Consider the following 60948-nt stretch of genomic DNA (forward strand, 5'->3'; position numbering starts at 1 on the left):
GGTTGCAGTGAACCAACATCATGCCATTGCACACCAGCCTGGGCAACAAAAGCAAAACTCTATCTCATTAAATAAATAAATAAAGCCTGGGCAACAAGAGTGAAACTCTATCTCAATAAATAAATCAATAAATAAATAAATAAATAAAACAATAATCCTGGGCACAGAGGCTCACGCCTGTAATCCCAGCACTTTGGGAGGCTGAGGCGGGTGGATCACCTGAGGTCAGGAGTTTGAGACCAGCCTGGCCAACATGGTGAAACCCCATCTCTACTAAAAATACAAAACTTAGCTGGACATGGTGGCGGGCGCCTGTAATCTCAGCTACTCGGGAGGCTGAAGCAGAATTGCTTGATCCCAGGAGGCAGAAGTTGTAGTGAGCCGAGATTGCACCATTGCACTCCAGCCTGGGTGACAAGAGCAAGACTCTGTCTTTAAAAAATAAATTAAAAAATAGTGGCTGGGCGCGGTGGCTCACGCCTGTAATCCCAGCACTTTGGGAGGCCGAGGCAGGTGGATCACCTGAGGTCAGGAGTTCGAGACCAGCCTGGCCAACATGGTGAAACCCCATCTCTACTAAAAATACAAAAATTAGCTGGGTGTGGTGGCAGGAGCCTGTAGTCCCAGCTACTTGGGAAGCTGAGGCAGGAGACTTGCTTGAACCCGGGAGGCAGAGGTTGCAGTGAGCTGAGATCATGCCACTGCACTCCAGCCTGGGTGACAAAGGGAGACTCTGTCTAAAAATAAATGAATAAGTAAGTAAATAAATAAATAAATACATACATAAGAAAGAAGGAGGAGTGGGGGGGAGGAGGAGGAGGAGGAACGGGAGGAAACAGCCAGGCCGTGGCTCATGCCTGTAAAGGAGGAAGAGGAAGAGGAAGAAACAGCCAGGCACAGTGGCTCAAGCCTGTAAAGGAGGAGGAGGAAACAGCCAGGTGTGGTGGCTCATGCCTGTTAAAGGAGGAGGAGGAGGAGAAGGAAGAGGAGGAGGAGGAGGAGGAAGAAACAGCCAGGAGCAGTGGAGGAGCAGGAGATGGAGGAGGAGGAGGAAGAAGAGGAGGAGGAGTGGAGGAGGTGGAGGAGGAGGAGTGGAGGAGAGGAGAGGAGGAGTGGAGGAGGTGGAGGAGGAGGAGTGGAGGAGAGGAGAGGAGGAGAGGAGAGGAGGAGAGGAGGAGGAGAGGAGGAGGGGAGGAGAGGAGAGGAGGAGGAGAGAAGGAGGAGAGAAGGAGGAGGAGAGGAGGAGGAGAGGAGAAGGAGGGGAGGAGGAGGAGAGGAGGAGGAGGAGAGGAGAAGGAGGGGAGGAGGAGGAGAGGAAGAGGAGGAGAGGGGGAGGAGGAGAGGAGAAGGAGGGGAGGAGGAGGAGAGGAGGAGGAGGAGAGGAGGAGGAGGAGAGGAGGGGAGGAGGAGGAGGGGAGGAGAAGGAGGGGAGGAGGAGGGGAGGAGAAGGAGGGGAGGAGAAGGGGAGGAGGAGAGGAGGAGGAGAGGAGGAGGGGAGGAGAAGGAGGGGAGGAGGAGGAGAGGAGGAGGGGAGGAGAAGGAGGGGAGGAGGAGAGGAGGAGGAGGGGAGGAGGAGTGGAGGAGGAGGAGTGGAGGAGTGGAGGAGAGGAGGAGGAGGAGGGGAGGAGGAGAGGAGGAGGGGAGGAGAAGGGGAGGAGGAGGGGAGGAGAGGAGAGGAGGAGAGAAGGAGGAGGAGAGGAGGAGGAGAGGAGAAGGAGGGGAGGAGGAGGAGAGGAGAAGGAGGGGAGGAGGAGGAGAGGAGGAGGAGAGGGGGAGGAGGAGAGGAGAAGGAGGGGAGGAGGAGGAGAGGAGGAGGAGGAGAGGAGGAGGAGGAGAGGAGAAGGAAGGGAGGAGGAGGAGAGGAGGAGGAGGAGAGGGGGAGGAGGAGAGGAGAAGGAGGGGAGGAGGAGGAGAGGAGGAGGAGGAGGAGGAGAGGAGGAGAGGAGGAGAGGGGGAGGAGGAGAGGGGGAGGAGGAGAGGAGGAGGAGGAGAGGAGGAGGAGAGGAGGGGAGGAGGAGGAGAGGAGGGGAGGAGGAGGAGAGGAGGAGGGGAGGAGAAGGAGGGGAGGAGGAGGGGAGGAGAAGGAGGAGAGGAGAAGGGGAGGAGGAGAGGAGGAGGGGAGGAGGAGGAGAGGAGGAGGGGAGGAGAAGGAGGGGAGGAGGAGAGGAGGAGGGGAGGAGGAGGGGAGGAGAGGAGAGGAGGAGGAGAGAAGGAGGAGGAGAGGAGGAGGAGAGGAGAAGGAGGGGAGGAGGAGGAGAGGAGGAGGAGGAGGGGGGAGGAGGAGAGGAGAAGGAGGGGAGGAGGAGAGGAGGAGGAGGAGAGGGGGAGGAGGAGAGGAGGAGGAGGAGTGGAGGAGGAGGAGAGGAGGCGGAGAGGAGGAGGAGGAGAGGAGGGGAGGAGGAGGAGAGGAGAGGAGGAGGGGAGGAGAAGGAGGGGAGGAGGAGGGGAGGAGAAGGAGGGGAGGAGGAGGGGAGGAGAAGGAGGGGAGGAGGAGGAGAGGAGAAGGAGGGGAGGAGGAGGAGGAGAGGAGGAGGAGGAGAGGGGGAGGAGGAGAGGAGGAGGAGGAGGAGAAGGAAGTGGAGGAGGTAGAGGAGGAGGAGAAGGAGGTGGAGGAGGAGGAGAAGGAGGTGGAGGTGGAGGAGAAGGAGGTGGAGGTGGAGGAGGAGGTGGAAGAGGAGGAAAGGAAGACGGGAGGAGGAGGAAAGGAGGGGGAGGAGGAAAGGAGGAGGAGGGGGAGAAGAGGAGGCGGGGGAGGAGGAGGAGGGGGAGAAGGAGGAGAAGGGGGAGGAGAGGGAGGAGGAGAAGGAAACGGCAAGGCTTGGTGGCTTACACCTGTAGAGGAGGAGTAGGATGAAGAAACAGCCAGGCTCCGTGGCTCAGGTCTGTAAAGGAGGAGGAGAATGAGGAGGAGGAGAAGGAAGAAACAGCCAGGCCCGGTGGCTCTCACACCTGTAAAGGAAGAGGAAGAGGAGGAGGAGCAGGAGGAAACAGCCAGGCGTGGTGGCTCACGCCTGTAAAGGAGAAAGAGGAGGAAGAAACAGCCAGGCACAGTGGCTCAAGCCTGCAAAGGAGGAGGAGGAAACAGCCAGTTGCAGTGGCTCACGCCTGTAGAGGAGGAGGAGGAGACAGCCAGGCACAGTGGCTCATGCCTGTAAAGGAGGAGGAGGAGGAGAAGGAGGAGGAGCAGGAGGAAGAAGAAACAGCCAGGAAGGGTGGCTCATGCCGGTAAAGGAGGAGAAGGAAGAGGAGGAGGAGGAGGAAACAGCCAGGCGAGGTGGCTCACGACTGTAAAGGACGAGGAGGAGGAGGAAGAGGGAGAAACAGCCAGGTGTGGTGGCGCAGCCTGTAAAGGAGGAGGAGGAGGAAACAGCCAGGCGAGGTGGCTTACGCCTGTAAAGGAGGAGGAGGAGGAGGAAAAAACAGCCACGCGCAGTGGCTCATGCCTGTAAAGGAGGAGGAGGAGAAGGAAACTACATGGATTGGTGGCTCAGGCCTGTAAAGGAGGAGGGGAGGGGAGGGGGGAGGAGGAGAAGGAAGAGACGGAAACTGCCAGGCACGGTGGCTCATGCCTGTAATCCCAGCAATTTGGGGGGCAGCAGTAAGGAGGAAGGAAGGAGGAGGAAAAAGAATGAGGAGGAGGAAAGAGGGAGGAAGAAAAAGAAACAAGAGGAGGAGGAGGAAAAGAGGAAAGAGGGAGGAAGAAAAAGAAACAGCCAAGCGGGCTTGGTGGCTCATACCCGTACTCCCAGCTACTCCAGAGGCTGAGGCAGAAGAAACGCTTGAACCTGGGAGGCGGAGGTTGCAGTTAGCCGAGATCGGGCTACTGCACTCCAGCCTGGGCGACAGAGTGAGACTCCATCTCAAAAAAAAAAAAAAAAGAGCCAGGTGCAGTGGCTCACGCCTGTAATCCATCTATTTGGGAGGCTGAGGCGGGAAGATTGCTAGAAACACAGGAGTTTGAGACCAGCCTGACCAACATAGTGAGACCCTGCTTTCATAAAAATAAAAATTTTTTTAAAAATTAAAAATTAGCCAGGAATGGTGGCACAAACCAGTCATCCCAGCTACTCAGAAGGCTGAGGCAAGAGGATCACTTGAGCCCAGGCGGTCAAGGCTGCAGTAAGCTATGGTCAAACCACTGCACTTGAGCCTGGGCAATGGAGTAAGACTCTGTCTCAAAAAAATAGTAATAAAGTTTGAAATACAATAAGAATTACCGAAATGTGACACAAAGACACCGAATGAACACATGCTGTTGGAAAAATGGCACCAATACACTACCTCAACACAGGGTTGCCACAATCCTCTAGTATGTTAAGAAATGGGCCAGGCATGGTGACTCATGCCTGTAACTCCAGCACTTTGGGAGGCTGAGATGGGAGGATTGCTTGATGCCAGGAGTTCGAGACCAGCCTGGTCAACATAGCGAGACCCCCCCCCATCTAAATTGTTTTATATATTATTATTATTATCTTTTTTTTTTTTTTGAGACAGAGTCTTGTTCTGTCGCTCAGGCTGGAGTGCAGTGGCACAATCTCAGCTCACTGCAAGCTCCGCCTCCCGGGTTCATGCCATTCTCCTGCCTCAGCCTCCCGAGTAGCTGGGACTACAGGTGCCCGCCACCACGCCCGGCTAATTTTTTTGTATTTTTAGTATATATGGGGTTTCACCGTGTTAGCCAGGATGGTCTCGATCTCCTGACCTTGTGATCCGCCCACCTCAGTCTCCCAAAGTGCTGGGATTACAGGCTTGAGCCACTGCGCCCGGCCTATTTATATTTTTAAATTTAAAAAATGTTAAGGAATGCAATATCTCTGAAGCACAATAAAGTGAAGTAAAAAAAAAAAAAAAATGAGGCCAGGCACAGTGGCTCACACCTGTCATCCCAGCACTCTGGGAGGCCAAGGTGGGTGGGTAGCCTGAGATCAGAAGTTCGAGACCAGCCTGGCCAAACATGGTGAAACCCCATTTCTACTAAAAATTCAAAAATTAGAAGGGCATGTTGGTGCATGCCTGTAGTCCCAGCTACTCTGGAGGGTAAGGCAGGAGGATCTGTTGAGCCCCAGAGTTTGAGGCTTCATTGAGAGTTCTTATCATGTCACTGTACTCCAGCATAGCTGACAGAGTGAGACCCTACCTAAGAAAAAACTTATAAAATGGTGTATTAAGCCTGGGCTCGGTGGCTCACGCCTCTAATCCCAGTACTTTGGGAGGCCAAGGCAGGCGGATCACAAGGTCAGGAGTTCAAGACCAGCCTTGCCAACATGGTGAAACACTGTCTCTACTAAAAATAGAAAAATTAGCCAGGCATGGTGGTGCACGCCTGTAATTGCCACAGCCATCTCAACCTTCAGGAACCACCACCCTGATCAGTCAGCAGCCACCAACATCGAGGCAAGACCCTCCACTAACAAAAATGTAATGACTTACTGAAAGAAAACTCAGATGATCATTAATATTTTTAAGCATTATTTTTAAGTTAAGGTATATACTTTTTTTCTTTCTTTCTTTCTTTTTTTTTTTGAGGCAGAGTCTTGCTCTGTTGCCCAGGCTGGAGTGCAGTGGCACATTCTTGGCTCACTGCAAACTCCGCCTCCCGGGCTCAAGCAATTCTCCCGCCTCAGCCTCCCGAGTAGCTGAGATTACACGCATGTGCCACCAGGCCCAGGTAATTTTTGTATTTTTAGTAGGGATGGGGTTTCTCCATGTTGGCCAGGCTGGTCTCAAACTCCTGCCCTCAGGTAATCTGCCTGCCTTGGCCTCCCAAAGTGCTGGGATTACAGGCGTGGGCCACCGCACCCGGCCTGTACATTGTTTTTATAGACATAATTTTATCGCATACTTAAGAGACTACAGAGGCGGGTGGATCATTTGAGGTCAAGAGTTCGAGAGCAGCCTGACCAACATGGTGAAACCCCATCTCTACTAAAATACAAAAATTAGCCAGGCAGAGTGGCATGTGCCTGTAATCCCAGCTACTCGGGAGGCTGAGGCAGGAGAATCACTTGAACCCAGAAGGTGGAGGTTGCAGTGAGCCAAGATCATGCCACTGCACTTCAGCCTGGGTGACACAGCAAGACCCCCTCTCAAAAAATAAAAAAGTTAATTAATTAATAAAAGACTACAGAAGAGTGTAAACATAACTTTTTATTTTTTAAAGGAGGGTCTCACTAAAAGAGGCAAGAATGCAGTGGCATGATCATAGCTCACTGTAACCTTAAACGCCTGGGCTCAAGTGATCCACCTCCGTCAGCATCATGAGTAGCTGAGACTTTAGGTGTGTGCTGCCACATCCGGCTAATCTTTTTATTTTTAATTTTTTAGAAAGTGATTCTTGCTGTTTCCCAGGCTGTTCAAGACCAGCCTGGGCAACACAGGGAGACACCCATCTCTTAAAAAAAAAAAAAAAAAAAAAGTTTTCATTATTCTGGCATGGTGGTGCGCACCTGGGGGATCTTGGCTCACTGCAACTGCCACCTCCCAAGTTCAATTGATTCTCCTGCCTCAGCCTCTCGAGTAGCTGGGATTACAGGCATGTGCCACCATGCCTGGCTAATTGTTTATATTTTTAGTAGAGATGGGGTTTCTCCATGTTGGTAAGGCTGGTCTCGAACTCCTGACCTCAGGTGAGTCACCCGCCTCAGCCTTCCAAAGTGCTGGGATTACAGGCATGCGCCATCATGCCTGGCTAAGTTTTTGTATTTTTAGTAGAGATGGGGTTTTCTCCATGTTGGTCAGGCTGGTCTCGGACTCCCAACCTCAGGTGATTCAGCCGTCTTGGCCTTCCAAAGTGTGAGATTACGGGCATGAGCCACCGCGCCTGGCTGCAATTTCTTTTTTTTAATTTATTTTTATTTATTTATTTTGAGATGGAGTCTTGCTCTCTCGCCCAGGCTGGAATGCAGTGGCGTGATCTCAGCTCACTGCAAGCTCCGCCTCCCGGGTTCACGCCATTCTCCTGCCTCAGCCTCCCAAGTAGCTGGGACTACAGGTGCCCACCACCACACCCGACTAATTTTTTGTATTTTTAGTAGAGACGGGGTTTCACCGTATTAGCCAGGATGGTCTCGATCTTCTGACCTCGTGATCCGCCCACCTCGGCCTCCCAAAATGCTGGGATTACAGGCCTGAGCCACCGTGCCCGGTCGCAATTTCTTAAAATAAGACAACATTGAAGTTTGCAGCATCAATTGACTTCCACCGTCACTGTAGGATGTGATGCTGTTTGATAGCATTTTACACACGGCAGAACTTTTTTCAAAATTAGAGTCAATCTTCTCAAACCTTGCTCCTACTTTATCAACTAGGTTTTTATGTAGTATTCTAAATCTTTTGCTGTTATTTCAGCAATATTCACAGTATCTTCACCAGGAGTACATCCCATCGGAAGAAACCAATTTTTTTGCTCGGTCATAAGAAGCAATTGCTCATTCATTCAAGTTTGCTCATGGGATTGAGAATTCACCTCCAGCTAATTTTTTTTTTTTTTTTTTTTGAGATGGAGCCTTGCCTTGTTGCCCAGGCTAGAGTGCAGTGGCACAATCTCTGCTCACTGCAACCTCTGCCTCCCGGGTTCAAGCGATTCTTCTGCCTCAGCCTCCTGAGTAGCTGGGAGTACAGGCGCGTGCCACCACACCTGGCTAATTTTTGTATTTTCAGTAGAGACGAGGTTTCACTGTATTGGGCAGGCTGGTCTCAAACTCCTGACCTCGTGATCCATCCACCTCAGCCTCCCAAAGTGCTGGGATTACAGGCCTGAGCCACCGCACCCAGCCCCACCTTTTCTTCTACAGCTTCCTCACCCCTCTTTGCCTTCATAGAATTCAGGAGAGTTAGAGCCTTGCTCTGGATTAGGCTTTGGCTTAAGGGAATGTTGTGACTGGTTTGATCTTCTATCCAGACCAAACTTTCTCTGTATCAGCAATAAGGCTGCTTTGCTTTCTTCTCATTCGTGTGTTCACAGGAGTAGCACTTTTAATTTCCTTCAAGAACTTTTCCTGCCAGGCACGGTGGCTCATGCCTGTAATCCTAGCACTTTGGGAGGCCAAGGCAGGCAGATCATCTAAGGTCAGGAGTTCAAGACCAGCCTGGCCAACATGGGGAAACCCCGTTTCTACTAAAAATACAAAACATTAGCCGGTTGTGATGGCACGTGCCTATAATCCCAGCTACTTGAGAGGCTGAGGCAGGACAATCACTGGAACCCCGGGAGCAGTGGTTGCAGGGAGCCGAGATTGCGCCATTGCACTCCAGCCTGGGCCACAGAGCGAGACTCTGTCTCAAGAGAGAGAGAGAAAAAAATAACTTTTCCTTTGTGTTCACAACTTGGTTAATGGGTACAAGAGGCTTTGCTTTTGTTCTTTCTCAGTCTTCAACATGTCTGCCTCATGATGTTTAATCATTTCTAGCTTTTGACATTAAGTGAGACATGTAGGACCCTTCCTTTCACTTTAACACTTAGAGGCCATTGTAGGCTTGTTAATTGACCTAATTTCAATATTGTTCTGTCTCAGGAAATAGGGAGACTCAAGAGGGCAAGAAGGCATGAGACGGAGGCACAGTTGGTCAGAGAGGCAGTTAGAACACACACATTTGTTGATTAAATTCACCATCTTAAATGGGCATGGTGTATGATGCCCAAAACAACTGTAGTAGTAATATCAAAGACCACTGATCACAGATCACCACAGCAGATATAGTAATAATTAAAAATTTGGGCTGGGCATGGTGGCTCAAGCCTGTAATCCCAGCACTTTGGGAGACAGAGGCGGGTGGATCACGTGGTCAGGAGATCGAGACTATCCTGGCTAACATGGTGAAACCCAGTCTCTACTAAAAAATACAAAAAATTAGCCAGGCGTGGTGGCCGGCGCCTGTAGTCCCAGCTACTCGGGAGGCTGAGGCAGGAGAATGGCGTGAACCTGGGAGGCGGAGCTTGCAGTGAGCCGAGATCACGCCACTGCACTCCAGCCTGGGTGACAGAGCGAGACTCCGTCTCAAAATAAATAAATAAATAAATAAAATAAAAGTTTGAAATACTGCCAGAATTACCGAACTGTGACACAGAGGTATGAAGTGAGCATGTGCTGTTGGAAAAATGCCACTGACAGACTTACCCAACACAGGGTTGCCACAAACCTTCAATTTGTAAAAAATGCAGTTTCTGTGAAGCACAATAAATCAAAGTGGAGTATAACAAGGTGTGCACATATGTGCTATGTCTGATTTATACTAAGTGTTCAATAAATAATAGTTGCTATGATTAATACATAAGGGCCTAGTGGGTCAAGATAAAGCTGGTTTGAAATAATAATAACAATTAGGACTGACATGTTTTTGTTTTTGGGATGGAGTCTCACTCTGTTGCCCAGGCTGGAGTGCAGTGGCACGATCTTGGTTTATTGCAACCTCCACCTCCTAGGTTCAAGCAATTCTCCCTCGGCCTCCTGAGTAGCTGGGATTACACCAGTGTACACCACTACACCTGGCTAATTTTTTTATTTTTAGTAGAGACGGGGCTTCACCATGGTGGCTAGGCTGGTCTCGAACTCCTGACCTCAGGTGATCCCACCGCCTCGCCCTCCCGAAGTGCCGGGATTACAGAAGTGAGCCACCGTGCCTGGCCAGGACTGCTGTTTTCAATGTTTTTTATGTGTAAAGTACTATATGTGTCTATCTGTTGTCTTTTGCTGTGTAAGGAGACATCCCAGGTTGTAAAACAACTGTCACAATTATTACCTCTGATAATTCAGGGGGTTGAATTAGCTAGGAGGTCTTGCTTATGGTTCCTCATATGTTTACAGTACTGGCTGAAATCCTGTCTCAAAAGGAAGTGAGTCATGAAGACCAGACCATGTTTTTATTTTTATTTTTTATTTTATTATTATTATTTTTTGAGATGGAGTCTTGCTGTGTCACCCAGGTTGGAGTGCAGTGGCCCGATCTCTGCTCACTGCAAGCTCCACCTCCCGGGTTCACGCCATTCTCCTGCCTCAGCCTCCCAAGCAGTTGGGACTACAGGTGCCCACCACCACACAGGGCTAATTTTTGGTATTTTTAGTGGACACGGGGTTTCACTGTGTTAGCCAGGATGGTCTCTATCTCCTGACCTCGTGATCCTTTCACCTCGGCTTCCCAAAGTGCTGGGATTAGAGGCATATGCCACCACACCCGGCCTTCATTTTTATTTTTATTGTTCGAGATGGAGTCTTGCTCTGTCACCCAGGCTGGAGTGCAGTGGTTTGATCCTGGTCACAGCAACCTCTGCCTCCTGGGTTCAAGCAACTCTCCCTCAGCCTCCCAAGCAGCTGGGATTACAGGCATGCACCACCATGTGGGATCATTTCAAAAGCTTCCTCAGTCACACGTCTTGTATTTAGACTGGGAAGACTCGAATGGCTGAGGGCTGGGACAGACAGGACATCTCACAGTATAACTGTGTGATCTCTCCATGTAATCCCTCCAGCATGGTGGTGTGGAGGCAGCTGGGCTTCTTATAGGCTGGCTTCATGCTCCAAAGGCCCATAGCCCCAGAGAGAGCCAGGTGGGAGCTGCATTACCTTTTCTGACGCAGCCTCAGCAGTCATGCAGTCTCTTTGACCACATTCTACCTCTTAGAAGTGAGTCAGGGCCAGACGTGGTGGCTCACGCCTATAATCCCAGCACTTTGGGAGGCTGAGGTGGGCAGATCACCTGAGTGAGGTCAGGAGTTCAAGAGCAGCCTGGCTAACATGGTGAAACCTCATCTCTACTAAAAATACAAAAATTAGCTGGGTGTGGTGGCACATGCCTGCAATCCTAGCTACTTGGGAGGCTGAGGTAGGAGAATCGCTTGAACCCGGGAGGCAGAGGCTGCAGTGAGCCAAGATCGCGCCATTGCACTCCAGCCTGGAAAACAGAGGGAGGCTCTGTCTCAAAAAAAAATAAAAGAATTAGAAGAAGTAAGTTGGCCAGGCACAGTAACTCTCACATATAATCCCAGCACTTTGGGAGGCTGAAATGGGAGAATCATTTGAGCCTAGGAGTTCGAAACCAGCCTGGGCAACGGTGGTGAAACTCCATCTTTACAAAAAAATACAAAAATCTACCGAGAGCAGTGACTCACACTTGTAATCCCAGCACTTTGGAAGGCCGAGGTGGGCGGGTTGCCTGAGGTCAGGAGTTTGAGACCAGCCTGGCCAACATGGTGAAACATCATCTCTACAAAAAAATACAAAAATTAGCTGGGTGTGGTGGCAGGCACCTGTAATTCCAGCTACTTGGGACCCTGAGACAGGAGAATTGCTTGAACCCGGGAGGCAGAGGTTGCAGGGAGCTCAGACCGCGCCATTGCCCTCCAGCCTGGGCAACAAGAGCGCTACTCCATCTCAAAAAAAAAAAAAATCAGCTGGGTGTGGTGGTGAGCACCTATGGTCCCAGCTACTCAGGAGGCTAAGGTGGGAGGATCGCCAGAGCCCAGGAGGTCAAGGCTGCAGTGAGCCGTGATTGCGCCACTGCACTCCAGCCTGGGATACACAGTGAGATCCTGTCTCAAAAGAAAAGGAAGTAAGTCAGGAAGGCTAGACCATGTTCAAGGTGGGGAGGAGTTAGACTCCACTCCATGAGGGGTGTCAGAGAATTTGCAGACATGGGCTGGGCGTGGTGGCTCACACCTGTAATCCCAGCACTTTGTGAGGCCAAGGCAGGCAGATCACAAGGTCAGGAGTTCGTGACCCGCCTGAACAACACAGTGAAACCCCCATCTCTACTAAAAATACAAAAATTAGCTGGGCAGGGTGGCAGGCACCTGAAATCCCAGATATTCAGGAGGCTGAGGCAGGACAATTGCTTGAAACCAGGAGGCGGAAGTTGTGATGAGCCAAGATCATGCCACTGCACTCTTGCACTCCAGCCTGGGTGACAGAGCGAGACTCTGTCTCAAAAATAAAATAAAGAAATAAAGTAATAATAATAATAAGTGTGTAGCTCCTCCCCTCGTCTCTTGGTCCTGCTCCCCTTCACCTTTGTCATGAGTAGAAGATCCCTGAGTCCTCCCCAGAAGAAGATGCTGCCTTTCTTCCTCTAGAGCCTGTGGAACTGTAAGCTGATTAAACCACCTTTTTTTTTTTTTTTTTTTTTTTTGAGACAGAGTCTTGCTCTGTCGCCCAGGCTGGAGTACAGTGGCAGAATCTCGGCTCACTGCAAGCTCCACCTCCTGGGTTCACACCTTTCTCCTGCCTCAGCCTCCCAAGTAGCTGGGACTACAGGCACCCACCACCACGCCTGGCTAATTTTTTGTATTTTTTAGTAGAAACAGGTTTTCACTGACAGGATGGTCTTGATCTCCTGACCTCGTGATCCTCCCACCTCGGCCTCCAAAAGTGCTGGGATTATAGGTGTGAGCCACCACGCCCAGCCAAACCACCTTTCTTTATAAATTATCTAGTCTCAGGTATTTCTTTTTTCTTTTTTAGTCTCAGGTATTCCTTTTTTTTTTTTTTAAGACAGAGTCTTGCTGTGTTGCCCAGGCTGGAGTGCAGTGGTGCAATCTCAGCTCACTGTAAACTCTGCCTCCTGGGTGAAGAGATTCTCCTGCCTCAGCCTCCCCAGTAGCTGGGATTACAGGTGTGCGCCACCACGCCCCGCTAATTTTTTTTGTATTTTTTAGTAGAGACGGGGTTTCACCATGTTGGCCAGGCTGGTCTTAAACGCCTGACCTCATGATCTGCCTGCCTCAGCCTCCCAAAGTGCTGGGATTACAGACGTGAGCCACCGTGCCCGGCCTTCAGGTATTTCTTTATAGAAGTGTGAGAATGGAGTAATACAGAAGTCCTACATCAGTCTCACTGGGTTAAAATCAAGGTGTTGGTAGGGCTGCAGTCCTTTTTTTTTTTTTTTTTTTTGAGTCAGAGTCTTGCTCTGTTGCCCAGCCTGGAGTGCACGATCTTGGCTCACTGCAACCTACCCCTCCCGGGTTCAAGCAATTCTCCTACCTCAGCCTCCCAAGTTGGTGGGATTACAGGCGCCTGCCACCACACCCAGCTAATTTTTTATTTTATTTTATTTTATTTTATTTTATTTTTTTTGAGACGGAGTCTCGCTGTGTCTCCCAGGTTGGAGTGCAGTGGCGCGATCTCGGCTCACTGCAAGCTCCGCCTCCCAGGTTCATGCCATTCTCCTGCCTCAGCCTCCCAAGTAGCTGGGACTACAGGCGCCCGCCAACACGCCCGGCTAATTTTTTGTATTTTTAGTAGAAACGGGGTTTCACCGTGTTAGCCAAGATGGTCTCGATCTCCTGACCTCGTGATCCGCCCGTCTCGGCCTCCCAAAGTGCTAGGATTACAGGCGTGAGCCACCGCGCCCGGCCCCCAGCTAATTTTTTAAATTTTTAGTAGAGACAGTGTTTCACCATGTTGGCTAGGCTGGTCTCAAACTCCTGACCTCAAGTAATCCGCCTGCCTTGGGCTCCCAAAGTGATGGGATTACCGGTGTGAGCCGTGGCACCCAGCCGGGCTGCAGTCCTTTCTGGAAGCTTCAGAGGAGAATCTGTTTTCTTGCCTTTTCCAGCTTCTACAGTTACCTACATTCCTTGGCTCATGGCCCCTTCCTCCATCTTCAAAGGCAGGAATATTGCATCTCTCAGATCATTCTTCCCTAGCCACACCTCCCTTGGGCTCTGACATCATGTGAGAATGATTTTATGCTTTTAATGATCCACGTGATTATGTTGATACCACATAGAAAATCCAGGATAATCTTTTCTTCTTAAGGTCCATACCCTTAATTGTCATGGTGATCAGTGACTATCCAGGACCAGAGGTGCAGACAGTAAAAAGAATGTTTACTCGGCTCACTGCAACCTTCGCTTCCCGGGCTCAAGTGGTTCTCCTACCTCAGTCTCCTGAGTAGCTGGGATTACAGGCACCTGCCACCATGCCCGGCTAATTTTTGTATTTTCAGTAGAGATGAGGTTTCACCATGTTGGCCAGGCTGGTCTTGAACTCTTGGACTCAAGTGATCCACCCGCCTTGGCCTCCCGAAATGATGGGATGACAGGCATGAGCCACCGCACCTGGCCTACCAGGTACCATTCGAACACCCAGCTAACTCCCTACTCTAAGTCACACCTGAGCCATTTTATCATGGGAGCTGTCGGAGGCACTGCTGTTTTTCACTGAAGCCCATACCCAATCCCTCGGCCTCGTGTGCTTTTCCCTCACCCACTTCAAAGGCCCGTGGCTTTGGGACGCCTCTCCACCTCATTAGTCATTCCCTCCCCTGCCCATCGCGTCGAAACACAATGCATTGTGGTTATTTATGTCCAGAGCTGGTTCCTCAACTAGGCTGTCAGCTAGCCAGTGCAGAGGGTGTGTATTAGTCACATTTGTATCATCAGCCCCCGATGGGCCGTGGCTACATACTTGTTGAGTGAATAACACAAGGGGCATCTTTAGCATTTCTTTGTGGGGCCCAATCTCCTCAGCGAAGGTACAGGGAATTCTCCACACTAACTAGGCCAGCTGGGTCTGGGTGGCATTTTATGACTTTTTTGTTGTCGTTATTTTGCGATGGAGTCTTGCTCTGTCACCCAGGCTGGAATGCAGTGGCGTGATCTGCAACCTCCGCCTCCCAGATTCAGGCGATGCTCCTGCCTCAGCCTCCTGAGTAGCTACGATTACAGGCACGAGCCATCAAGTTGGTTAATTTCTATTTTTTTGGTAAAGATGAGGTTTCACCATGTTGCCCATGCTGGTCTCAAACTGGGCTCAAGCGATCCACCTGCCTTCATCTTCCAAAGTGCTGGGATTACAGGTGTGGACCACCACACTCAGCAGAGTAAAAAATGTTTAACAGCTTTATTAATATAGGATTAATATGCTGTACAATATGCCATTTAAAGTATACAACTCAGTGTCTTCAGTATATTCACAGGGTTGTGCAACCACCACCACCATCTATAATAATTTTAGACAATTTATGTTTCCCAAAGAGAAACTCCCTACTTATTAGCAATCACTTCCCATCCTTGCCCCCAACCTAGCCTTCTGTCTGTATCCATAGATTGGCCTCTTCTTGGACATTCTATATAAAGTGAATCATACCATATGTATTCTTTTTTTTTTTTTTTCTAGAAGGAGTCTCATTCTGTCACCCAGGCTGGAGTGCAGTGGCGTGATCTCGGCTCACTGCAACCTCCGCCTCCTGGGTTCAAGCAATTTTCCTGCCTCAGCCTCCCGAGTAGCTGGGATTACAGGTGCCCGCCACCACACCCAGCTAATTTTTGTATTTTTAGTAGAGACGGGGTTTCACCATGTTGGCTAGGCTGGTCTCGAACTCCTGACCTCATGATCTGCCCGCCTCAGTCTCCTAAAGTGCTGGGATTACAGGCGTGAGCCACCACGCCTGGCGATTTTTGTATTTTCGGTAGAGACAGGGTTTCCCCATGTTAGCCAGGCTGGTCTTGAACTCCTGATCTCAGATGATCCACCCACCTCAGCCTCCCAAAGTGCTGGGATTACAGGCGTGAGCCACCTGGCCAGGCAATATATATTATTTTGTGTCTGGCTTCTTTCACTTATTAATAGCATCATGTTTTGGGAGGTTATCCATCTTGCAGCATTTATCTATCAATCTGTCTATATATATTTTTTGCAACAAGGTCTCTCACTCTGTAGGCTGGAGTGCAGTGGTGTGATCATAGTTCCCTGCAGCCTCTACCTTCTGGCTCAAGCAATTCTCCTACCTCAGCCTCCCCAGTAGCTGGGACTAGAGGTGCTCACCACCACACCTGGCTAACTTTTTGTAGTTAGGGGGTCTGGCTATGTTGCCCAGGCTGCTCTGGAACTCCTTGTCTCAAGAAATCCTCCTGCCTCTGCTCCCCAAAGTGCTGAGATCAAGCCTGGCCTCCTTTTTATTTTTATTTTTTTGAGACAGAGTCTTGCCCTGTCTTCCAGGCTGGAGTGCAGTGGCACGATCTTGGCTCACTGCAAGCTCTGCCTTCTGGGTTCACGCCATTCTCCTGCCTCAGCCTCCCTAGTAGCTGGGACTACAGGCGCCCACCACCACGCCCGGCTAATTTTTTTTGTATTTTTAGTAGAGACGGGGTTTCACCCTGTTAGCCAGGATGGTCTCGATATCCTGACATCGTGATCTGCCCGCCTCGGCCTCCCAAAGTGCTGGGATTACAGGCGTGAGCCACCGTGCTCGGCCAGCCTCCTTTTTAAGTAGTTTTCCATTGCACAAATGTAGCACATTTTATTCATCCACTCATCAGTCTCTAGTTAATGCATCTGTTGTATTTGTTCAGATTGGCTGGGGTTCAATACCCACTGGACAACTTCCTAGATGAGTGACTTTTGGTAAATCATAATCTCTCCAAGTCTGCCTCAGTTTCTTCAATTATAAAATGTCAATAATAATGCAATGTACCTCATAGAGAGTCATGGTTGTATTGCCACAGTAATTAATAAAGTGCCAGGAACTTTATAAGGATTATTTAACACCCTTATTATTTACAAAGTAGGCAACAGAGGCTATTGCGGTGGTTCACACCTGTAATCCCGGCACTTTGGGAGTTGGAGGTGGGAGGATCACTTGAGGCGAGGAGTTCAAGACCAGCCTGGGCAACACAGTGAGACTCCCATCTCTACAAAAAAATTAAAAAATTTTGTAGCTGACTCTTTGGACAATAAAGAATTTTATTTTAGAAAATTAGCCAGGTGGCTGGGTGCGGTGGCTCACGCCTGTAATCCCAGCACTTTGGGAGGCTGATGAGGGTGGATCACAAGGTCAGGAGTTCAAGACCAGCTTGGCCAAGACGGTGAAACCCTGTCTCTACTAAAAAAATACAAAAATTAGCTGGGCATTATGGCGGGCACCTGTAATCCTAGCTACTGGGGAGGCTGAGGCAGGGAACTGCTTGAATCCAGGAGGCAGAGGTTGCAATGAGCCGAGATCGCGACACTGCACTCCAGCCTGGGCAACAGAGTGAGACTGATCTCAAAAAAAAAAAAAAAAGAAAAAGAAAAAAAGAAAATTAGCCAGGTGTAGCGGAGCGCACCTGTGGTCCCAGCTACTCTGGCAGGCTGGGGTGGGAGGATTGCTTGAGCCCAGGAGTTCAAGGCTGCAGTGAGCTCTGATTGCACCACTGCATTCCAGCCTGGGCGACAGAGCAAGACCCTGTCTCTTAAAAAAAAAATAAATAAACTGCAATGTTTCTGGCAGCCCAGATGCCACCAGCCTCACTACTCTCTGAGGGGTGGGATTTTAACATGCAAAGGCCCACTAACCCGATCACGTCTCACAACTTCAGCTGATTAATACTTTGTTAAAACCTAGACCACGAAAACAGACAGAGCCCGGCGAGGTGGCTCACGCCTGTAATCCCAACACTTTGGGAGGCCGAAGCGGGTGGATCACGAGGTCAGGAGTTCAAGACTAGCCTGGCCAAGATGATGAAACCCCGTCTCTACTAAAAAATACACAAATTAGCTAGGCGTTATGGCGGGCGCCTGTAATCCCAGCTACTCGGGAGGCTGAGGCAGGGAATTGCTTGAACCTGGGAGGCAGAGGTTGCAGTGAGCCAAGATCGTGCCACTGCACTCCAGCCTGGGTGACAGAGCGAGACTCTGTCTCAAGAAAGAAAAAAAGAGGCTGGGCACGGTGCCTCACGCCTGTAATCCCAGGACTTTGGGAGGCCGAGGCGGGCGGATCACGAGGTCAGGAGATTGAAACCATCCTGGCTAACACGGTGAAACCCCGTCTCTACTAAAAACACAAAAAATTAGCCGGGCTTGGTGGCAAGCGCCTGTAGTCCCAGCTACTTGGGAGGCTGAGGCAGAGGGAGAATCGCTTGAACCCAGGAGGCGGAGGTTGCAGTAAGCCGAGATCCAGCCTGGGCGACAGAGCGAGACTCCGTCTCAAAAAAAAAAAAAAAAAGGTTAAAGAAAAAAAGAAAAGAAAACACAAGATAATCCTGTCCGCAAACGCTTAGCAGTCTTAAATCGGCCTGGTGGAAGGATGCAGGGACACTCCCCCACCCTGCCCCCCGAAAAAGGGGAACGCGCAGCGCGAGGTTCCGGGTCCGCCAAGCTCCCGGCATGCAGCGCGGCGATCCCGGCGAGCACCTTGGCGCGCGGAGCTGGCACCTTGGCGCTGTTGGTGGCGGCGGAGACAGCTGTGAAGTGTGAGGTTCTTTGTCTGCTGGCAGCTAGGGGCGACGAGGCGGGACGTCATGGAAGTGTAAGTCTTCTCGGGCGCGTCCCTTTTCGGCCGAGGAGCCCAACGGTTTGACCGCTGAGAGCTGAGAGCCGTGGGGACTGGGCGACCCTCGTACGGGAGTGAGGGCAGCGGGCCGGCCCTGTCCGGGAGGGCCGCGGGATGGTGACGGGGACGAACGGGACTCTCGCTTTGCCCTTCCGAACCTTCGCTTCCCCTCCGCGCAGTGTCTGGGGTGCGGGGCCGAGCACTTCCGTGTCCGGCTGCCTTTCAATGTGCCCCCTCAGCGTTTCTGGGTCACAGTGCGGGGGTGGAGCCCAGTCTGGTATCCGACCCCGAACTTAGAAGGCTATAAAGGCCTGAGTCTGTCCGCTCTGAAAGTAGGTGGAGGAGAGACGAATCAGGGCCGGGTAGAGCTCTGCTTGCAGCTGTAGGCCCCTGGAGAGCCCTCGGAAGAGCTGCCCTCGGAGTTTGATGGGAGCAGTAAACACTGTGAGGGAAGGGGCTCGTTTTGGGGTGGAGAAGGGACGGACGTGAACCAGGACTGGGACCAGAGAAACAGCAGGGGGTGTGTGGGTGTGTGTGCAAGGCGAGGGTAAAAGGTTTTCTGATAGTTTAACTCCACGTGGTCTTTTCCATGCTTGCTCGTTGCGCCTGGTGCAAATGGAAGATTTTGCATCTACTCTGAATGTGGGCTTTATACGGTTGATATTAATTTGTAGGTATTACTATCTTGTGTTGTCTTTGAACTGATTATTTGATACAGTTTCCTTTATGTTCTTTTGCCTCATGTTTAATGGTTATATGTACTATGGCATTTCACATTTTTACATTTTTAATTAATTGTTTTTTCTTAAGAAACAGGGTCTTGCTCTGTCCCCCAGGCGGGGTGTAATCATGGTTCACTGCAGCCTCACTTTCTGGACTCAAGCAATCCTGCTTCAGCCTCTTCAGTAGCTGGGACTACAGGCCCACGCCATCACTCACCGCTAATTTTTTTTAAAAAGTTTTGTAGATGTAGGGTCTCACTACAGCCCAGGCTGGTCTCGAGCTCCTGAGCTCAAGTGATCCTCCTGCTTTGTACTCCCAAAGTCCTGGGATTGCAGGCGTGAGCCACTTCACCTGGCCCCTTCCGATTTTTTTTTTTTAAACACAATATGTCTGTGTAACTGAAATGAAAGGCTCATGAAACAATAATGTGTGGAGTACACTCTCATATTGTCTATTTTTTATTAAGATGAATGGGGCCAACCGTGGTGGCTCACACCAGCAATCCCAGCACTTTGGGAAGCTTAGGCAGAAGGATCACTTGAACCTGGGAGGTGGAGACCAGCCTGGGCAACATAGGGAGACCCTGTCTCTGCAAAAAATTAAGAAGTTAGCTGGGTGTGGTGGTTCATGCCTGTAGTCTCAGCTACTTACGAGGCTGAGATGGGAGGATCACTTGATCCCAGGAGGCTGCAATGAGCTGAGATCGAGCCACTACACTCCTGCCAGAGTGACAGTGTAAGGCTCTGTCTTAAAAAAACAAACAAACAAAAAAAAACTGAACCACTGAATTAATTTTGCAACCCACTGATGGGATTTCATCTGCAACCTAAAAAACTATTCATATAATTTACTCTAGTCCAAGCCATCATTACTAATTTTTCCCTCTTTACTAGAGCATTTCCTGTGAGCATACAACCCTGCTTTAGAGAATTCATCTTAGAAAATCCTCCGTCCCCACATACATGTCCACCTCTTACTCCATTTCTGCTTCCCATCCCAACAAAACTTCTTGAAAGTGCTGATTAGCCCCTCATTCTCTCAATCATTCTGTTGGGCTTTCATCCTCACTGGTCTACGGAAATGACTGTTAAGATTACCTGAACCAGCGGGGCGCGGTGGCTCATGCCTATAATCCCAGCACTTTAGGAGGCCAAAGTGGGCGAATCCCCTGAGGTCAGGAGTTTGAGACCAGCCTGGCCAACATGGCATAACCTCCTCTCTACTAAAAATACAAAAATTAACTGGGTGTAGTGGTGGGCGCCTGTAATCCCAGTTACTCAGGAGGCTGAGGCGGGAGAATCACTTGAACTCGGGAGGCAGGGGTTGCAGTGAACCAAATTGTGCCACTGCACTCCAGCCTAGGTGACAGGGCAAGACTGTCTCAAAAAAAAAAAAAAAAAACCTGATCCCTTCATCTTGTCAGATTCAGAGGTTGATTTTCTGGCCTCAACTTTCTTGATCTCTCAGCAGTGGTTAATACAGAAACTCTAGAAACTTTCCTTTTCTTGTGATGTATGTTCCTTTGTGATATTTCCTCCTACATCAAGGACTACTTCAGTGTCCTTCCCTGGGTCCCATTCCTCTCTTGCTTGATGTCTAACTGTTGAGTGGTATCTTAGGGCTCAGTCCTGGGACCCTTTCTCTCCACACTCTGTCATTTAACCCATCTATGTGCTGATGGTTCTCAAAGGTATGTTTCTAACCTTCTTCTCATCATCTATCCAATTGCATAGACCAAAAATCTAGCCCTCTCTCTTCACTCCCTAAATCCAGTCCATCAGTGGTCCTGTTGTTTCCTCCCTAGAATATATTTTGAATGCAGTTACTTTTCACCATCTCCAATGTTAGCTTTGTAGTCCATCACCTCTGGGCTGGATTAAGCAATAGCCTTTGAGTGTTCACTCTTCCCCAGCCTCCATTCTGTTCTCCACATGGCAACTGGAGTGATCTTAAGTAATGATTGGAACATGTCGCTCCTGGGTAAAACCCTTCATTGACTTTCCATTGTACTTAGAGAAAATCTCCATCTCTTACCAGGACCTGCAAGACCCTGTAAAACCTCACCTACTCCCCAGCCTTACCACTTGCCACTCTCCCAACCTCCCAGACACACACTTTCCACTGACAGGTATTTCCTTCTCCTCTAACCTTCTAAGCACTTCCTGAGGACCATTGCGTTGTGGTACCCTCTGTCTGGTATACTTTCCTCCTCGCCCTCGTCCTGTTCTCTTCTTTTTATTGTTCTTTTTTTAGTTCGCTTTTGAGATGGAGTCTTGCTCTGTCACCCAGGCTGTAGTACAGTGGCGCAATGTCAGCTCACTGCAACCTGTGCCTCCAGGGTTCAAGATTCTCGTGCCTCAGCCTACCCCAAATAGCTGGGATTACAGGCGTGTGCCACCACGCCCAGCTAATTTATGTATTTTTAGTAGAGACGGGGTTTCCATGTTGGCCAGACTGGTCTTGAATTCCTGACCTCAGGTGATTTGCCTGCCTCAGCCTCCCAAAGTGCTGGGATTACAGGCGTGAGCCACCACACCTGGCCACCTGTTCTTGAAGGTTGTGTCCCTTTTCAAAGTTGCCTTTCGTCTTCAGTAAGCCTAACTAACATAAGTTCTTTTTGTCTTTCATAGTACCTTGATTTACTTTCCCTCAAATAATTACAAGTTGCAATAATAAATGTATGTTTACTTGTTTGGAGGGTGGGGACCAGTGTCTGTTCACCTAGTGCTTAGCATTGCATCTGGCACACAGTAGGCATTCAGCAAATACTTGTTCAATAAAGTAATATAACAATACTTTATTAGCTTCATAAATATAGTCATCTCTCAGCGTCTTTGGGGGATTGGTTCTGGGACCCCCTGCGTATACCAAAATTCACAGATGCTCAAGTCCCTGATATAAAATGGTGTAGTATTTGCATATAATCTATGCACATTCTCCCATATACTTTAAATCGTCTCTAGATGACTTATTATGATACCATGACATGTAATATCGGTTTTTGTCCATGGTTCCTGGCTCATAACTACCATAGCCTTTATTACTTCCTAAATAACTAAAACAGTAAGCATAACTTTTGTTAAAGTATTTGTCCTTTGTCCAAGGTTCCTGAAGCGGCCTTGGGACAGCTTCAGAGCAGTAAAGGTGAAAGACAGTCTTTTGTTAGAATGTTGGGGCACTCTAAGCCTCAGAAGCAGGCCTCAGAAAACAGAAGCTCTGTCTGTCTCTTGCCCTCTAATCATCCCCTGCCTTTCTGTCTTAGAGCTGGTTGTAAAGAAATTCTCTGACCTATCTTGTCTGATTGTTTCAGAGGGGGTCCTGCCCCTTACCCAGTAGGAAGGAATACCACACAGAGAGGCCAGGGAGAATCTGGATGGGCCTTGCTGGGTGTCTGCACTCAGTCTTAGTATTAGATCACACTCTCTGTCCAGTCAATTACTGTGAGGTTGGCCATGCTTCAATCATCTCTCTAATGAAATCTCTACAAAACGCCCAAGAGAACTTCTGGATAGCCTAACAGGTGGAAGTTTCTGGAGGGTGGTATGCCTGGGGAGGGCATAGAGCTCTGCGCCCCCTCTCTATCCCTCACCCTGTGCACCACTTCATCTGTATGCTTGGTAATATCCTTTTTAATAAACCAGTAAACCTAAGTAGGTGTTTTGTGAGCCATTCTAGCAAATTAATGAAGCCTAAAGAGGAGGTCTTGGGAACTGCAGCTTGAAGCCCGCCGTTGAGAAGTTCTGGAGGCCCTGACTTGTGTGACTGCTGTCTGAAGTAGGGGCAGTCTTCTGGGACTGAGCCCTCAGCCTGTGGAATCTCACACTGTTTTCAGATAATGTCTGAAATGAATTGGATTGGAAGGTACCCAGCTGGTGTTGGCTGCAGAATTGATTGCTTGTTTATTGGTAGAGAGAAATCCCCACACATCTGGTCACAGAAGTCTTCTGTATTGATTGTTGTCGAGTGAGAGCAGAGGAAAAACTGTTTGATTATCAACCAACTTGTCATATCTGATGCAATGTAAAGGCTGTGTAAATAGTAGTTGTACTGTGTTGTTTAGGGAATAATGACAAAAAGCAGTCTATCCATGTTCAGTGTAGAGGCAGCCATCCTAGGCCTAACTACATAGTACATGTCAGCAACAATGTAGCATTTTCTTAAAAATTTTTTTTGCAGCCCGGTGCTCATGCCTGTAATCCCAGCACTTTGGGAGGCTGAGTGGGGCGGATCATGAGGTCAGGAGATCGAGACCATCCTGGCTAACACAGTGAAACCCCTTCTCTACTAAAAATAGAAAAAATTAGCTGGGCGCTGTGGCGGGCGCCTGTAGTCCCAGCTACTATCGGGAGGCTGAGGCAGGAGAATGGCGTGAACCCGGGAGGTGGAGCTTGCAGTGAGCCAAGATCGCACCACTGCGCTCCAGCCTGGGCGATAGAGCAAGACCCCGTCTCAAAAAAAAAGAAAAAAAGAAAAAGAAAAAAAAATGTTTTTTGCATGTTTTTCATTTGAGGTTGGTTGAATCTAAGGATGTGGAACCTGAGGCTAAGGAAAGCCGACTGTATAAATTCATTAGCTAGCATCCTAGTTGCTAGGCGTGTATATTTTCTGATTTTCCTAAGTGAAATGGTTTGAATCACGGGGTTTTGTTCTTGTAACAGCCTGTCCCCTTCTGCCAAGTAGTCAGTGACTTCCTGTAACCAATCAAGAATTTTGCAGCCAGTAATTCATGGGAAAATGAGGTTTCCTGAGATAGACATGTGATTTGGGAGTGGAAGGGCCCTGGAGTGGAAAGGTCTGGAAGCCTAACTTCTGGTCCTCACCTGGTCTTCAACAGGAGGCGTGACCTTTGGAAGTCTGCTCCTTAGGATCTTTAGCAGAACCTTGAGTTGCAGATACAGTTGACCCTTGAACAACACGAGCTTGAACTTCATGGATCTCCTTATACGCAGATTTTAAAAAATAAATGCAGTTGGCCCTCCATATCTGCAGGTTCCACATCTGCAACCAAACACAGAGAATGAAAATATAGTATTTGAGGGATGAGAATATACCCACGTATGTGGAGAGCTGGCTTCCTAGCTGCTGGTTCTGCAAGGCTCTCTGGGACACAAGCATGTTTGGATTTTAGTATATGTGGGGGTCCTGGGACCAATCTCCAGTGAATACCAGGGGATGCCTGTATATTGTACCTCTATCAGACACTCCCAGAACCTGAAGCGAGGAGGCACAATGAACAGCTCCCCTAAGTTTTTGCTACTTTTTAAAATTCTGATTGAGGAAATACCTACTAAGTAACTAATACATAATAATAATAATAATAATACCTGAAATTTCTTCTTTTTTTTTTGAGATGGAGTTTCGCTCTTGTCACCCAGGCTGGAGTGCAATGGCGCAATCTCGGCTGACTGCAACCTCCACCTCCCGAGTTCAAGCATTCCTCCTGCCTGAGCCTACTGGGTAGCTGCCTGGCTAATTTTTGTATTTTCAGTAGAGATGGGGTTTCATCATGTTGGCCAGGCTGGTCTTGAACTCCTGAGCTCAGGTGATTCTACCGCCTCGGCCTCCGAAAGTGCTGGGATTACAGGCATAAGCCACCACACTGGCCCAGAAATTTATTTAAGGGGAGGAATATTTATGCTTTATTTGATTGACAATTTAAAAATAAAAATTTCTTGACCATTACTCGGAAATGTATTTTCGTCAAGTAAAAGCATACTTTTTTTTTTTTTTTTTGAGATGGAGTCTCACTCCATCACCTAGGCTAGAGTGCAGTGGTGCAATCTCAGCTCACTGCAATCTCCACTTCCTGGGTTCGAGCGATTCTTCTGCCTCAGCCTCCTGACTAGCTGGGACTACAGGCATGTGCCACCATGCAAAATATATAGCAAAATTAGGTATTTCTATATATAAGGTATTTGCTATTTGGCTTTGTCTATAAATGATCATTTATATGGCTGGAAAAGTTTGTATCCACTCTTTTATTCTTGAACGTAATATATATAATTGGGAAAATAGACATTATCCTCTGTACCATCTTTTTGAGGTAGTGTCAGGATTTCTTTCCTTTTACAGCTGGAAATACTCATATTTAGAAAAGGTGGGTAATAGGTACTATAACAACTCAGTAACAGGACTGGAAAGAGGATACTCATTTGCTAGCTCCCAAGCGAATGCTACAAGTTAAGTTGTTCATTGACTTCAGAAGCTGCTCCGTTTGCTTGTACCAGAGTTTAGGTTTTCAGAGCATGACTTGATAGCATAGGTTGGGCATAGGAGAATTTGAGCAATTCTTGTCGTCATTGCCTGCGTAAGAGTTGACTGTGTGGCAATTAATAGGCACTGTTTGGCCGGGCACAGTGGCTCACGCCTGTAATCCCAGCACTTTGGGAGGCCGAGGTGGGTGGATCACGAGGTCAGGAGATCGAGACCATCCTGGCTAACACAGTGAAACCCCATCTCTACTAAAAATACAAAAAATTAGCCGGGCGTGGTGGTGGGTGCCCGTAGTCCCAGCTACTTGGGAGGCTGAGGCAGGAGAATGGCATGAACCTGGGTGGCGGAGTTTGCGGTGAGCTGAGATCGCGCCACTGCATTCCAGCCTGGGCGACAGAGCAAGACTCCGTCTCAAAAAAAAAAAAAAAAAGGCACTGTTTGCATGTGCCATTTGTGTATGTGTTTGCTTCTAAGGAAAGTCCACCAAGAGATCATTTTGTTCTGTTTATTTGGAATTCAGTTTCCTCAAGTAGTTGTTTACATCCACTTAATTGACTCACCATTTTAAGCAAATTTTACAAGAAGTGTCAAATGGAAAGTCAGCTTCAGTCATCTAATTCATTACTTAAGGAAATTAAGTAACTGCCTGCCTGTAGTATAGATTTAGACAGTTGTTTTTTTTTTTTTTTTTTTACTCAAGCATTGCTATGTTAATTTGCCAGGGCTGCTTTTAGAAAGCACCAGACACTGGGTGGCTTAGACAGCAAACACTTGTTTTCTGACATTTCGGGAGACTGGATCAAGGTGTAGCAGGTTTGGTTTCTTTTGAGGCCTCTTGCCTGAGCTTGCAGATTGCAAACTTCTTGCTATGTTCTCACATGGTCTCTCCTCTGTGTGCACAAGTCCCTGGACTTTTTTCTAGACAGTCTTTAAAATGCACTTAAGAGTATTTGCTTTAAACACATGTCAATAAAATGAGTACTATTCTTTCTTTCTTTCTTTTTTTTTTTGAGATGGAGTCTCGCTCTGTCGCCCAGGCTGGAGTGCAGTAGCCCCATCTCGGCACACTGTAAGCTCCGCCTCCTGGGTTCACGCCATTCTCCTGCCTCAGCCTCCTGAGTAGCTGGGATTACAGGCGCCCGCCACTACGCCCGGCTAATTTTTTGTATTTTTAGTAGAGACGGGGTTTCACCGTGTTAGCCAGGATAGTCTTGATCTCCTGATCTCGTGATGCGCCCGACTTGGCCTCCCAAAGTGCCGGGATTACAGGCGTGAGCCACTGCGCCTGGCGTAAAATGAGTACTATTCTAAGTCCTACAGGAGAATATGAAGTTTTGTATAGGTAAGCAGTTTCTAGAAGTCTGATTGCATGTGAATATATTACATAATACTAAAGTGTTAGCTGTAGAGCAGACAGTTCCTGCTTTGTAGAGATCAACAGCTTCTACGTTTATAATTGCTAGATGTGTCTATTAAGTTCTAGTAGCTCTAAAAAACTTTTAGAGGCCTGGTATGGTGGCTCACGCCTGTAATCCCAGTACTTTGGGAGGGCAAAGCGGTCAGATCACCTGAGGTCAGGAGTTTGAGACCAGCCTGACCAACATGGAGAAACCCCGTCTCTACTAAAAATACAAAATTAGCCAGGTGTGGTGGCTCATGCCTGTAATACCAGCTACTTGGGAGGCTGAGGCAGGAGAATCGCTTGAACTCGGGAAGTGGAGGTTATGGTGAGCTGAGATCATGCCATTGCACTCCAGCCTGGGCAACAAGAGCGAAACTCTTGTCTCAAAAAAAAAAAAAAAAAAAAAAAGAGGGGGTCGGGCGCAGTGGCTGAGGCCTGTAATCCCAGCACTTTGGGAGGCCGAGGCGGGCGGATCATGAGGTCAGGAGATCGAGACCATCCTGGCTAACGTGGTGAAATCCCGTCTGTACTAAAAAAATACAAAAAAATGAGCCGGGCGTGGTGGCTGGCGCCTGTAGTCCCAGCTACTCCGGAGGCTGAGTCAGGAGAATGGCGTGAACCCGGGAGGCGGAGCTTGCAGTGAGCCGAGATCGCGCCACTGCAGTCCAGCCTGGGTGACAGAGTGAGACTCCGTCTCAAAAAAAAAAAAAAAAAAAAAAAAAATGCCATGCCCAGTGGCTCACTCCTGTAATCCCAGCACTTTGGGAGGCCGAGGCGGGCGGATCACGAGGTCAGGAGATCGAGACCATCCTGGCTAACACAGTGGAACCCTGTCTCTACCAAAAATACAAAAAATTAGCCGGGCTGATGGCGGGTGCCTGTAGTCCCAGCTACTTGGGAGGCTGAGGCAGGAGAATGGCATGAACCTGGGAGGCAGAGCTTGCAGTGAGCCGAGATCGCACCATTGCACTCCAGCCTGGGAGACAGAGCGAGACTCCTTCTCAAAAAAAAAAAAAACAAACAAAAAAAAAACTAAAAATAAAAAGAATGCCACAAATATTACCTAGAGTCACCACTTGTTAACATTTTGATTCTGATATTTGCTGCCTTTTCCTTTTTCTCTTTTCTTTTTTCTTTTCCCTCCCTCCTCCCTCCCTCCCTCCCTTCCTTCCTTTCTCCCTCCCTCCCTCCCTTCCTTCCTTCCTCCCTCCTTCCCTTCCTTCCTTCCTTTCTTTCTTCCTTTCTTTTTTTTGATTAGAGACACTTGAGCCCAGGCTGGATTCAAACTCCGGGACGAAGTGATCCTCCTGTCTCAGCCTCCGGAGTAGCTGGGATGACAGGTGTGAGCCACAATGCCTGGCATTCCCTTATTTCTTTTGCACAGGCATGAGCTTTCTCTCCATACACAGGTGCACACACTTACTTTACTGAACCATTAGAGAGTTGTAGATAGCAGATCATTTCACCCCTTCTTGAAAAAGGGCATTCGATGTAGCTACAGTCGCCTTATCACACTCAGGAAACTTAGCGCTGATAATCTACTATTATTAAGATACAATGTAAACTCACATTTCTTCAGTTGCCATAATAATGTTCTTTTTCCTCCCAATTCAGGATCCAGTGAAGAACTACACATTGCATTTAGTTGTCATGTTTCTTTAATTTCCTTTCCTCTGGAAGTTTCCTTAGCTTCTTTTTGTGACATTGGCACTGTGACAGATGACATTGATATTTGAAGAGTCTAAATTTAACCCAGTTGTTTTGAAGACTGTTCCTCAATTTGGAATTCTCTGATTATATCCTCATGGATAGATTTGAATTAAACATCTTGGGGCTGGATTGCTCTGAGGGATGTCTTTCTCATGCGTCACATCATTGGTGCTGTGAAATTGGATAACTTGATTAAGTTGATGTCTGTCTGGTTTCACCATATCCTGTTGCCAACAACCTGTCGTTTAGTGGTGGTTACAGTAACTTCTCAAAGATAAAAACTGCCTTAAAAAAAATTCCCCAATACATACAGCTCGTTTAGGACTTCATAAAAGGTAGATAAAGTACCTCTTGACATTTTATTAAATAAAGAAAGGCCTAGCATACATTGATTGGCATTTATTCTGTGAATATTTAGCTGGGTTTTAAAAAAATTTATCTTCCTGATAAAATCAATGAATAAATCAGCTTCTGTCAGCCAGAGTCTGTTACACAGAGTACCTGTGTAAACATCAATTGGTTCTCTTGATCCCAAAACACAGATTCATTAAAACTTATGTGAAAGAGAGTTTTCCTCCTTTATATTCGTTCTAGAAGAGGCAGAGGGTGTTCTTTGGATTCTTGCATTACACTATTGACTTGTTTAGTGGGGTAGTAACTTGGAATGGCCAAGGACAAATTTCCCACGACGTGGAATATTCTGAATGACAGAGAAGGGGCCATTATTTGGAAATAAAGTTGTAACGGTGCACCTGCGATGGATCCATTGGCCCTGAAGAGAAAAAACATTCATATTTTTTCTCCAGTCAAGTATTCCAGGAAGGGATGTTTTAATGCTTCATATTTTGGAGAGCACAGGGAGTTATAACTCAATTTCAAGCAAAGATAGGAGGAAGCCAGTGGGCTGATTTCCTGATTAAGCAGGCAAAGATGACATGTGGTTTGATTTGTCATTTTCAATTTTAAATGAACTCTGTCACGTGCACTAATTATGCATTGTCCTTCCTGTGTTAGATTCCTTTCAAATATGATACTCTTTGGGACTTGAGTGTGTTTGTGGTCATTTGGGCAAAGCAGCACTTTTGTGAAATCGTAGCTTGAATCACTGGTAGCATTTGGTAAGCTTCACAGAGCTGATTTGATTATAGTGCTGACATCACTGTGCTGATGACCTAAGGCCGAGGTCTATCTCTTTGTGAACCACTGTTAGTTTTGCTTTATTGACTGGGAAGTCACCTATCTGGCCCATGCTTTTGAAGTCTTGGGTCATCATTTGGATCATCTCGCCACACTCCTGGTTTAAGAACATACAGAGGTCTCTGTTGCACATTACATCAAGTGCAGACCCCTCTACCTGATTTTTAAGGATTCTGCATGACCAGTTTCCATTCATCCAGTTCAGTCTCATTTCCCACAGTTCCATAGTTACCTTCCACTTTATTTAGACTTCTTACTGTGTGATCTTGAGCAAGTTACTTAATTTCTGAGTCTTGTGCTTTATCTCTGCAGAGTAGGAATCATACGAATAGCTCCTACATCACAGGGTTTTCAGTGAGAATTAACTGAGATAGTATCTTTTACAAATAATAGCCTTCCATTATGGAGATGTTAATACAAGTACCAAGAACTATTCTAAACTTTTAAAATTTGTTGTCTCATTTTATCATAACAGTTTGATGAGGTAGGAGTTGCTGTTGGTAGTGCTAGTTGCCCAGATAGTAGTAGTGATAATGTTGGTGCTTATTGAGCACTTACTATGTTCCAGGTACTTTACGTGTTTCCAGTGAACCCTGTGAACAGTCTTACAAGGTTGATACTATAGTTGCCGTTTCATAGATAGGAAATGTAAGCATAATGAGATTAAGTAACTTGCCTAGATTCACATGGCCAAAGAATTCAGGAGCTGGATTTAGAATCCAGGCCATACTTTTAGATACTAGTTTCATCCCATTTTTATTTTAGAAGGAAAACTTAAGGAGTAATTAACTTAACTAAAATTCTCACAGCACATAAGTGGCAGAGCTAGAACATGAACCCAAATCTGATTTCAAAACTATGTTCTTTGTCATACTCCACTGCCTCCAGACTGCTGAAAACAATGCTTTCTGATATGCTATTATAGAGTGGATCGATTGTGATTTAATATACGTCACATCGTTGTGTTTCTTCACTCAGGAAAGATGGCATATTGCCTGGATTAACTGTTACACAGGGAACGAGGCTTTTGGCCACTGCTTGCCACCCTGACTGTACCTGTTGAGTTGACGTAGGTGGTGAACACCCTGGGAGCATGGCAGATATTTGGCAGGATACTTGCCCATGGCTGGAATTCCCAGTGGTGACATTGGTGTTAAGTGGGCCATTTCTGTTGATTCAGCAGGAGGACGTGGCTGCCCAAGATGTCAATAGCTGATGGGAGGCAGATAGTAATGGGGAGAGGACATGGCTGTGGGATGGGACAGCACTTTGTTCCCAAGTCTACTCTGAAATTGCCCACAGCTAGCTAAACCATGTTGGACTTAGGACATTTCTCAGTTTCAATTTTAGGTTGTAGTCCCTAAATTCAAAAAGTGGACTACTGTATCTTGACAGGAATTCTTTTACAGAATTTGATACCCAGAAAGGGGTGTGAGCCCAGACTGATGATAGCTTACTTTTCTTTTTCAGGAAGGATGCCAATTCTGCGCTTCTCAGTAACTACGAGGTAAATTGGATTGTTACATTTTCCTCTCTGATAGTTTGCCCTTTGCTCCTGAGATTGTTAAATTCATTTTGGTTAGAAATGACTGAATTCAGGCTGGGTGCAGTGGTTCACGCCTGTAATCCCAGCACTTTGGGAGGCTGAGGCTGGATCACTTGAGGTCAGGAGTTCAAAACTAGCCTGGCCAACATGGTGAAACCCAGTCTCTACTAAAAATACAAAAATTAGCTGGGTGTGGTGGCACATGCCTATAGTCCCAGCTACTTCGGATCCCAGCTGAGGCAGGAGGGTCACTTGAACCCAGGAGGCGGAGGTTGCAGTGAACTAAGATGTGCCACTGCACTCCAGCCTGGGCAATAGACCAAGGCTCTGTCTCAAAAAAAAAAAAAAAAAGAAAGAAAGAAAGAAAAAGAAAAAAGAAATGACTGAATTTATTTGGATTTTCCACTTTAAAATAAGACGTGGCAACATCTGGTGGACCTTGGAATAGTGTAAGCTTGACACGTTATACATAGTACTTCAGGAAAGCTGGGAAGACTCTATTTTAGAGGGGGCAACCTTCTCTAAATCTCAACGATTCCAAATCATCATTTGGGATGTAGTCATAGGATAGAAGCATCTATTTTAAGGCTGTTTCTGTCTGCAAAATTTCCCATTAAAATTTTTATGATTTTTCCTAGTTATCACCTTTGATATATTTATATATTTATAATGCTTTTATACATTGCAAATAGTCTTATGGGTATTAACATCCTTATTTTGAAAGTGAGTTTAAGCCAAGCACAGTGGCTCATGCCCATAATCCCAGCACTTTGGGAGGCCAAGGCCAGCGGATCACGAGGTCAGGAGATCGAGACCATCCTGGCCAACATGGTGAAACCCCATCCCTACTTAAAAAATAAAAAAAAAGAGTGAGTTTAGTTGACTCACCTTTCTGAATAGTAGAAATTAAGAAATGTAGAATTTTTGGGGCTTAGGGTGGGATTGCTGGAGAAAGGAAAAGAAGGAAAAAGGTTGGTAAGAGAGGAGATATTCCAGCATTTTTGCCTCCTATTTGGCACTAGCAAAACCATCTGATAGGCTCACTCCAGGTGTAGAAAGAACCATTTATACCTTGACTGTGAATTTTCCATGTGCTAGAGTCTAAACTCAGAAAGACTCAGGAGGTCTAGAAGGTAGTAGGTTAAGTGCAGTGTCTCACGCCTGTAATCTCAGCACTTGGGAAGGCCAAGGAGAGAAGATTGCTTGAGGCTATGAGTTAGAGCTCAGCCTGGGAAACCTAGCAAGACCCCCAGCTCTTAAAAAAATAAATTAGCGGCCGGGCGCGGTGTCTCACGCCTGTAATCCCAGTACTTTGGGAGGCCGAGGCGGGCGGATCACGAGGTCAGGAGATCAAGAACATCCTGGCTAACACGGTGAAACCCCATCTCTACTAAAAATACAAAAAATTAGCCGGGCAAGGTGGCGGGCGCCTGTAATCCCAGCTGCTCGGGAGGCTAAGGCAGGAGAATGGCGTGAACCCGGGGGGTGGAGCCTGCAGTGAGCCAAGATTGTGCCACTGCACTCCAGCCTGGGTGACAGCGAGACTCCGTCTCAAAAAAAATAAAAATAAATAAATTAGCTGGACGTGGTAGCAAACACCTACTATGGTCCTAGCTACTTGGAAGGCAGAGGGGAGGTTCGCTTGAGCCCAGGAGTTTGAGGTTACAGTGATGACCACTGTACTCCAGTCTGGGAGACAGCTTTTGAGACCGTGTCCCCAAAAAAAAGCTCCCAGAGTGTAAGACAGCAAAAAGAAAGAAAGAAACCTACCCCCTTGTGGTGCTCCCCTCCCCCGCCCCACAAAAAAGAAGGTAGTAGAATAAACAGAGTTGGCCATATTCTTTCCTCCCTAAAGGCTCAGTCTTAAGTGGTTGCAGCTTAGAACAGGAAGGAAATGGTTGAATGGTTTTTGGCCAAGCCTTTGGCTTTTAGGAACCTCCTTGTCCAGTTTGGACTTTGCTAGGTGTTTGGGTGTTTTATCCATTGGGGAAACATTGCATTCATTGATCTCATGCCACTATTTCTGAAAGGACCAGCAGATGAGAGGGGTCGTATTGTATCTGGTGATGGTGTGTGAGCCTGCATTTTCTTCACTTCTGTGGTAGAATCTCTAAAACAGGAATGAGACTAAGATTCCCCCCTGCCCCCAGCACTAATACATGTATGTTTTATCCTTGTGGGAAAGTTTGCTTCTAAAGATCCATAGCATTTTTTCCTTTCCTTTTTGGGGGGCAAACTCTGTCTTATCACTTGCCTCAAAATTTTTCTTTTCCAGAAAGAAATTATTGTATTAGATTTTTATACTAGAGAAGCAGGATTCTTTTTTTTTTTTTTTTTTTCAGATGGAGTCTCGCTCTGTCACCCAGGCTGGAGTACAGTGGCACCATCCAGGCTCACTGCAACCTCTGCCTCCTGGATTCAAGTGATTCTCCTACCTCAGCCTCCCGAGTAGCTGGGACTACAGGCGCCGCCACCATGTCCGGCTAATTTTTTGTATTTTTAGTAGAGATGGGGTTTCACCGTGTTAGCCAGGATGGTCTTGATCTCCTGACCTCATGAACTGCCCACCTCACCCTCCCTAAGTGCTGGGATTACAGGTGTGAGCCATCATGCCTGGACCCAGAATTCTTTTTTAACAAAATATTTGCTTTAAGAAAATCTGCTTTCAAATAGTATATTTTTGAGATCAGATTAGTGATGTACATATTGATAGGAAATATTTGAAATATTTTAAGTAAATTAATGAATTTGGATTATTTGGCTTATATAAAAGAACATTTTTTAAAAATGTAATATGCCTCTGGGACTCATATTTGCTCAAATCCAAGAGTTGGAAGCTGGGTGATGGGCGGGTGAAAGGAAGTACTATACTTTCCTGTTTATCCTTCAAAACCACTGACCTTGGATAGATATATTTCTCAAATTTATTCATAAACGTCTTTTTTGTATCTCCTCCTAGGTATTTCAGTTACTAACTGATCTGAAAGAGCAGCGTAAAGAAAGTGGAAAGAATAAACACAGCTCTGGGCAACAGAACTTGAACACTATCACCTATGAAGTAAGGCTGGGCTTCTGGTAGACCTACCTAAAGTACCATTGAGGGAGGGGGGTTTATTCTCCCAATGACTGGCAGCTGAAATCAAGATTGCTTTTTATATGATCTGAATGTTTTATTCTAACCTGATTTTTGTTTGTTTGTTTGTTTTTTGACACAGAGTCTCGCTCTGTCGCCCAGGCTGGAATGCAGTGGTGTGATCTTTGCTCACTGCAAGCTCCACCTCCCGGGTTCATGCCATTCTTCTGCCTCAGCCTCCCGAGTAGCTGGGACTGCAGGCGCCCTCCACCACGCCCAGCTGATTTTTTGTATTTTTAGTAGAGACAGGGTTTCACCATGTTAGCCAGGATGGTCTCGATCTCCTGACCTTGTGATCCGTCCGCCTGGACCTCCCAAAGTGCTGGGATTACAGGCATTAGCCACCACGCCCAGCCTACTCTAACCTGATTTTTATTCTGTTTATAGAAGTGAGAGGAGTTTGGTCAAGTTTAGAGTTTAGCCAGCTACAAAGTTAGAAGGAATAGTGTAAAAGATTGCCCTCATTTCTCCTTGAAAGGGGATCACAGCTCACTGCAGCCTCAACCTCCTAGGCTCAGGTGATGCTCCCAGCTTAGCTTCCCAAGTAGCTGGGACTATGGGCATCCGCTGCCACGCCTGGCTATTTTTTGTTGTTGTTGTCCAGGCTGGTCTCCAACTCCTGGGCTTAAGGGATCTTCCCACTGCAGCGTCCCAAAGTGCTGGGAACTTACACACTTAAGGCTATTATTTTTCAAGTTTGAGATTCCTTCCAAAACATGTAATTATAATTCCTCCGAAATTTTATCTATATTCTTCCTCAAAAGCCACAAAATCTGTGTAATCACGAGAAAGCATCACATCATTGCAAATCAAAGAAAAAAAAGAAAAATCTTTTTATTTTGAAATCATTTTTCTTTTTTTTTTTTTTGAGACGGATTCTCGCTCTTGTTGCCTAGGCTGGAGTGCCATGGCGCAACCTCGGCTCACCTCTGGCTCCCGGGTTCAAGCAGTTCTCCTGCCTCAGCCTCCCGAGTAGCTGGGATTACAGGCATGCACCACCTCGCCCGGCTAATTTTGTATTTTTAGTAGAGACAGGGTTTCTCCATGTTGGTCAGGCGGGTATCAAACTCCCAACCTCATGTGATCCGCCCGCCTCTGGCTCCCAAAGTGCTGGGATTACAGCCTTGAGCCACCATGCCCAGCCATTTTTCTCTTACATTACATAAACGTAAAAGTGCTGGGATTACAGGCGTGAGCCACCGTGCCCAGCCATTTTTCTCTTACATAAAAGTTGTAGAGACAGTGCTGGGAGTTCTCATGTACCCTTCCCATAGTTTTCTCTGATGTTAATATCTTACATAACCATGGTACAGTGATCAAAACCAAGAAATTAACATTGGTACATACTATTAAGCCAAACTTAAATTTTATTTGAATGCCCTGTTTTCCCATTGTTGTCTTCTGGGTTCCAGGATTCAGTTCAGGATACCATTTTATATTTAGTTAACATGTCCCCAAAATGACATTCATTCTATATCCTTACTCTTCCTTTGTCTTCCATGACCTTGACACTTCCAAAGGCTCATCAAGTATTTTGTAGAATGTCTGTTGATTTGTGATTGCCTGATGTTTTATTATGATTACACAAAACCTATGGCTTTTGAGGAAGAGTACCACAGAGGTAATCTCCCCTTCTCGTGTCCTGATTTCTGGGGGTACATGATATTGATGTTTCTTATGGGTGATGTTAACTTTGGTCATTTCGTTAAGATGGTATCTGCCTGGTTTCTCTACTGTAAATCTACTGTTTCTTCATTTCCACATTATGTTAGAAAGGATTTGGCTGGGCGTGGTGGCTCACGCTTGTAATCCCAGCACTTTGGGAGGCCGAGGCAGGCGGATCACAAGGTCAGGAGATCGAGACCACGGTGAAACCCCATCTCTACTAAAAAGAAAAAATAGAAAAAATTAGCTGGGCGTGGTGGCGGGCGCCTGTAGTCCCAGCTACTCAGAGAGGCTGAGGCAGGAGAATGGCGTGAACCTGGGAGGTGGAGCTTGCAGTGAGCCGAGATTGCGCCACTGCACTCCAGCCTGGGCGACAGAGCAAGACTCTGTCTCAAATAAATAAATAAATAAATAAATAAGATGAAAGGACTCACCAAGTTTAGCCCATATTCAAGGGGAAGCGGGGCGGGGGGATTAAGCTCCACCTCTTGAAGGGAGGGATATCAAAGAATTTGTGGTTGTATGTTAAAACCACCACAGTAATTAAAAAATATTTTGTGGGAGATGCTTTGCGGCTAGGAAAACAGCCTACCCTTTGCTTAAGCTTTTAACCATCAATTTTAGCATTTATTGGTGGGTCTTTCCTGCAGTAGTTATGACTATGGTACAATTGCCTAAGAGTGATTTAAAAATTTTTCTCATTCTTGGCTGGGTGCGGTGTCTCATGCCTATAATCCCAGCACTTTCGGAGGCCGAGGCGGGTGGATCACGAGGTCAGGAGATCGAGACCATCCTGGCTAACACAGTGAAACCTCGTCTCTACTAAAAATACAAAAAGAAATTAGCTGGGCGTGGTGGCAGGCGCCTGTAGTCCCAGCTACTTGGGAGGCTGAAGCAGGAGAACGGTGTGAACCCAGGAGGCGGAGCTTGCAGTGAGCCGAGATCGTGCCGCTGCACTCCAGCCTGGGTGACAGTGAGACTCCGTCTCAAAAAAAAAAAAAAAAAAGAAAAAGTTGTCTCTTCTTACCCGTTTATTTATTCAGTTGTATATATCCATGTAGACTCATGGCAATTTATTTTATTCTTTGGGTTCCCCCTCTTTAAAAAAATTGTTCAAAATATAACACAATTGTCAGATTGAGGTTTTTTTTTTTTTTTGAGATCAGAAAAGTTTTCTCCTAAAATTTCATTAGTTATTCTTCCTCTTCTAGCTACTGGTTTTCTCTTTCAGGAATTCCAATTACATGAAGATTGGTTCTCCTGAATGCCTTTTTGTTTTATACAGGATTTTTTTTCTTTTTTGTTTTCTTTTTTTTTTTTTTTTTTGAGACAGAGTCTCACTCTGTCACCCAGGCTGGAGTGCCATGGTGTGATCTCGGCTCACTGCAACCTCTGCCTCCCGGGTTCAAGTGTTTCTCCTGCCTCAGCCTCCCTAGTAGCTGGGATTACAGGCATGCACCTCCACACCCAGCTAATTTTTTGTATTTTTGGTAGAGATGGGGTTTCACCATGGTGGCCAGGCTGGTCTCGAACTCCTGACCTCAGGTGATTTGGCCACCTCGGCCTCCCAAAGTGCTGGGATTACAGGTGTGAGCCACCGTGCCCAGCCTCTACAGGATTTTTACAAACAAAATTTTAGAATTTTAATTACAGTCATTGCTTTCGTTTTTTCTCATTCAGGGTTCTTTGTCTTATGCTTGGCTTTTTTCTTTTTTTTTTTTTGCCAGACGTTAAAATACATATCAAAAACACCATGCAGGCACCAGAGTCCTGAAATTGTCAGAGAATTTCTCACAGCATTGAAAAGCCACAAGTTGACCAAGTAAGTAAATCTTTTAAGTAGGAAGAGAGTGACACATGGTGAAATGATAGTTGCTACATTCGTAGCAACCGTGTATTGATATTCGGCTGGGTTTGGATTTAAAGAAGGATTATAGTATTGGAGATGAAACAACTGAAAGTTAGACATAGGGACTAGAGTAAGGAACAAATCTTTTTTTTTTTTATAAATGAAGAAAGTTCATTTATCCTAGTGATACTGTATTACTCTGCCTGCTTATTCTGCAAAATTAGCAGAGATTAATTTACATTCTCAAAAAAGACGGGTGAGGGGAAATGGAAATGCTTCATGGAAAAGAAGGCAAATTTAGGTCATGGGTAGAGATCTCAATCAAATGGGCCAAAATACAGTTTATTTATATCTGCTAACTCCCAACTGCTAGCATCTGACTACAGCATAACAAGCTTGGAATCGGGGAACCTGGGCTGTAGTCCAGTTTCTGCCCCTTATAGCACCATGACCTTGGAAAAGGTATTTGACCTCTCTGAGTTTCATTATCCTCACCACTGAATAAGGATCATCTGCTAAACTCACAAGGCTGGGAAAGGGTGAAGGGTGGTGTCTTCATGGAAACAATATGTGTAGATGTCCTTTTTGGACTCCAGAAGCCATAAATGATGCAACCTTATTTATTAACCATTAATGTGAACAGGGCCAACCATTTCTATATTATTAACACTGCTTCTTCCCTAATGATTCAATTCAGATAAACTTTATAAAGCACTTCACACCAAGAGCTGAGTATCAGGGCCACTTGGTTCTTACAGACACAGTGCCTCCAAGCCAAAATTGGTAGAACCAATAGTTCTACTCTTAAAGCAGGACCTCTCTAGCCTCCCATTATCTAGATGAAAATGAGCTTACTAATTTAGAAACACAAGTGAGTATATTCTAGGCTAACCAAAGTAATTCTTCTCTAATTATTGAGAACATTAAATGTCACGAGCTGATCTCAAAATATTAGTAAAATAAGTTAAATTGTTTTGAAAGGAAGGAAATGTGATAATGTGGTAGAAATGGGGAAAAAACAAGACAGAATTGAAATATTATATTAATCAAGTACTAACTCTGGTTTGAATGGGTAAATGCAGAAGACCTTTCTTCCTTCTTTTTTTATTATCTTTTTTTTCAAAATTATACTTTAAGTTCTAGGGTACATGTGCACAACGTGCAAGTTTGTTACATATGTATACATGTGCCATGAGGAACAAATCTTAATGGGGTTTAAAAATCTTTTCTTGGCCAGGCGTGGCGGCTCATGCCTGTAATCCCAGCACTTTGGGAGGCTGAGGTGGGTGGATCACCTGAGGTTGGGAGTTCTAACCAGCCTGACCAACATGGAGAAACCCCATCTCTACTAAAAATACAAAATTAGCTGGGCGTGCTGGCACATGCCTGTAATCCCAACTACTAGGGAGGCTGAGGCAGGAGAATCGCTTGAACCTGGGAGACGGAGGTTGCGGTGAGCCAAGATTGCGCCATTGCACTCCAGCCTGGGCAACAAGAGCAAAACTCTGTCTCAAAAAAAAAAAAAATCTTTTCTTGGAGTCCCAGTTTGTATGACATATCGCATCACCCCCACTCCCAGAATTCAGACCAAATTGGATGAAAAGTAGGGTTGACAAGTTAAAGTACTTTTTATAAAGTTGATCAGTGAAGTCTTTTGACATTTGTGTTTGCTTGAGGCAAAAGTGGCTTGATCATCTTCTGTGAGTTCTTGTAGTTTCCAGTTCCTTTTCTTGGTCTGGAATGAGTTCAACCTTTTAAAATTGAAAACGTCATACATCAAGAGTTTACATGAGAAGAAAACTAGCCCGTTTTTTTTTTATTGGTTTGGTTTTTTTTGAGATGGAGTTTCACTCTTGTGAGTTCATGCTGGAGTGCAATGGTGCAATCTCGGCTCACCGCAACCTCTGCCTTCGGGTTCAAGTGATTCCTCCTGCCTCAGCCTCCACAGTAGCTGGGATTACAGGTATCTGCCACCACACCTGGCTAGTTTTGTATTTTTAGTAGAGACGTGGTTTCTCCATGTTGATCAGGCTGGTCTCGAACTCCCAACCTCAGGTGATCCGTCCACCTCGACCTCTCAAAGTGCTGGGATTACAGGCGTGAGTCACCGTGCCTGGCCAATTTTGTATTTTTAGTAGAGATGGGGTTTCACTGTATTGGCCAGGCTGGTCTTGAACTCCTGACCTCAGGTGATCCTCCTGCTTTGGCCGCCCAAAGTGCTAGCATTTCAGGTGTGAGCCACCGTGCCTGGCCTATGTATACATTTTTGAATTGACTTGTTGATATCTGGAACAAATCCTGCTGAGATTCTGATTGGGATTGCGTTACATCTATAGGTCAGTTTTGGGGGAGAATTGACATCTTGACAATATTAATAATTCAAGATCGGACGGGCACGGTGGCTCACACCTATAATCCCAGCACTTTGGGAGGCTGAGGCAGGTGGATCACGAGGTCAAGAGATCGAGACCATCCTGGCCAACATGGTGAAACCCCGTCTCTACTAAAAATACAAAAAATTAGCCGGGTGTGGTGACGGGGGCGCCTGTAGTCCCAGCTACTCGGGAGGCTGAGGCAGAAGAATCACTTGAACCTGGGAGATGGAGGTTGCAGTGAGCCGAGATTGCGCCACTGCACTCCAGCCTGGCGACAGAGCGAGACTGTCTCAAAAAAAAATTTAATAATAATTTAAGATCAGTCAAAGGTTAAAAAAAAACAACCCGCCAATACTGAACCTTCTAGTCCATGAAAACAGTGTAGCATACAGGTTCTGCACAAATTTTTTTAGATTTATACCTATTTCATAATTTTGCGTGCTATTGTAAATGGTGCTCATTTCCAGTTGTTGATTGCTGATATAGAAGTACAGCTGACTTTATATTGATCTTATGCCCTCCAGCCTTGATAAATCCACTTATTAGTTCTAGGAACTTTTTTAGTGTATTCTTTAGGATTTTCTATGCAGAAAGTTGTGGTGTTTGCAAACAGAGTTTTACTTCTTTCTCATCTGTATGGCTTTTCCTTCTTTTTCTTATTTCATTGCCCTGGCTGGGGCCTCCAGGATGATGTTGAGTAGGAGTGGTGAGAGCAGACATCCTCATCTTGTCCCTGATATTAAGAGAAAACAGTCAGTCCTTCACCATTAAGTATGATGCTAGTTTAGGTTTTCCATGAATGTCTTTTACCAGGTTTAGGAAGTTCAGATTGCTGAGATTGGATGTTGAATGTTGTCACTTGCTTTTTCTATATCTATAAAGCTAAAAAGATTTGTAGCCTTTTGGCTGTATCTTTTTGTTTATTTTTGTTTTTAGTAGTTACTGAAGGGATCCCTACTAGGTTACTAGTAGGGTTAATAATATGCATGCCTGACCATTTATAGTCCAGAGTTAATATTTTACCAGTTAGTGTATATAAGTCTCTTTACCTTCTTTTTGTGTTATGGTTGTATTTATAACATATAATCTACATACATTGAAACATATAATCTGCATACTATTAGTAGTGTTTTTATATTTACTTTCTATATTCTTACATATTTTAAAGAACTTAAGAGAACAAAAATAGTCTTTTTGTCATCATTTCTTTTCCTCTCTATTCCTGAAGTGCCCTGTGTCCTTTTTATCATTTACTTCACCAGGAAGAACTTCCTTTGGCACTTTTCTGAGAACAGGTCTCTTGGCTACAAATTCTCTTATTTTCATTTAGCTGAGAATGTCATTATTTCCTTTCATTCCTGAAGGATAATTTCACTGGGTTGATTGATCTTTTCCTTCAGAACTTTTAAGATGTCATTTCAGTGACTTCTGGCTGTCACAGTTTTTGATTAGAAATCTGTGATCAGGCTGGATGCAGTGGCTCATGCCTATAATCTCAGCACTTTGGGAGGCTGAGGCGGGAAGATCACTTGAGGCCAGGAGTTTGAGACCAGCTTGGGCATCATTGTGAGACTCCATCTCTATATTTTGAAAAATAATTAATTAAAAAAAAATTTTAATCCGCTATCACTCTAACCCTAATGTGTCATTTTCCTCTGGCTGCTGTTAAGATTTTTTTATCCCCCTCTACTCCTACTGCTTCACTTCACTAGCCTGGGCGCGGTGGCTCACGCCTGTAATCCCAGCAGTTTGGGAGGCCAAGGCTGGCAGATCACGAGGTCAGGAGATCGAGACCATCCTGGCTAACACGGTGAAACCTCGTCTCTACTAAAAAAATACAAAAAAAAAAAAAATCAGCTGGGCATGGTGGCGGGCGCCTGTAGTCCCAGCTACTCGGGAGGCTGAGATAGGAGAATGGCGTGAACCCGGGAGGCGGAGCTTGCAGTGAGCCAAGATGCGCCACTGCACTCCGGCCTGGGGGACAGAGCGAGACTCCGTCTCAAAAAAAAAAAAAAAAAAAATTTAGATAAATTTAAAAAAAGATTATCAAGTCTTTGGTCTTCAATAATTTGATAATGATGTATTTCAGCTTTTTTTTCCCCAGTTTATTTTTGCTGAGCTTCTTGATTATGTAAATTTATGTTTCTTACTACATTTGTGAAGTTCTCAGCTATTTTTGAAATATTTTTTCTATCCCAATCTCTTTCTCCTCCTTTTCTTCAGCTCCCAGAAACACAACTGGTAAACCTCTGATACTGCTGTACAGGTCTTTGAGGCTCTGTTCCTTTTTAAAAAAATTTGTAGTTCAAATGGAATAATTTCTCTTTTTTTAGTAGAGATAAGGTTTCACTCTGTTGCCCAAGCTGAAGTGCGGTGGCACCCTCAGGCTCACTGCAGCCTCAGAGTCTAATGGGATAATTTCTGTTGATCTGTCTGTATATGCACAGATTGTTCTGGCATCTTCCGTTATCAAGCCTACCAGTGAATTTTTCATTTCAGGTATTTTTCAGTTCTAAAGTTTCCATTTGGTTATTTGTTATAACTTCTATTCTTTCCTGAGAACTTGTATTATTCCATTCATTTCAGGAATGTTTACTTTTTCCCCCAGTTATTATAATAGTTAGAATCTTGATAATTTTAACATGTCATCATGGGCTTGGCATCTGTTGATTATCTTTTCCCTGGAGAATGAGTCGTATTTTCGTGGTCGAGGTAATTGTAGATTGTATCCTGGGCATTTGAGTATTATATTGTTTAGACTCTGGGTCCTGTTAAAAGCTTCTGGTTTGTGTTTTAGGAGGCTGTCAATCCAATTAGGTTCAGACTTCAAGTCGGTCTTGCCTTCCGGGGCAAGGATTTCAGTGTCATTTGGTTTTGAAACCCACTCTGGGTCTTTGCATATGGGACTGGACTGGCAGTGGAACTTGCTCCCTTCTCACTTGGGGTCTTTGCTGTGCTGGGTCTGTTCCATGCTTGCTGTTTTGGTGCTGTTCTGCACATAAACAGCTCAGGTGAATCTAGAATTTGTGTTGATTGATACTCAAATTTGGAGGAGTCCCCTTCTCTAGCTCTCCTCTCTGGAACTTCCCTGCTCCTACCCTCTGGCCCACATGATACCCCCTTTTGGGTCCTCTAGCCACAAGTTCCGAGTTTCTCTCAAAGGTTTACCTGCCCACCTGTGTATGGTTGTTACTAGAGCTGTCCTTGGAGCAGAGCAGGGAAAGTAGAAAAGGGAAAAGGGAAAAATGACTCTTGGGCACTCTGGACAGCAAGGGCTCTCTTCCAGGCTACGCCTGTTGCTGGTCCCCACCTGGGGGGCTGCCCTTGAGTTGTGAGCTCCTCTTGGGTCTCCAGCCTTTCTCAGTCTCCTGGCGAGAAAGATTGGATTTCTCCTGGAGTTGGAGCTGCTTGTGGGGCCACCGCAGCTGCACCAGGATTGAGGCCCTGAGAGAAAAGGGGAAAAAGCCCCAAGAAACTCACATCCATCCTCCACCCCAAATGGTTCTCAGGTTTTGTTTCCCTCCCAGACCACCTGCTTTTGTTTGCTTCTCAGAGTCGGGTATTTTTTTTGTTTTTTGTCTGGAGATTTCTTCTTTTCTTTTCTTTTTTTTTTTTTTTTTTTTTTTTTTTTGAGTTGGAGTCTTGCTCTTGTTACCCAGGCTGGATGGAGTGCAGTGGCACAGTCTCAGCTCACTGCAACTGCCGCCTCCTGGGTTCAAGCGATTCTCCTGTCTCGGCCTCCTGAGTAGCTGGGATTACAGGTGCATGCCATCACCGCTAATTTTTGTATTTTTAGTAGAGACGGGGTTTCTTCATGTTGGCCAGGCTGGTCTCGAACTCCTGACCGCAGGTGATTCGCCGCCTCAGCCTCCCAAAGTGCTGGGATTACAGGCATAAGTCACTGCGCCCGGCTGTGTCGAAATTTTTCACTGTAATCTGTGGAGAGAGAAAGGCTTTCGTGGGCTTCCTCCATCTTCTCCTATAGCAGAAGTGCTAACAGTTGATTTTTAAGGCCTCTTTTCATCTCTTTGGGCTAATGTATTGCTTCCTAAGCCCAACATCTTTTCTACTGTAAGTATGGACAAATACTGTTCAAAAAACCTACAAATATATAGGCATTGTCTTGCAAGCTGATTCGTGATTGGCCATGATCTATATAAATTTAAAGCAGACTGTAGTATTCAAGAAGGATTGATCTTAGCTCCCTTTTTTCCACTAATGATCCTAAAATCGAAGATTTTTAAAAATCTTTTTAAAAGCCTTTCTAATCCTTTTAACCTAAACCCTTTGATTAATTGCTTGTTTCCATGACTCTGCCAAGAGTTAACGCTTCAGGCAGCGTTGTTGTCCAACAGCCAGAAGAGGGAGCGGCAGGCTTCTTCACTGTGGCTGGGCCTGGCTCCTCTGGGAACTTGCAGCTCTTGTTATATTTGTGAGCATAACACATTCAGTTATACTCTTATAGTTATTTTTAAATGTACAATTAAATTATTGTTGACTGTAGTCACCCTGTTGGACTATCAAATACTAGATCTTATTCATTCTTTCTATTTTTTCATAGTCATTAACCACGTGCACTTTTCCCACCTCGCCCACCCTGCTGCCCGTCCCCGCCTCTGATCTGCTCTCTGGTCCTTCTCCTCTCTCTGTCTCCAGAAAGCATGGACTTCTTGGTTACAGCCTGTAGTGGTAGCTGAGATTTTGAGGCCTGGGTGAGGATGTCAGTAGGAGGGTCAGAGGATGAAAGTCAGCACCATGAGAGTGCCAGAGCCTCTCTGGAGAAGAGAAAATCCAGAAGGAGATGAAGAAGGGAGAGTCGGATCAGGAAAGAATTGAAAGAGAAGGTGTCATGGAAGCCCCGAGGGCAGGCAGTTTTAAGGAGGGAATGATCAGCAGTGTCAGATGGAGTAGGACCGAGGAGCAGCCGCTGGATTTGTCCGTGTGGAGGCACCAGGCCCTTGAAGCAAGAACACTTTTGGTGATCACTTGGGCAAGAGCTAGGGTGCAGGGAGTTGAGAAGCAAGGGGAGAAAGTAGAGACAATGAAAGTGGCTTGGTTCTGAAGCCAGCAGGGAATGTTTGTGCGCTGACCCCCTTAATTCCACCACCCCAGACTGGAGTGTGGAGTGCCTGGGGGCCTGCTGTGACCACAGCAGTGCTCAGCTCCTTGGGTGTAGGACAGGGAACTTGCTTGGTGGTTTGACCTCGAGTTGGAGTTTTTCAGGGAGCGGTTGTGAATGTCTTTGCTGATCTTCTGGTCATCTCGTTACCTATCCTCTGTAGCTTTTAGTCCTTGCGATCCCTCTTCTCCCTCTTCACGTGGAGACCTCTCAGACGGGAACTGAGAAAACTAACCGGAATGAACTCATCTCCCTTCCAGTCCTTTCCGATTGGCTGCTGGTTCCCCTCACCGTGGTCTCGGTGGAACATGAGCCCCTTTGCTGGAGATGTGGGCAGCAGTTTCTGAGGGTCTTTACTTTTCCCTCCTGGAATTTCAGCCTCTCCATGTGTTTGTCTCCCCAGCCGGTGGCCATTCTCCACTCTCCTTCCAGACCCTCCCTCCTTCGGCTGGAGCTGCTTTTTTACTTCTGTGTTATCAAGAGGTTCGTTCCTCCACAATCATTCCTCAGTCCTCAGAGTCCAGTTGTCAGCACAGCTGTCATTCCACTGAACTGCACAGGCCACCAATGACCTCTTGGTTGGCAAATTCAGTGACTTCTATATTGACACAGTCAACCTATTTTTCTCGCTCTGTCTCCCAGACTGGAGTGCAGTGGTGTGATCATAGCTCACTGAAGCCTCAGACTCCTGGGCTCAAGCAATCCTGCCTCAGCCTCCTGAGTGGCTAGGACTACAGGTGTATGCCACCATGCTTGGCTAATTGTTTTATTTTTATTTTTTGTAAAGACAGAGTCTCACTTTGTTGCCCAGGCTGTTTTTGAACTCCCAGCCTCAAGTGATCCTCCTACTTTAGCCTCCCAAAGTGTTGGGATTACAGATGTGAGCCACCGTGCCTGGCTTCTCCTGGCCCGTTAAATGGAGGCACTTTATGGTGTTCTGTCCTGGTCTTCACTCACTCCACAGTTGGTCTCTGGACCCATAATATCCACTCCATGGTTTCATGTAACTCCTTGCAAATAAATCTAGTGCTGGTTTTTTTCCTTTAGTTTTAGACCAAACTAGACACACTTTTTGACAGAAGCCTCTTCAGAGTTATAAAGGTACTACAAACTCAAATTTCATGTTAAATAATGTATTTTTTTTCTAAACAACCTAACCTTGACTCTATCTGTTCCCTCACTCCTCCTCCCCGATCCTACCCAATCTAGGCAGTTGTCAAGTCCTGTTGACTTTACCTGAGGGTGACGGGAAGCGTTTCATGTGTTTAGACGCTTACTGGCATGCCTGCTCCTGCTGGCCAACTTCATAACTCACTCTCACTCACCCAGGGGGTGTTACAATGCATTCCTCACTGTCTGCCTCCATTTTCTTGGGTCTTCCAAAATCGCTGCCAGCACCAGCCAGAGCATGCCCCTCTTCCTTGATTGCTCTCCTATATTGACCAAGTCACACCCAGCCTCTTGATAGTCAGGGCCCTTTCGATCTTGTCCCAAATGACTCTTTCACCCCATGTCCCACCCCTCTCTAGCTGTTTCCTAAAACTCCGGGAGCTTTCTTTCCTCTGGGCACGTCCTTGTGTTGTTCCTGCCCTGGCTGGCTGTCCCTCCCATCCCTTTTGCGTTGAAAAGCCATCAGGGTCTAGTGCAAGGGTCATCTCTGTGGAGTCTCCCTCCTTGAGTCTAGAGTAAACATTTGGGGGATTACAAGCAGTAGAAATTGACTAGAACTGCCCTAATAATGACTGCCATTTATGGAGAAACTATCGTGAGACAGATGGCATTATGACACTTTCCATCCATTATCACATGTACACTAGAAGCAGATGGCCAAGAACAGGAGCTTCTCTGCCATTTACTAGCTTTGCAACTGTGGACAAGTTATTTACTCTCTCAGTGTCAGTGAAATCTGAGGATTTGATGTAGTTCCACATAGAAAGCAAGCAATAAATGGTAGCGGCGGCCTCTGGAAAGATTTTCATCCCTGTTAATCCTCTCATAAGATAGTTAAGTACTGTTATCATTCCTGTTTCACAGATGAGGAAACTGAGGCTCAGGGAGAGTGGGTAAGTGTTCTGCTTCCCCCAACACATGGCTGCAGGAGTCGTGGCTTCTTCATGTTTTCACTCCAGAAGGTGTTTAATGCAATAAATACTTACTGAGCTGATTGGAAAGATGGATCTGCAGCCCCAGGGTCAAATTGAGAGAGAAATGTAGAAGTTGTTGCCTGCACAGGGGTGGTCACTGCAGTCATTTGATCTCCTCTGAAGTTCTGTAGTCTTTCAGAGTCCACATGATTCGGCCACCCTTTCAGCAATGATCTGTTTCTTTCTTTGAGGCAGATGATCACTATATCTAACTGTCACTCAGATCTTTTGTTGTGAAAATTTACATGTATTTGTCTTCTTTCTCCAGCTGGGTTAAGTGCTTTCAGGGCAGAGGCACTGTACCTGTATTTCTGTGTATTAACTCCTGCCTCTTTTAGTCCCTGTTTTGTTTACTAAGATAATAAGTCAAATCTGGGAAATATTAAATCTTCATCTCAAAAAGGAATTTACCCATTTCTAAGAGATGACCACACAAGATGATTTTGTGTGTTTTAATTTTTTAGTTTTAGAGATAGGGTGTGGCTCTGTCGCCCAGGCTGGAGTGCAGGCTAAAGCGATCCTCCTGCCTCACCTCCTTGTCCTCTGCCTTCCGTAGCTGGGACTACAGGTAGCTGGGACTACAGGCGCAACCCATTATGCCCAGCTAATTTATTTTAATTTTTTTGTAAGGTTTTTTAATGTCGCCCAGGCTGATTGGGAATGCCTGGCCTCAAGGGATCCTCCCACCTGGCCTCCCAAAGTGCTGGGATTACAGGCATGAGCCACCACACCTGGCCTAAGGTGATTTTGTTAGTTGGTACTTTCTATAATTTGGATGAAGAAAGCATTATTTTCTTCACATTTTCCAGATAGGAATTACCGTCCTGGGCCGGGCACGGTGGCTCACACCTATATCTTACCACTTTGGGAGGTCGAGGCAGGTGGATCCCCTGAGGTCGAGGGTTTGAGACCAGCCAGGCCAACATGATGAAACCCCATCTCTGCTAAAAAAAATACCAAAAATTTACTGGGTGGGTGTGGTTGCGAGCATCTGTGATCCCAGTTACTTGGGAGGCTGAGGCAGAAGAATCACTTGAACCCTGGAGGCGGAGGCTACAGTGAGCCAAGATCGTGCCACTGCGCACCAGCCTAGGCAATAAGAGGAAAACTCTGTCTCAAAAAAAAAGGAAAAAAGAAAATGACCCCCCTGTTTTAAAAATGGCATATGCCCTGCTGCTTTGTTTCCTACCATCACGCCTCTGATACCCATTCGTACCGTGGGCTGGGAGTCACTCACATACACGCTCCTGTTCCCATTCTCTCGATTTACAGTTGAAGGAACTGAGGGCCACACTCCAGTGGTTCTCCCATTTTTTATCTGGCAAATTATTCTCTGTGCAGCTCAGTCAGGACTCAGGACTTAGGGCTATGCGAGTTGTCAACGCTGTACTTTCCCTCCACAGAGCTGAGAAGCTCCAGCTGCTGAACCACCGGCCTGTGACTGCTGTGGAGATCCAGCTGGTGAGTGAAGGGCGCCTGTGCTAGGGAGGCTGCTGTGGGTCTGAGATGTAGAATGGCTGTGGTGGACAAGCCAGGAACTGCGTTTTTTTTAAGAGGCTGCCCAACCACTCCATTTCTTAAGGAAAAGGAGACCTTGCCAGTTTGATCCTAGTTAGTGTGGACTTAGGGACCACAAAACACTGGAGGAGATTTCATTCCTCCCCTAGGGTTTTGGCTGATGACTTGGCGGCTCTCCGACTCCCCTGATGTCCAGGCCATTCTGGCCATTGCTTCCCTGTAGGCGTTGTTGCCAACCAGATGTTGCATAAAAAACATGAAATTCAGCATGTCTCTGGTGAACATTCTCTGTCCCCACGCCCACCCTTCACCCTGCTCTTGCTTCCTCTCCTTCTGGGTGAGGGGAGCATGTGTGCGCTGTCCCATCGGCTCCCTTCCTTGCTCATCTCCTGGCCTGGCCTCCCACGCCGGAAACCTGCAAGCCATTCTCTTCCTTTCATCTCATAGTCAGGGAGTCCCCAAGTTCTGTTGCTTCTGTCTTCGTTCTTGCTTCTCTCCCTTGTGTACTGCGTTGATTTCTGCCATTATTTCTTCACGCGGCTCTTGCGGTTATCCTCTCCCCATTCTCCCTGGCTCCCCAAGTCCATCTCCCACATCACCGTCAGAGATCACATCTAAAACCATGAATGTGATCCCATTTCCCTGCATAAACCGTTTATTTAGTGCAGCCTCATCACTTGTGAAGTCCGCTTTGTACTGAGAGCGTAGGCTTTGGAATAGGAGGAGGCAGCCAGAATAGAGGGGCCTGCGATGGGATAAGGGGCCCGGGAAATGATCCAGGGAGATACCCGGGCCACCACTGGGCATGCTGTGGCCGCTGCCTTCTTATTACAGGGCAGAGAGCATCGGTACCTGACAAGTGTTAAGCAGGCCGTCTAATTGCCAGTTTAAAAAAAAAAAAAGAAGAAGAAACTTTAGAGAATTAACAAAATGAGAATAAAGCAGTTTCCAAAGTCAGTTTTAGAAATACTTAGCTCTTTGTCAAATTTCCTTTAGAAAAGTATGGAAGAAAATGGTCAAAAATACAATTTTTAGAGTTGCTAATGGAAAAACTTTTTAAAAGGCCACAGGGTATTTAATTTTTTACTAAATTGTTCATTGTCTTCCTAGGATTGTTTTTGCCCTTCAGAATGTACCCAAAATTAAATTAGAACAGTTCCTTCCATGAAGGGTGCCTTTCTCTGGGAACCCGCCTGTAGGCTAAATAGAAACCCCTTTCTCATGTGTCCTGATTATTTTCATGCTTTACACTGTATTGGAGTTTCAACTTAGAGCTTAGAGGAGAGAAAAAACAAACAGAACAGCAAGAAACGAATCCCTGATCATATGTCATGTCTCCTCCAGCTTTAATCAGCAACATATGTTACTCATGGCTTAATGACAGGCAGAGAGAAGAGATGAGGATTAGTGTGACCTCAGCCAGAGCCTGTGGAAAGTGGTATCATTACTTGGGGGAAGTTTTGCTGCTATTGAGAGTGCCTGGGGTGGGCCGGGCGCGGTGGCTCATGCCTGTAATGCCAGCACTTTGAGAGGCCAAGGTGGGCAGATCACCTGAGGTCAGGAGTTCAAGACCAGCCTGGCTAAAGTGGTAAAACCCCATCTCTACTAAAAGTACAGAAATTAGCTGGGCATGATGGCGCACACCTGTAATCCCAGCTACTTGGGAGGCTGAGGCAGAATCACTTGAACACGGGAGGCCAAGGTTGCAGTGAGCCGGGATCGCACCACTGCACTCCAGCCTGGGTGACAGAGTGAGACTCCATCTTGGGAAAAAAAAAAAAAAAAAGAGTGCATGGGGTGTGCCAGACATGGTCTCAGTCCTTGGTCCTGGTGCCTGTGATTATCTGTCACTTTGAATGCCCTCCCCATAGTCTTGGAAGGGGGCAAGTGTCCTCTCCATTTTAGCCCAGAGGGCTGGTGAGTGGCTGATTGGGACCTTCTGATTCAGAAGCTTTACTTTGCTCCTCCAAGCCAGGTACTTGTGCTTCATGAGAAGAAAGATGTGTGTGGCATCCCCTGAGATGGTTTCCTTCTCGTTTCTACAAAGTAGGTAGGCCTTGGTAGAAACTGCTGTTTCTCAGTAGTTGGACCATTTTATAGCCAGATTCTTCCCACTCTGGAATTTGGCTACAAAAGGTAGCAAATTGTTTACCAAGGTTTCTAGCAGTATCGCTTCTTACCAGAGTGAATAAGAAATGAAAGCTGTGGCCGAACATGGTGGCTTGCGCCTGTGATCCCAGCACTTTGGGAGGCCAAGGTGGGAGGATTGCTTGAGGCCAGGAATTCAAAACCAGCCTGGGCAACATAGTAAGACCCCATCTCTACAAAAAATGAAAAAAATTAGCCAGGTATGGTGGCGCACACCTGTAGTCCCAGCTACTCAGGAGACTAAGGTGAGAGGATTGTTTGAGCCCAGAAGTTCAAGGCTGCAGTGAGCTATGATAGTGCCACTGTACTCCAGCCTGTGTGACTGAGCAAGAACCTGTCTTTTAAAAAAAAAAAAGCAAATGGCTGGGCACGGTGGCTCACGCCTGTAATCCCAGTACTTTAAGAGACCGAGGTGGGTGGATCACCTGAGGTCAGGAGTTTGTGACCAGCTTGGCCAACATGGCGAAACCTCATCCCTACTAAAAATACAGAAATTAGCTGGGCATGGTGGTGGGCACCTGTAATCCCAGCTACTTGGGAGGCTGAGGCAGGAGAATCGCTTGAACCTGGGAGGCGGAAGTTGTAGTGAGCCAAGTGTAGTGAGCGTGACTGCACTCCAGCCTGGGCGACAAGAGCGAAACTCCTTCTCTAGAAAACAAAAGGAAATAAAAGGTTTCACTTACAGTGGCAAGCACAAAGGACTTGAGTGAGAAGTTCCCTATATTAACACTAGAGCCATTTTTTCTCCCTGGGTTCAGAAAACAGTCCCAGCATCCAACATTTATTAGCATTCACTTGGAAGCCAGGTGTCTTTTGGAGGCTGAAGCCTCGCCTCTTCAGTTACGCCTGGGCTGTGATTTGCTGTGGCCCTCTGATGACTGCCTGCTGACTCAGAGGCTCGGTGAGGAAATGAGGTGGCCACCCAGCTTAGGACTTGTTGTGCCCAGTTGTGTATTGATTTGAAATGATTTGTGAGCCCTCCGGCCTGAGGTCAGTGGATCCTGTGACCTCACAGGCCACTGCCCTGAACAGCACTACCATCTAGGCCTGTTAGTAATTTCGTGATTATGAAGTCTTGACTCATATAGAGCGTTATTGCTTGTAAAACACTGTTACATATGTTCTCCTTTTGTCCTCGCTGTAGGCGTTACTTTCATTTTACATTAGAGAAAGTTGAAATTTAGAAAGCCAGATTCAGTGAACTGTTCTGGATCAAATATTTAGTAGTATACATTGTTGCTGTCAGATCTTTGAATCATTTTGAGGAAAGTAGGACTTTAGGTTTGGCAACTTCAAGTTGCCATTTTTGGAGGTCGGCAACCCAGTTTGATGCTCCTGGGATTGAGATAATAAATGTATCATTTATGTTAACCCAGCTGTTGATACTTTGGATTTTTAAGTTTTATTTCCCCTTATGTTCTCAACTACCTGAAATGGTTGGTATCTGAGAACCTTGAGATGGTGCTTTGAACTTTACTTATTTGGACTGTTTCTCCTGTGTTGGAAAGAAAAGGTGAAGGGCCGGACACAGTGATTCATGTCTATAATCCCAGCACTTTGAGAGGGTGATGTGAGAGGATCACTTGAGCCCAGGAGTTCAAGACCAGCCTGCGCAACCCCATCTCTACAAAAAATAATAAAAAATAATTAGCTGGACATGGTGGCACATAGCTATAGTCCCAGCTACTCGGAAGGCTGAGGCAGGAGGATTGCTTGAGCCCAGGAGTTTGAGACTGCAGTAAGTGATGATTGCGCCAGTATGCTCCAGCCTGGGTGACAGAGTAAGACCCACTCTCTTTGGGGAAAAAAAAGGTGGGGGTGAGGGATAATGTAGTCATTGTCATTTATCCTAGTGATCCAAGACGTGCTAGTAAGTTTTTTATTTCTGAAAGTTTCTTTTTTGTTTATATTTCATTTAGTTTAATGCAGCTTAGGGTTTCTTCCTGTGACTGGGAACCTTAGGTTGAAAAAAAAAGGTCTTGACTGTAATTAAGGAGGATTGGATGTTGATAAAAGCTCCGGCCATTAGTGAACTTAGCAAAATTCTTTTCTGCACATTATTTTCTCAAACGGAGATCATCTTTTCTCCAGGTTGAATAATCAAATCTTGGCTATTTCCCTCCTTTCTCTGCTTTATTCTTTGGGGGCAGTACATGTTAGATTACTGCTTTTTACAGACTGTAATTTTGCATGTCTGATTTTATTTTTATTTTATTTATTTATTTATTTTGAGACAGAGTCTCACTCTGTCGCCCAGGCTGGAGTGCAGTGGCACGATCTTGGCTTACTACAACCTCCGCCTCCTGGGTTCACACCATTCTCCTGCCTCAGCCTCCCGTGTAGCTGGGACTACAGGCGCATGCTGCCACGCCCAGCTAATTTTTTGTATTTTTAGTAGAGACAGGGTTTCACTGTGTTAGCCAGGATGGTCTCCATCTCCTGACCTTGTGATCCGCCCACCTCAGCCTCCCAAAGTGCTGGGATTACAGGCGTGAGCCACCGCACCCGGCCCCATGTCTGATTTTAAAAATGGGTTTTTGGCCGGGCGCGGTGGCTAACTCCTGTAATCCCAGCACTTTGGGAGGCCGAGGTGAGTGGATCGCCTGAGGTCAGGAGTTCGAAACCAGACTAACCAACATGGAGAAACCCTGTCTTTACTAAAAATACAAAATTATCTGGGTGTGGTGGTGCATGCCTGTAATCCGAGCTGCTAGGGAGCCAAGGTCATGCCATTGCACTCCAGCCTGGGCAACAAGAGTGAAACTCTGTCTCAAAAAAAAAAGGGGGGGGGGTTGAAGATTGTTTCTTTCTCAGAAGAGAATTTACATTTTCCTGAGCCATGGAATCTTTAGAAAATGGTCATTTTATTTCACAGCATCATAGGGAGTAGCCCCCATTGATTCACTCAGGATCTCCCCCATCCTGGGACACCAGGATTATTATCTAGTTGCAGAAACACTTTTGGGCTAAAGTGAGTGGAGAGACCAGGGTTTTGCCAGGAGTTCGTAGTGTGACCTTGGGCATGTCACATGACTTCCTGAACTGTGCTGTTGTCTGTAAAGGGAGGTGGTCAGACTGGGATCCTCTCCAGGATTGCAGGCCTGTCTTATTATCTTGTTTTACTTCAGTCTGCCAGGATTTCTTTCTGGAACTCCCTGTGGTCCCAGTTGCCGGATTTCAGAGATTGCTGTGGGGAATGCCATGGAATAGAATCTGGCCACCTTGAGCTGAGAAAGGTGTTTGTGATTGATGGTTGATGCCACCAAGCAAACAGGGTTAAGTAACTTGACTGCCTGCCTGCTGCTTTTAAAAAGGCAGCTGACGACCTAATTCTGTTTAGAATTAGGGGCGAAGCTAAGGAAACTGGCTCAGGCTGTGGGTATCATCTCTAGATTCAGATTTCTGGGACCACATCAGAAACCAGGTTTTATGTGGACCTTTGATGGGCAGTGTGGTGTGCAACGTGGGGGACTGTGGGTTTTAGACTGGGCAGTTCTGGCTGGGGATTCCAGTTCTACCCCTTAGCAGCATTGTTGGGAGGACGAAAGGAAATGCCAGATGGGAAGTGCAAGATGCAGCTCCAGACACATGGGAGGCCTCCCTGCAGGGCTGTTGCTAGTGGGAGTGAGGATTAGAAGAAGGCTCCAAACCATTTGGCACATAGTGGGCATCATCAACCGTGTTGCTGATACAGTTCATTAAATTACAGATGTGTGCCTGGCACAGTGGCTCACACCTGTAATCCCAGCACTTTGGGAGGCCAAGGTGGGTGGATCACAAGCTCAAGAGATTGAGACCATCCTGGCCAACATGGTGAAACCCCGTCTCTACGAAAAATACGAACAGTTAACTGTGTGTGGTGGCTCATGCCTGTAGTCCCAGCTATTCGGGAGGCTGAGGCAGGAGAATTGCTTGAACCTGAGAGGCGGAGGTTGCAGTGAGCCGAGATTGTGCCACTGCACTCCAGCCTGGCGACAGAGCAAGACTCTGTCCTGCCCCCCCCCCCGCCAAAAAAAAATTACAGATGTGCTTGTGAAATATAAAAGTACATAAAGTGCCATTTAACTTCTTCGAGATGCATATGCAACCTGTTCACCACTTCTCTCTCTCTCTCTGTGTGTGTGTGTGTGTGTGTGTGTGTGTGTGTGTGTGTGTGTGTGTGTGTGTGTGGTTATATAACTTAGCTTTTTCCTTTTTTTCTTTTTCTTTTTTTTTTTTTTTTTTAGACAAAGTCTTGCTCTGTCACCCAGGCTGGAGTGTTTGGCTCGACCTCCTGGGCTCAAGTGATCCTCCCACCTCAGCCCCCCGAGTAGCTGGGACTATTGGCGCACACCACCATGCTTGGTTGATTTTTTTTGTTTGTTTTTAAGAGATGGGGTTCCTCTGTGCTTCCCAGGCTGGGGGTTTTCCTTTTCTTTAAAGAAAAATGCTATCCTACAACTTGGTTTTTACTGACCCATTTTGATCAGTCGCATTGGCTCAGTCCAGGATGTGACTTGGCTCCACCCTTCCGTCTGTAAGATGGAGAGGACTCACGAGGACCCAGGCTGTGAGGTCTGTGTGCCAGGAGGCCGGGCTGAGACCATGAGCACAGTGGGCAAGGCTGCCCAAGGCTGTAAGTTTCATTTGTAACCCTGGAGGATTTTCTTTCCTTCTGCAGATGGTGGAAGAGAGTGAAGAGCGGCTCACGGAGGAGCAGATTGAAGCTCTTCTCCACACCGTCACCAGCATTCTGCCTGCAGAGCCAGAGGCTGAGCAGAAGAAGAATACCAACAGCAATGTGGCAATGGACGAAGAGGACCCAGCATAGAAAAGCACAGCTGGCCTCGGCGTTTCATGAAGTCAGAAGTCCTGGCAGCCGTTTCCTGGACGTTGAGAGGATTGTTTATTTGATTTTTATCCTCATCCCAGCAGGCCTGGCTTTGTGGTTAGTTGGGTACATCACAAAAATAAGTTAAAAAGAAATATTTGTGCCTGGGGGAGAAGAAACATGGTGAAAACAGGCTGAGGTTGTCAGGGCAGAGAGCTGAAGGTGGGGACAGTGACCGCGGACCCCTCTGTGCTTGAAAGATTTCCTCCACGGCCTTTGCCCCAGTTGTGGGGAGGTCTCTGTGCACAGCGGGGAAAATGCTTGTGTCGCCTTTGGTGGGCCATGTCCTAATTAGTTTCATCTGCTTCCCTGGGAACTTACTAAGCAGGGGCCCAGAGCACTGTTGGAAGTCTGGTTAGAGTCCCCAGAGAGTTACTCTAAGTTAAAATGAGCCACTGACCTTGGCTCACCTTAGAGGAATTTCCTCGAGAACAACAGAGATAAGAAAAGAACCGGCCTGGCCAATCCTTCAACAGCTCTAGAGCCCCTTTTCTCTGCTGGCAGGGGCTTTGTTTACCAGCTCACTATTTAGGCTAAATGTTAGGGACCAGATCACTGCAGTTGAAAACAGGCACTCCAGGCTTAGTGACAGTGGCAGCAGAAACAGTGTTGGCTGCCTTTCTGACCACCCCACTTTCCTGCCCTGAGACAGCAGCCCAGGGCAGGTGCTTCATATTCAGACCAGGTAAGCCTCATTTGCACAACAGTCAAATTGTTTGTTCCTTTAAAAAGGACACAATTAGCCTGGCACGGTGACTCATGCTTGTAATCCCAGCACTTTGGGAGGGCAAGGCAGGCGGATCACCTGAGGTCAGGAGTTTGAGACCAGCCTCACCAACATGGAAAAACCCCATCTCTACTAAAAAAATACAAAATTAGCCAGGGGTGATGGCACATTCCTGTAATCCCAGCTACTCGGGAGGCTGAGGCAGGAGAATCGCTTGAACCCGGGAGGCAGAGGTTGAGGTGAGCCAAGATTGCACCATTGCACTCCAGCCTGGGCAACAAGAGCGAAACTTCATCTAAAAAAAAGAAAATATTAAGATGATTACCATGTGAAAACCTTTTTAATATTCAGGATTTGGAAAGTATAGTTGCCCCAGGCATGTGGTTGTTGCCTTAGGTCCTGCGAATATTGCTGAAAATCGGATTTTCCACATTCACTTTCTTCCCTGTTTTAGGGAAGAAAATGATCATAGACATTTGATTTTCCAAATTGGCATGCTTATTTTCAATGCTAATTGGATTACTTCTCTTCCAACCCTCCTGCCCATCCATCCATCCCAGTCCCCAGGCATCTTAACCTTACCATCTGAGCTTCAGCTGAAATCTGTTTACAGGCAACATTGAAAGTACCAGATTGGGGCCAGGTGTAGTGGCCCACACCTGTAATCCCAGCACTTTGGGAGGCGGAGGCGAGCGGATCATGAGGTCAGGAGTTCAAGACCAGCCTGGCCAACATGGTGGAACCCCATCTCTACTAAAGATATAAAAAACTAGCCGAGCGTGGTGTTGCATGCCTGTGATCCCAGCTACTCGGGAGGCTGAGGCGGGGGAATCGCTTGAACCGGGGAGGCAGAGGTTGCAGTGAGCCAAGATCGTGCATTGCACTCCAGCCTAGCCGACAGGGTGAGACTCCATCTCAAAAAAGAGAAAGTACCAGATTGTACTTTTAAATCTGTCTAGCGTATTGAGAATTTTAGTGGGAGCTGTTGATTTATTTCTCAGGGCATACATGTGCCAATCTGTCTCATTGTTGTCTCTCTCTTTTTTTTTTTTTTTTTTTGAGACAGTCTCGCTGTGTCGCCCAGGAGTGCAGTGGCACGATCTCAGCTCACTGCAACCTCTGCCTCCCAGATTCAAGCGATTCTGGTGCCTTAGCCTCCTGAGTAGCTGGGACTTACAGGCACGTACCACTATACCCTGCTAAAATTTGTATTTTTAGTAGAGACAGGGTTTTGCCATATTGGCCAGGCTAGTCGTAATGTCTCTTTTTAACACTGAATATGTTAGGTGGTTTTTCTTGATGGATTTAGGGTTAACCTAGTTAATAATAAATTGTTTCCAGGTAATTATCAAGTTTTGTCATTTTATAAATCTGAAGAGTTAATATTGTCATCGATACAAATAAAGTGAAATCTGACTGAGGCTAAAATGTGTGATTTTTTTCTTAAAAGACTGACTCTATTTAGATCTACTTTTTTTTTTTTTTTTTTTTGAGACGGAGTCTCGCTCTGTCGCGCCATCTAGGCTCACTGCAAGCTCCGCCTCCTGGGTTCATGCCATTCTCCTTCCTCTGCCTCCCGAGTAGCTGGGCTAATTTTTTGTATTTTTTAGTAGAGACAGGGTTTCACCGTGTTAGCCAGGATGGTCTCAATCTCCTGACCTTGCCCACCTCAGCCTCCCAAAGTGCTGGGATTACAGGCGTGAGCCACCTCGCCCAGCCTAGATCTACATTTTTAATTGGATTTCAAGAAAAGTTTAAGTTTCTATATTTGAGACCTGAATTTAACCTCAGTTTTTTGTTAAACCAGGTTCTGGAAGACCTAAATTTATAAGAAATGAACATATATTCTGTGTAATTTTCCTATCACATTAATAATAAATGTTTCAGAAATAAAAATTGGCCAGGCTCAGTGGCTCACGCCTGTAATCCCAGCACTTTGGGAGGCCAAGGAGGGTGGATCATGAGGTCAGGAATTGAAGACCAGCCTGGCCAACATGGCGAAACCCCATTTCTACTAAAAATGCAAAAAGTAGCTGGGTGTGGTGACAGGCACCTGTATCCCAGCTACTTGGGAGGTTGAGGCAGGAGAATTGCTTGAACCCGGGAGGCGGAGGTTTCAGTGAGCTGAGATCATGCCACTGTACTCCAGCCTGGGTAACAGAGTGAGACTCTGTCTCAAAAAAAAAAATAAAAAAAAATTAAAACAATTTAATTAATGGAGGTAGAGATTTGAAGAATGGTTATCAGAGGCTAGGAAGGGTAGTGGGGGTTGGGGGGGATGGCTAATGGATACAACGATATAATTAGATAGAAGGAATAAGATCTAGTATTTGATAGCACAACAGGGTGACTACAATCAAAGATTTATTGTACTTTTTTTTTTTTTTTTTTTTGAGACAAGGTCTCATTCTGTCACCCAGGTTGGAGTGCAGTGGTGCAGTCTCAGCTCATGGGCTCAAGCAACCTGGGCTCAAGCAATCCTCCCACCTCAGCCTCCCAAGTAGCTGGGACCACAGGTGTGTGCCACCACACCAGGCTAATTTTTTTGTATTTTTTTGTAGAGACGGGGTTTTATCTCATTGCCCAAGCTGGTCTCAAACTCCTGAGCACAAGCAATACGCTTGCCTTAGCCACCCAAAGTGCTGGAATTACATGGGTGAGCTACCGTGTCCAGCCTCAATTTAAAAATAAAGAGCATAATTGCATTGTTTGTAACACAAAGAATAAATGCTTGAGGGGATGGATACCCCCTTTACCCTGTGATTATTATGCATTGCATACCTGTATCAAAGTATCCCATAAATATATACACCTACTATCTACCCACAAAAATTAAAAATTAAAAAAATAATGGCCGGGCATGGTCGCTCATACCTGTAATCCCAGCGCTTTTGGATCACCTGAGGTCAGGAGTTTGAGACCAGCCAGGCGAACATGGTGAAACCCCACCTTTACTAAAAATACAAAAATTATCCAGGTGTGGTGGTGTGCGCCTGTAATCCCAGCTACTCAGAAGGCTGAGGCAGGAGAGTCACTTGAACCCAGGTGGCAGAGGTTGCAGTGAGTTGAGATTACGCAACTACACTCCAGCCCTAGTGACAAAGCGAAACTGTGTCTCAAAATAATTAAAATTTAAAAATAAGAATAACTAAAAGTATAGATTTTGTTTGTTTGTTTGTTTTTGTTTTTGAGACCAAGTCTCACTCTGTTGCCCAGGCTGGACTATAGTGGCACGATCTCGGCTCACTGCAACCTCTGCCCCTGGTTTCTAAGCAACTCTCCCTCCTCAGCTCCAGAGTAGCTGGGATTATAGGCAAGCGCCACCGTACCTGGCTAATTTTTTTTTTTTTTTTTTTAAAGTAGAGATGGGGGTTTCACCATGTTGGCCAGGCTGGTCTTGAACTCCTGACCTAAGGTGATTCACCTGCCTCAGCCTCCCAAAGTGCTGGGATTACAGGTATGAGCCACTTCACCCATCCTAGATTGCTTATAACACAAAGGGTAAGTGCTTGAAGGGATGGATACCCCATTTTCTATGATGTGATTATTACACATTGCATGACTATCAAAACATCTCATGTAATCCATAAATAATACACCTACTATGTACCCACAAAAATTAAAAAACAACAACAAAAAACCCCACACCACTACCTCACTGATGCCATAATGTTTAACCATGCCTTTCACTTAAAGAATTCCAGGAAATAAGCCAGGTGTGTGGCTCGTGCCTGTAATCCCAGCACTTTGGGAGGCCAAGGTGGGTGGATCACCTGTCACCTGAGCTCAGGAGTTCGAGACCAGCCTGGGCAACATGGCAAAATCCCGTCTCTACTAAAAATACAAAAAATTAGCTGAGTGTGGTGGCATGCGTTTGTAGTCCCACCTACTCTGGAGGCTGAGGCACGAGATTTGCTTGAACTGAATTCAGAAGCAGAGGTTGCAGTGAGCCAAGATTGTGCCACTGCACTCTAGCCTGGGGGACAGAGTGAGACTCTGTCTCAAAGAAAAAAAAAAATTCCAGGAACTGGCCTTAGAAAATCTAAATATCAGAGCGAGGTTGGGGAGTGTTCCACCTCAGGAAGAAATGCTGAGTAATTGATTTACAGCCCTTTTGTCACCGGCCAGACCACTAAATTGTCCATTACCCAAGATAACCATTGCAACCAGATATGCCGACTTGCATGCCTTGCCCATCATGTGCTACCAGCTCAGCCTGCAAACCTTACCCCTGATGTCAATTCCCACACTTTGTCTAATTAAAAAAACACTCCTACTGGCTTTTTTCAGAGAGTCAGCTGGAGCGTCCTTGTACTGGGGCACAAGCCCCGAAATAAAAGCCTTGTCTGGGGCCAGGTGTGGTGGC

General features: G+C 46.4%; 1 protein-coding gene across 4 annotated transcripts; it reads left to right on the forward strand.

Moving 5' to 3' along the window:
• Window positions 1–15541: 15541 nt before the first annotated feature.
• Window positions 15542–58010, forward strand: CRCP (CGRP receptor component). 4 transcript variants are annotated; one of them, XM_008967235.5, is made up of 6 exons: window positions 17696–18219; window positions 30959–30995; window positions 33994–34092; window positions 37560–37654; window positions 48723–48780; window positions 55646–58010. In XM_008967235.5, the coding sequence occupies exons 1-6, from the start codon at window positions 18212–18214 to the stop codon at window positions 55793–55795; spliced, it is 447 nt and encodes a 148-aa protein (XP_008965483.1). In that variant the 5' UTR covers window positions 17696–18211; the 3' UTR covers window positions 55796–58010. The 4 variants fall into 4 exon arrangements, with proteins under 4 accessions (XP_057158684.1, XP_008965483.1, XP_057158685.1 ...); XM_057302701.2 differs by lacking the exon at window positions 30959–30995 and having other exon boundaries at window positions 15542–18219; XM_057302702.2 differs by lacking the exon at window positions 48723–48780 and having other exon boundaries at window positions 18002–18219.
• The last annotated feature ends 2938 nt before the right edge of the window (window positions 58011–60948 follow it).

The sequence above is a fragment of the Pan paniscus genome, chromosome 6 (genome assembly GCF_029289425.2).
Source record: "Pan paniscus chromosome 6, NHGRI_mPanPan1-v2.0_pri, whole genome shotgun sequence".
NCBI lineage: Eukaryota > Metazoa > Chordata > Mammalia > Primates > Hominidae > Pan > Pan paniscus.

What these genes read in the sequence shown, in the direction of transcription:
- CRCP (XM_057302701.2), top strand. Translation starts at nt 17,998, where the DNA reads ATGCAGGGACACTCCCCCACCCTGCCCCCCGAAAAAGGGGAACGCGCA. An exon ending in AGGCGGGACGTCATGGAAGT is followed by an intron (nt 18,220 to 33,993) that starts GTAAGTCTTCTC and finishes ATCTCCTCCTAG; the next exon opens with GTATTTCAGTTACTAACTGA. An exon ending in AAAAGCCACAAGTTGACCAA is followed by an intron (nt 37,655 to 48,722) that starts GTAAGTAAATCT and finishes TTCCCTCCACAG; the next exon opens with AGCTGAGAAGCTCCAGCTGC.